The sequence below is a fragment of the Arachis ipaensis genome, chromosome B4 (assembly GCF_059453495.1).
Source record: "Arachis ipaensis isolate K30076 ecotype BB chromosome B4, ASM5945349v1, whole genome shotgun sequence".
Classification (NCBI taxonomy): Eukaryota; Viridiplantae; Streptophyta; class Magnoliopsida; order Fabales; family Fabaceae; genus Arachis; species Arachis ipaensis.
Genome location: NC_142439.1, coordinates 11,921,333 through 11,991,796, shown reverse-complemented (window position 1 = coordinate 11,991,796; position 70,464 = coordinate 11,921,333). Strand labels below are relative to the sequence as shown.

The 70,464-nt window shown below is 35.5% G+C and overlaps 10 protein-coding genes across 11 annotated transcripts in view; 8 read left to right on the top strand and 2 right to left on the bottom strand.

Moving 5' to 3' along the window:
* Positions 1–3,154, top strand: part of LOC107636090 (cytomatrix protein-like protein) — a 3,158-nt gene extending 4 nt beyond the window's left edge. The window contains exons 1-6 of one of the 2 annotated variants that reach the window (XM_088485139.1): positions 1–444; positions 547–658; positions 1,418–1,491; positions 1,580–2,158; positions 2,291–2,371; positions 2,851–3,154. In XM_088485139.1, coding sequence (XP_088341265.1) covers positions 196–444; positions 547–658; positions 1,418–1,491; positions 1,580–2,158; positions 2,291–2,371; positions 2,851–2,859 — 1,104 coding nt within the window. In that variant the 5' untranslated portion in view covers positions 1–195 and the 3' untranslated portion in view covers positions 2,860–3,154. Of the gene's footprint in view, positions 445–546; positions 659–1,417; positions 1,492–1,579; positions 2,159–2,290; positions 2,678–2,850 lie in introns of those variants that run through there. The other variant, XM_088485138.1, reaches the window with a different exon arrangement.
* Positions 3,155–3,887: 733 nt separating this feature from the next.
* Positions 3,888–6,109, top strand: LOC107638949 (Sec14p-like phosphatidylinositol transfer family protein). The gene is made up of 5 exons (XM_088483113.1): positions 3,888–4,141; positions 4,228–5,187; positions 5,273–5,397; positions 5,482–5,626; positions 5,720–6,109. Exons 2-5 carry the CDS (start codon positions 4,237–4,239, stop codon positions 5,972–5,974), a joined length of 1,476 nt encoding a protein of 491 aa, XP_088339239.1. The 5' UTR covers positions 3,888–4,141; positions 4,228–4,236; the 3' UTR covers positions 5,975–6,109.
* Positions 6,110–22,638: 16,529 nt separating this feature from the next.
* Positions 22,639–25,638, top strand: LOC107638950 (FAD-binding Berberine family protein). The gene is made up of 2 exons (XM_016342350.3): positions 22,639–23,488; positions 24,503–25,638. Exons 1-2 carry the CDS (start codon positions 22,831–22,833, stop codon positions 25,465–25,467), a joined length of 1,623 nt encoding a protein of 540 aa, XP_016197836.1. The 5' UTR covers positions 22,639–22,830; the 3' UTR covers positions 25,468–25,638.
* A 5,326-nt stretch (positions 25,639–30,964) lies between these two features.
* Positions 30,965–33,306, bottom strand: LOC107638951 (transcription initiation factor TFIID subunit 8-like). The gene is made up of 2 exons (XM_016342351.3): positions 32,815–33,306; positions 30,965–32,298 (listed from the first exon to the last, which is right to left on the bottom strand). The coding sequence occupies exons 1-2, from the start codon at positions 32,836–32,838 to the stop codon at positions 31,135–31,137; spliced, it is 1,188 nt and encodes a 395-aa protein (XP_016197837.1). The 5' UTR covers positions 32,839–33,306; the 3' UTR covers positions 30,965–31,134.
* A 258-nt stretch (positions 33,307–33,564) lies between these two features.
* LOC107638953 (metal tolerance protein 11-like) lies at positions 33,565–37,388 on the top strand. The gene is made up of 6 exons (XM_016342352.3): positions 33,565–33,739; positions 34,899–35,008; positions 35,180–35,425; positions 35,703–35,807; positions 35,878–36,111; positions 36,685–37,388. Exons 1-6 carry the CDS (start codon positions 33,565–33,567, stop codon positions 37,027–37,029), a joined length of 1,215 nt encoding a protein of 404 aa, XP_016197838.1. The 3' UTR covers positions 37,030–37,388.
* Positions 37,389–38,267: 879 nt separating this feature from the next.
* LOC110270906 (uncharacterized) lies at positions 38,268–39,741 on the top strand. Its single transcript, XM_088484372.1, has 6 exons — positions 38,268–38,353; positions 38,426–38,556; positions 38,779–38,928; positions 39,097–39,288; positions 39,372–39,452; positions 39,674–39,741. The coding sequence occupies exons 2-6, from the start codon at positions 38,427–38,429 to the stop codon at positions 39,739–39,741; spliced, it is 621 nt and encodes a 206-aa protein (XP_088340498.1). The 5' UTR covers positions 38,268–38,353; position 38,426.
* Positions 39,742–43,828: 4,087 nt separating this feature from the next.
* Positions 43,829–48,042, top strand: LOC107636092 (uncharacterized). Its single transcript, XM_021122339.1, has 7 exons — positions 43,829–44,010; positions 44,131–44,297; positions 44,364–44,545; positions 44,695–44,851; positions 45,120–46,397; positions 46,854–47,010; positions 47,490–48,042. The coding sequence occupies exons 1-7, from the start codon at positions 43,829–43,831 to the stop codon at positions 48,040–48,042; spliced, it is 2,676 nt and encodes an 891-aa protein (XP_020977998.1).
* Positions 48,043–48,125: 83 nt separating this feature from the next.
* Positions 48,126–49,007, top strand: LOC110262374 (uncharacterized). Its single transcript, XM_021122337.1, has one exon. The coding sequence runs from the start codon at positions 48,126–48,128 to the stop codon at positions 49,005–49,007; it is 882 nt and encodes a 293-aa protein (XP_020977996.1).
* A 2,086-nt stretch (positions 49,008–51,093) lies between these two features.
* On the bottom strand, positions 51,094–52,738 carry LOC107637601 (outer envelope protein 64, mitochondrial-like). The gene is made up of 3 exons (XM_021120739.2): positions 52,670–52,738; positions 51,383–51,583; positions 51,094–51,288 (listed from the first exon to the last, which is right to left on the bottom strand). Exons 1-3 carry the CDS (start codon positions 52,736–52,738, stop codon positions 51,094–51,096), a joined length of 465 nt encoding a protein of 154 aa, XP_020976398.1.
* A 16,004-nt stretch (positions 52,739–68,742) lies between these two features.
* On the top strand, positions 68,743–69,534 carry LOC148566677 (uncharacterized). The gene has a single exon (XM_088484371.1). It carries the CDS (start codon positions 68,743–68,745, stop codon positions 69,532–69,534), a length of 792 nt encoding a protein of 263 aa, XP_088340497.1.
* Positions 69,535–70,464: the final 930 nt, after the last annotated feature.

Below are 70,464 nucleotides of genomic sequence, written 5' to 3'. Positions count from 1 at the left end.
ATTTCCGTCCGTTGTAGAATCGACATGACACGCATTTTGCTTTTAAAGTTTGAACTTTGAAGTTAGGGTTCCCTCTTACACACACACTCTTTCACTAACAAAAAAAATATTCGACCGTTGCAAATCCCGTTTTCAAATTCGCTGCCGCAAACCTCCTCTTCCTCCTTCTTCTTCTTCAACTTCAATTTGTATGCCATGCCCGAGACAAGGTCAAAGAAGAAATCTTCAAAGGCCGCTACACCACTTCCTCTTCCTCCTCCTCCTTCTGCATCGGAGCGGCGAAACTGGGGCAACGTCTTCAACTTGATGGTTAAGATGGTGCGCAACCAGCAGAATCAGCTTCAGTCGATCTCAACGCAGAACAAGTTCCTCCAAGACCGTTGGCGAATCCAGAACGAAGCCTGGCAATCCGACAACCGCATTCACAGCGATCACATCTCGCAGGTATTCTTAACCAAAAGTTTCACCTTTTGGGTTTCCGACTCTTAAAGCAATTGCAAAATTTCTTTTTTATTTCTCCATACTAAAAGATCAATTTTTGGGTAGATGAAGGGAGTTTTGAAATTTGAGGAGAAGAAACGGTTATTGGAGGCGGCCCGAGAGGATTTGATGCTGGGTTACAAGAATAGGGAGGCTTCTGTTTACAAATGGATTTTGGGTACGTTCCTCTTTCCCTCTTTTGTGATTTGGTTGATTAAATTCTTATGATAACTTTTCCCTTTCTATTTGTGGGAAATTAGAAGAAAGTTGCGTTTTTCTTTTCTTTGAACGATAAAGGTTCTTCTTTTTTCCCTATTCCTGTTCTTGGTCTCAGATCCTGAATTTGATTTTTTTTTCCCCTTCAATTTTGAGCTCAAGCAACTTAAAAAATTGGGTTCTTATTGTTTTTAATTCTTTAAGTTGATTGTAGAACTTGCTACATTGAGTTGTTTGGGGGGCGGAAAAAGAGGCCCGGGGGGGGGGGGGACACTGCAGATTAGTTTTGACTTTTGACCATGCCATTGAACCCAGTTGGGATTATTTGCTATTTTTGTGTACGGAAGCATAGTTAAAGTGTTAAACTTATAATAATTATCTAATGTAATTTTGTGATCCATTGACATTTAGGCGATAGATTTCCAATGCTTCCTGGGGAGGGGTCCTGGAATTTAATTGTGTTGCACCGAATTTACATCATGAATGTGAAGGTTGTTTTAGATTAGATGGTGAAATATTTGATTGCCCATTGCTTTCTACAGAGTGAGGTTTTCTGTTAAGCTGCTTTTAGTTTTCAAATAGTCTTGTCTGTTTTTGTTTTTTTCGTTGTTTTTTGACACCCATTTTTTTTTATTGGTTTTTGTAATACAGGGTTTTGTACTAATTGTCAATTTGAAATCACTGTAACCACATTTGTTGACTTGGCATTGTTTAACTGCAGAGCATATGGAGGATGATTTGGCCGATTTTAAAGCTTTGTTTGAAAACCATTCTTGCAAATCCGCTAAAGGAGAAGTATGTTCACTGTCAGCATTGCATACGTTTTTGAGTTTTCCAATATTTTTAGGCATTTCATTATGCTGAATAGTTTCTATTATAACAGGATCAAGGAACAGTATTGAAGGATGCTGACAAGAGGAAGAAAAGAAACACTGATAGTGAGAAAGAGAACAAGTCACCTGGGACGAATTCCGTAGAAGAGATGAGTTCTTTGAAAATCAAAGATGAATTGAGAATATTAAAAGAAGAACGTGAGAAGCTTGTTTCAGAAAAGAAATTTGTGTGGAATCAATACAATATCATGGAAAAAGAATATTGCAATAAATTAAGTGCTAAACAAGCTGAAGTAGAGAAAGCAAATGAGAAGGTAAGAGCACTTGTGGAACAACTGGAGTCAGAAAATAACAAAAAGGATAGTACTATTTCACAGTTAGTTAGTAAAGTGGCTAGTATGGAGGCTGAGACAGAAAGATTAAACCAAGAAATATCACGATTGTCTTCGGAGATGGAATCTGTTAGAAAGTCCAGGAAAGACCAAGTTACACCTGTTTTAAACCGATGCACGGAAGGGACTAAAACTTGTAACTCAGGAACCAGCAAGAGTGGCAGGCACAGAAATGTCTCTGTGAAAAAAGAAGTATCTACTCCTGATGCCCCTCCTCCTTCAAAATTATCTGGAAAGGTATAGCCTGTTCTAATGTTTCACTAATTTTGGTCTGCTCATATCTAATTTCATTTTTAATAACTAGTAATGATTGTGCTGCTTATTGTTATTCTCATTGTTTTCCCTCTCCTTGAATTTTTTATGTTCCAGGGAAATACTAGCCTGAAGAGGAAAGAAAGTCCAGTTATTCTCACCTCTGTGACTCCGAAACTGTTCTCTTCCAGCTTCAAGGTACCAAAATTGAAGTCCTCTGCAAAAGTATGACAGATGAGATATTTTAATTAAATTATTACCCCATTAGGAACAGTAGACTATGTAGCAACTTTTATGTAAATGTATGTGTAAGCTGTTAGTTCATAGTGCTTCTAATGAACATATTTGGAGTTAGTTTGTGTAATGTAAAGGTTCAACATCATGTATCATCTGCTTGGTTTGTAATCTAAGGGGTTCCACTTTTTGGGTTAATCTTGTATTCACTTAGCTTGTGATGTGAGGAATTCATTATTTACATAATTCATGTATCTCTTTAGTTTGACAGAAGTTCTTCTGGTGAAATGTTAGATTTGTTAATCTTAAAATCATCTGTTTACTGTTTTGCATTTGGTTTGCTTACTTGCACCTTACATAAGGTCTTTGGATGAGAAAATAAAGTTTGAACTCTAATTTGAATCCTAAGATTTGTTTTTCTTTTTTTTTTCAAATGTTTGTAGAAAATGTAAGCAAAAAAGTAACCAGAAGAAATAATATATTAGTGGCTCAAGGAGTATGGACTTGTTCATGTGGATCAAGGAAGATTTGGTGGCTTCTTTAGTTGATGGAGGTGTTCTGGTTATTGACATCAAGAAAGAAAGGAACAATTACACATTTTCAGAAGCATGATGAGAGCCATTAAATGAGGATCATTCATTATATGAATGTCCCTTAACTGACTTCAAAAACATTTGTTTAGATATGCTTGTCAGATGTCAATATTTATGCTCATTGAAAAATAAAGGAAAGGACAAATCTTATTGGTACATGACTTCCAGTTGTTTAATTTGTGCACAAATTGCGGAGATAATTATAATCATACACACATATATCAGTGCTAAACAACAAATTGTTGAGAAGATCTGCAAATATATAAAGTTTAACTCAGTGTAGATATAATAGAAATATTCATATACTGTTTTGCTAAGATCTATATTATTAAATTATTGTACTGCATAATGCACTAATTTTTTCACGGGCTATAGCATGGTCCTAAAGACTTCTTGCAAAGTTAGTCTTCAGCATAGTCACATATAATTTGATATATAAATCACTACAGATATGCCATACTGGATTTTTATTTTATTTTTTTATGCGAGATATCACAATGGAATTTGATTAATGGTGTGCTGTTATAACTAAGAGAAACATTACTAAGTGCAATCATTCTCTGCAAGAAATCAATTCCAAAAATGCAACGTTACTCTTTAGAGATGCTTTAGACCAACATGTAATTTGTCCCTACTCTCCAGCCAACTAAGCAAAGCAAGGTGCTTGGAAGACCAAGTCAAACAAAGAAGCAATCTTTTTTAACAAATGAAGGCCTGCCATGTCACAAGATAATAGTGTAGTGCTTTCCAAAATTTTTTATTAGAAAATTAAAATGCTTACTATTTTCACTGATCTAACATCGATTAACAGAGAGATAGGTGTATATGAAGTTGAAGGTGACAAAAGAGTGAGTACTAATAATAACAGATTTGAGGAAAATAAGGTTGTGATGTTGTTCCAAGGAAGAAGCATGTCTTAGTGGAGAGTGGGGCCACAATCCACATTGATGCTTTTTCACGCCAAGCAAAACTCTCGGGAACAAGAATCCTCCAACGGCTCTTCTCTCTGTCATGGATCCAATTATGTGACCGTTGCTGCCCCTAACAACCCTTCTTTACTTCCAATATTTATATATATAACTCTCACACTTCACCATAACACAACTCAACACAACACTTCTACTCTCTGCTTATCACTTAGGTTTGTTATCTTTCCTTGGTTTTTTACATCTTTTATCACTTCTAGAATCTTGGGTTTGTCTCAAGTTTTTCTCTTTTGTTTTTCAGTGTGTAGCCATGACTGCTGAGGTTACTGCTCAAGAAGAGACCCAACAAAGAGCTTCTGAGGTTCCTGCTGAAGAGCCACAGAAGAATGTTGCTGCTGCAAAAGAAGAAGAAGAAGAGAAGGTTCTTGAAGTGGAAGAATCCAAGGCAGAAACAATGGGGAAGAGCTCATCCTACAGGGAAGAGAGCAACTTCCTCTCTGATCTCAAAGAGTTTGAGAGAAAAGCCTTGAATGAGCTCAAGGCTAAGCTTGAGGAAGCTATCTTGGGACACAACCTCTTTGATGAAAAGACAGAAGAGTCAAAGAAGATGAATGAAGCTACTGAAGAGGATAATAAGAAGGAAGAAGAAGTTAAAAAGCAAGGTGCTGATGAGGAAGGTGAGGAACCATTGAAGGAACAAGAGGAGAAGAAAAGTGAAGAAGAGGAGAAAAGTGTTGAAGTGGAGAAGGATGTGTCTCTTTGGGGGGTACCCGTTTTGCCAAGCAAAGGAGAGGAAGGGACTGATGTAGTTCTTCTCAAGTTCCTGAGGGCTAGGGAGTTCAAGGTCAGTGATGCATTTGAGATGCTGAAGAAGACCCTGAAATGGAGGAAAGAATCCAGCATTGATTCTGTTGTGGATGAGGATTTTGGACCTGGGTTGGGTTCTGCAGCATGCATGAGTGGTGTTGATCGTGAAGGGCACCCAGTGTGCTACAACATCTATGGTGTGTTTGATAATGAGGAGCTTTACCAGAAGAGCTTTGGATCGGAGGAGAAGCGCATCGAGTTCTTGAGGTGGAGGTGCCAGATGATGGAGAAGGGTATTCAGAAGCTCAATTTCAAGCCAGGTGGTGTCACTTCCTTGCTTCAAGTCAATGACCTTAAGAACTCCCCTGGACCCTCCAAGAAAGAGCTCAGAATTGCAGTAAAGCAAGTTGTTTCACTTTTGCAGGATAATTACCCTGAATTGGTGGCCAAACATGTAAGTTTCTTACATCAATATTCAGTTACATGGACACATTGTTGTGTTAGGTAATTGATTAATGTGCAATTATGTTGAATTGCAGATTTTCATCAATGTTCCTTTTTGGTACTATGCTGTAAGTGCACTTTTATCTCCTTTCTTGACCCAAAGAACAAAGAGAAAATTTGTGGTTGCTCGCCCTGCTAAGGTCACTGAAACACTTATCAAGTATGTTACTTCATCCATTGACACCTTTTTATATTGTTAATTTTGAATAATCTTAATTCATTACTTACTTTTTATGTCAAATAGATACATTCCAATTGAGGAGATCCCAGTTCAATATGGTGGTTTCAAGAGGGAAGATGACACAGAGTTCTGTTCAGAAGATGGTGCTGTTTCAGAACTCACTCTCAAGGCTGCATCAACTGCAACTATTGAGATTCCTACATTGGAGGTACCTATTGCATGCAATTGTATCTAAATACAATGATTTTTCAATGTACTAATTTGACTGAATTGATATATAATGTGTTTTGTGAATGAACAGGTTGGGAACACATTGTGTTGGGATGTGACAGTGCTGGGTTGGGAAGTGAGTTACAAGGAAGAATTTGTTCCTTCAGATGAGGGTTCATACACAATCATTGTTCAGAAAGGGAAGAAAATGGGTTCACAAGAAGGGCCTGTTAGGAACACTTTTAGGAACAATGAAGCAGGGAAAGTTGTGCTCACCATAGACAACACATCAAACAAGAAGAAGAGGGTTTGGTACCGATACAAGACTATCAACAACACTTTTTGAGGATTCATACATTCACTTCAGATGTTCCTAAGTTCCTTTTTTATGTGTGTGTGTGGACAGAAACAACAGGGCTTTATTCTTTTATCATTATTCATTAGTGTTGGCTAATAAGAGAATCAGAATCATTATTCATTCTTTTTTAGAGTCAAATTTTACAGTGTAAATTAATTTTTTGCTAACTAGAATAGATTGAGGAAGACTCCACCTAACACTTGTTTTCTTTTTTATCTAAAGAAAAAATAAGTCAACATACATAAATAAACTAAAAAAAAAAAAAACAGCCAATACCACTAAATAAAGCTGTAAACTCCGTTGTTATCTCCCACATTATGATCAACAACCAATAGAGTGAATTGTTACACCACTCTTCACCTGAAAAGAAATCAATTAACCACTTGTTATGGAGTTTCTTGACTCAACCAACAACACCAAACACTTAGACATAGTTTCTTGACTGAAATAGTCAAATGGTCTCAAGAATAGTAATTGTCCGAAAATCATGCTTCAATCATTCCTTCCATTCCAAGTTGCTGCTGAGTGCTGATCTTTGGAGATGTTGTCATAATAATAATGCAAAGAGGACTTTTCGCTACATTTATAATTAAGCTAGGTTCATATGACTTTTACATTCAAGAACAAATAAGTTTTTGACTATTTTTCGTAAAATAGTCAAATACCTATAAATATTTGATTCTATGAAAAAGATGATAAAGGATCTTATAAATTTTTAGAGAGTAAAATGTTTCCAAAAAAAAAAAGGCTCTTTCAAAATTTAAAAGTTTTTACTCAGTTCATCCAAGAAATTAAGAAAAGGTACTACTTATTTATAGGTGTCAAACAAATAAAAAAGAAATCACGAATATAACTATCTAATTTATATTCAAATATAAGTTTTAATCTAACTAATACTTAAATATTATTCCAATATCTTCCTTTAAACTTAAATCAGAACTAATGAAACTATCTTAAGTTTAGACTTTAAAGTGTGAATATTCAAGAGTCAAGACGTTTGTAAAATTGCAAAAACTTGACGAGCAAACAAAACTCAGAATTTGTAGGTGCGAAAAAACTCTGGAGCAGGCGAAACTGTTGAAAACTTGAAATGCATGAATGACCATAACTCAAAGTGCAGACAAAGCAGCGGGATCTCGAGGTGATTATTGAAGTGGGATCTCGGGGTAGAGACGGAACTAGTGGAACTCGGATTGCAGATAGAACTCGCAATATATTTGTCAAAACTCGTGTGCAAATAAAACATAACTGTTGGGTTTTTTCTCTCCTTTGTGAGGTCCAACCCAATATTTTGAGGATGTTTTTTTGTACTTATTGTGCTACAATTCTAATCAGATTTTTGGGGTTAATTTGAGAGAAAGAGAGTAATCACCAGATCGGCTTGAAATTTAAACTGTGTGTTTCTCTCATCTTGTTCTTCATTCTAGATGGTGGAGATGTTGATTGGAAGTCTGCAGTGAGAGAAATTAGGTTTCCCGTTTTTACACAAAGCAGCAATCTTTGAACGGCAGTTTCTCATTTTTTCACCGTTGGATCAACGTGAAATTTGGACTGTAGATTCTTAACATCTTGTTCTTCATTTTTAACGGTAAAGATTTTAATTAGAAGTCTGTAGAGGAAAAAAATTAGCTTCGACAGCTGCTCTATTTTTTGGGTATATTTCATCTTCTTGCTTCTCATTTGTAAGCTTTGGTGATTTGATGTTTTGCCTGATTATATGCACGTTTTTGTGCTTTTGTACCTCATTTGATTATAGGGGAGCTATTTCATTGGTCTGGACGACCCGTGATTTTTACCTCTCACATTGATGGGGTTTTCACGTTAAAATCTCGGTGTGTTCTTGTTATTGCTTTACTTGCTATATTTGCTTGTTATAGTTGCTGCCATATTGTGTTGTGAGTACTTCCATATTATTATTATATTGGATATTTGTGTTGTTTCCACTGCTAGGCTCTTTTATACGGGCATCAGAACTTGTTGGTATTTTTTTGGGCTTATGATCCTGTGAACAATGAAAGCTAATACTAATACTAGTAGGATAATCACACTTAATGGTCCTAATTATGATTTGTGGAAGTCAAAGATAGAAGATTTGCTTTATGTCAAAAATTTTCATCAACTAGTTTTTGGTACAGAGAAGCGTAATGATAAATCTGATGATGATTGGACTTTGTTGCATAGATAAGTCTGTGGATATATTAGGCAGTGGGTTGACGATAATGTGTTGAACCATATTATTGGAGAGACACATGCTCGGACCCTTTGGATTAAGCTTGAACAGTTGTATGCTCGGAAAACTGGGAATAACAAGATGTTTTTGATCAAGCAGTTGTTGGCTTTGAAATATACAAATGGGACATCAATGACAGATCACTTGAATAACTTCCAAGAAATTATGAATCAGTTATCTTCCATGGGTATCAAGTTTGATGAAGAGGTTCAAGGATTGTTACTTATTGGCTCCTTACCAGACTCGTGGAAAATTCTCAGAATGTCATTGTCCAATTCTGCTCCTGATGGTGTAATCTCTATGGATCTTGCCAAGAGCAGTGTTTTGAATGAAGAGATGAGAAGAAAGTCACAAGGTACATCGGCTACACATTCAGATGTTCTTGTTTCTGAGTCTAGGGGGAGAAACAAAAGTCGAGGTCCTAAAAGTAGAGATCAAAGCAGAAGCAAGTCTTGAGAAAAATATAAAAATATTGAGTGTCATCATTGTGGTCAAAAGGGACATGTGAAGAAATTTTGTTGGCAGCTAAAGAAGGAGAAAGCCAAGGCAAGTAAAGACAAGAGCACAAATAAAGATGATGGTAGCAAGGAAGACAAGGTTAATATAACTCATGATGATTTTCTTGTTGTTGAGGAATTTGAATCTGTTAATCTTGTTGATAATAACACTAGTTGGGTGATTGATAGTGGTGCTTCTATCTATGTTACATCTAGGAGAGATTTGTTTACATCTTATACTCCTGGTGATTTTGGTAATGTGAAAATGGCTCATCAAGGTGTTGCAAAATGTGCCAGTGTTGGACAAGTTTGCTTAGAAATCTCTAACGGTACCAAGTTGACTTTGAAGCGTGTGAAGCATGTTCCAGATATTCGGTTGAATTTACTTTCTGTTGGTAAGTTGTGTGATGAAGATTTGGATAGCTCATTTTTTTGTGATAGTTGGAAGCTCACCAAGGGTTCCATGGTAGTTGCTAGAGGTACTCGACACTCTACTCTTTATTTAACTCAAGTAAAGATTGTGAAAGATGTTGTTAATGCTGCTGAGTTTGTTGATGAAACTGATTTATGGCATAAGAGATTATGTCATATGAGTGAGAAGGGCATGAATATGTTATCCAAGAGGAATCTTTTATCTGGTTGTAAGGTTGCTTTACAAAAGTGCAACCATTGCTTTGCTGGAAAACAAAACATGGTTTCTTTTAAGAGTCATCCACCTTCAAGAAAGCCGGAGATACTTGACTTGATGCATTCTGATGTATGTGGGTCGATGAAGACAAGAACACTTGAAGGGTCTATCTATTTTGTAACCTTTATTGATGGCCATTCTAGGAAATTATGGGTTTACACTTTGAAGACCAAAGATCAAATTTTGAATGTATTCAAACAATTTCAAGCTTCTGTTGAAAGAGAAACTGGAAAGAAGTTGAAATGCATTCGTACTGACAATGGTGGTGAGTACTCAGGTCCATTTGATGCTTATTGTAAAAAGCATGATATAAGACATCAGAAGACTCCTCCGAAAACTCCTCAGTTGAATGGCTTGGCTGAAAGGATGAATAGAACATTGGTTGAAAGAATTAGGTGGTTATTGTCACAATCTAGATTGGCAAAATCCTTTTGGGGTGAAGCTTTGATCACTGTTGTTCATGTCTTGAATCGGACACCATGTGTTCCCTTGCAATTTAAAGTTCCAAAGAAGGTATGGTCAGTTAAAGATGTTTCTTATGATCATTTAAGAGTCTTTGGATGTAAAGCTTTTGTTCATATTCCCAAAGATGAGAGATCTAAGCTGTGTAAAGACTAGACAGTGTATTTTTATTGGCTATGGCATAGATGAGTTTGGTTACAGATTTTATGACCCAGTTAGCAAGAAGGTGATTCGGAGTAGAGATGTTATTTTTATTGAAGACCAAACATTGAAGGATGTTGATAATGCAGAGAAACCAATGGTTCAGCCTAGTGATGATTTTTCTGACTTGGATATTACTCCCTCTATACCTATGGTAGAAGATGGTAGAGTTGAAGCTCAAAATAATGAGCATGATACAAGTGCAGATGAAGATGGAACAATTGATTTGATACTTGATGAAGTTGGTGATGATGATCAAGATGAAGAACCAGCTTTGGAAATTCCTGCAAATACACTCAGAAGGTCTACAAGAGAGAGGAAGCCTTCGTCAAAGTATTCTCCACATGAGTTTATTTTGTTGACTGATGAGGGAGAACCTGAATGCTTTGGAGAGGCTGTTGAAGATGAAAGCAAAGCTTAATGGCTTGAAGCTATGCAAGAAGAAATGAAGTCCTTGTTTGAGAATGATACCTATGAGTTGGTGATGCTACCGAAGGGTATGCGAGTTTTGAAGAACAAATGAGTATTCAGAATCAAGAATGAAGAACACAATTCTAAGCCTCGGTATAAGGCTAGATTGGTTGTTAGAGGTTTTAGCCAGAGAAAAGGTGTTGATTATGAGGAGATATTTTCTCCTGTTGTGAGGATGTCATCTATTCGTGCTGTGCTTGGATTAGCAGCGTCTCTTGATTTGGAGATTGAGCAAATGGATGTGAAGACAGCTTTTCTTCATGGTGATTTAGATAAGGAGATCTACATAGAGCAACCAGAGGGCTTTGTTGTTAAAGGAAAGGAAGATTTTGTGTGCAAGCTTAAGAAGAATCTTTATGGGTTAAAGCAAGCTCCAAGACAGTGGTACAAGAAGTTTGAATCTGTTATGGGGAAGCATGGTTACGTAAGACAACTTTAGATCATTGTGTATTTGTGCAAAAATTTTCTGATGGTGATTTTATCATTCTTTTACTTTATGTGGATGATATTTTGATTGTGGCAAGAATGCTTTGAGGATTAATGAGTTGAAAAAAATAGTTGAGCAAGTTCTTTGCTATAAAGGACTTGGGTCCTGCCAAACAGATTTTGGGCATGACTATTACTCATTATAGAGATTCCAAGAAGCTTTATTTGTCACAGGAGAAGTACATAAAGAAGATGCTTCAAAAGTTTGGCATGAATGATGCCAAATGTGCTGCTAGTTCTTTTGCTCCTCATTTTAAGTTGAGCACCAAGCAGTGTCCAACCACTGATGAGGAGAAACAATCAATGGATGAAATTCCTTATGCCTCAGCTGTTGGAAGCTTGATGTATGCTATGGTGTGTACTAGACCAGACATTGCTCATGCGGTTGGTACTGAGTCGTTTTCTCTCTAATCCAGGGAAAGAACATTGGAATGCTGTTAAATGGATTATGAGATATCTCAAAGGTACAACTAACTTGAGTTTGAGTTTTGGTGGTGAGAAACCTTTGCTAGTTGGCTTTACTGATGCAGACATGGCAGGAGATATTGATTCTCGAAAGTCTACTTCAGGTTATTTGGTCAAGTTTGCAAGGGGAGCTATTTCATGGCAGTCAAGGTTAGAGAAGTGTGTTGCACTTTCTACCACAGAGGCAGAGTTTATTGCAGCAACTGAAGTATGTAAACTGTTGTTGTGGATGAAAAAGTTTCTTGTAGCACTTGGTTTTAAGCAAGACCGTTATGTGTTGTTGTGTGATAGTCAAAGTGCTATTCATCTTGCAAAGAATTCTACTTTTCATGCAAGATCTAAACATATTAATGTTAGGTATCACTTGATACGGGATGTGTTAGATTCCAAGTTGTTGGAACTTGAGAAAATTCACACTGATGACAATGGGGCTGATATGATGACAAAAGCATTGTCAAGAGATAAGCTTGAAACATGTTGTTTGATCGCCAGAATGGCGAGGGCCTCCACCTAGTCGAGAAGAGGGAGATTTGTTGGGTTTTTTCTCTCCTTTGTGAGGTACAAGCCCAATATTTTGAGGGTGTTTCTTTGCACCCATTGTGCCACAACCATAATCAGATTTTTGGGGTCAATTTGAGAGAAAGAGAGTAGCCACCAAAGAGAGAAAGAAGAGGGAAAACAGAATTTTCGTTTTTATCCAAAGCAGTAAACTTCAAATGGCAGTTTCTCATTAGTTCACTATTGGATCGGATTAAAATTTAAACTGCATATTTCTCTTATCTTGTTCTTCATTCTGGATGGTGGAGATGTTGATTGAAAGTCTGCAGTGAGAGAAATTGGCTTCGCAAGAGAGAAATTAGGTTTCCCATTTTTACACAGAGTAACAATCTTTGAACGAAAGTTTCTAATTTTTTCACCGTTGGATTGATGTGAAATTTAAACTGTAGATTCTTAACATCTTTTTCTTCATTCTGAATGGTGAAGATTTTAATTAAAGATCTGCAGAGAAAGAAATTGGCTTCGATAGCTGCTCTATTTTTTGGGTATATTTCATCTTCTTACTTCTCATTTGTAAGTTTTGGTGATTTGATGTTTTGGCTGGTTATATGCACATTTTTATGCTTTGTTTGAGACTCTCTTGTACCTCATTTGATTATAGGGGAGCTATTTCATTGGTCTGGACGACCCGTGGTTTTTACCTCTCACATTGAGGGGGTTTTCTACGTTAAAATCTCGGTGTGTTCTTATTATTGCTTTACTTGCTATATTTGCTTGTTATAGTTGCTGCCATATTGTGTTGTGAGTGCTTCCATATTATTCTTGTATTGGATATTTGTGTTATTTCCACTGCTAGGCTCTTTCAATAACTATGACAACTTTGAAGCAGATGAAACTTCTAAACACAACAACTCTAGAGCAAGTAAAACTCTCTAAACTAGGTTATATACATAAGCTTAGAAATATAAAAAAGTATTCAAAATTATCAAAAAAGTAAAGAATACTTTGATTAAAAAAAGTTTAAAATAGTAAAAAAACTCAGATTAAGAGAAGAGATTTGAAGAAAGTGTCATTGTTTGTTTTGAATATTTACTATCCGTCACATACGATAAAAGTTACTATTTGTTTATAGGTGTCAAATAAATAAAAACATAAATCGCAAATATGACTATCTTATTTAAATTCAAATATAAATTCTACTTTTTGTTTTTGGTCATAATAGAAAATTATAGCATACAGATCTCATAATGTACAAAAATAAAGAGATTTTGTTTTAGCCGTTGGGATTGAGACACGCATGTGAGATGTTGATGGCGCCTTTGTCAGATGCTGAACATTCGTAGACGGCTTGTGTGTTGGAGTAGCGGCTTCGTTTGCTGGGTTAAGAGTTCTCTCCGTAACGTAATGGTAAAAGATAATGGAATTGTCTTAATGGCCAACGAATGGGCTGATAAGTAGGCTCCTCATGCTATGACTAATGAGTGGTCTCTTGTTTGGTTTTGGTAGCAGGAGTTTGTTGACTGCATAGAGGTGTATTTATATGAGTGTTAAATATTAGAAGTGTTAATATTTTGAAGGGAATAGTATATTAAAATAGGGGATCTTGGACCTTTCGCCCCTTTGTATACAAAAAAAAAAAAAAATAGGATATCTAATTTTCTTTCATTATATTTATAGAGTCTTTTTTAGATAGAGTGTCTAAAATGAGAATATGAGATCAATAATTTTATACACATTAAATATATCATTTTTATATATTATTAGATTTTATAAAATAAAAATTAAATAATATTATAAAAAATATTAAAAGACTTTAATTAATATAGAGCATATTACTACACAAATAATAATATTTCTATTTTTAGAATAAATTTAAATAAACAATACAGAACATATCAACATATAAAAAATTATGAATCTTTTTTATTGTTAAATTCAATAAGTATAGAGTAACATTTTTTATGTTAAAAAAAAATTCATATTAAGATTTTTTTTATTTCAATATATAAAATATAAACTAATTAAATTTTATCTATATTACTTGACATATGATAAATTATTTTAGTTTAAAATAAAAAAATATGTTAAATATTTATTTTTTAAAATATTACTACGTAATATAAAATTATATAGATATTATTAAAATACATACTATTCAAAAGATTACATATATATTATTAATTTTGTAAAAAAATAATAATTTATTAATATTTAATTTTTTGATTGTTTTATTTATATTTTTAACAAAATAATAGAAACAGAAAATAAACAATAATATTGTTTTTTTAATATTTTTAAATACAACAACAACAACAACAAAGTATTTTCCCATTAGGTGGAGTTGAGTACATGAATCAAACGACGTCATTAAATTCGATCATGTATCATGTTTACAGAGAGACCATTTATATGTAGATCTCGCTTGACCACCTCATGGATGATCTTCTTAGGTTTTTCTATATCTTTCACCCCTTGTCAGGGTTGGCTATATAACCAACAGATGATATCATCAGCCATAGGACAGACATGCATCATATGCATTTATATGCTTTACTTGAGTTTGAATTTATTTTAGTTTGCCTAATCGTTAAACTGTTATTAACTGCTATCTGAGCTATATGCTATAACTGCTATCTATACCTGTGCTTTCCTTGTCTGTTTTGTCTGTGTTTGTTCTAATGTGATACTTTTGAGATTAATGGTGATGAGATGATGATTGTGTTAATTGATTATGTGAAGGGGTAAAGACTGTGATTGGTTTTTGATTGAGTTGTTAGTAAAGTATAAAAAATCAAGCTGGTTCAGCATAGACTTAATGAACCTATGTTTGGAACAGGTTGGTCATTCATACCGCCGTCTAGGAAACTAATTATAATTTTTCTTACCAGAAAAGAAGGGTTTTAGATTTCTGAAAAATTAAATATTGTTTCTTTGAAAAGGTTTTAGATAATTAACAATTGGTTTTAAAAAAAGATTCATAAGACGAGCGATAATAAGTGCAATCGAAAAACAGTTTTCTTTTAAATATCCTCTTATAACAATTCTTAAACCCTCTACTAAAAATCCTTTTGAGGACGATGTTCTCACTCCCCTACAGAAATTCTTTTCAGTGACAGGTTCAGGAAGCTTTAGCGCGAAGCCACGACCGACTACAGAGCTTTAATATATATGTGTTTTTATTTTCTGTATTTAGTTTAGTCTTAGAATTTAATTTTCTCTTGACATTTATTATTTGGTTATTAGAGGGGTAAAATTTGTGTTTAAAGAATTGTAAATAAGTTTAAGTATTTATTATTATGTGAATATGATATGTGACTATGTGATTTTAAAGTATAGACTTTTTGCGTTAATAATTAAAGACTCGGTTTATATTTACGAAGTAGGCTTGATATTAAATAAATATAGTAACAAATTAAAAGATTAGAGGTAAGTAACACCTGAACTTTTAGTACGATCATGAGGTGTTAAAAGTAAGGGTGCTACAGTATCTAACTTCCTAACCTTTGTACGATCCATTTTGTTTCTTGTAGGCACATAATGTTAATCTTTCTCCTTGTCATGGTATCCACCACCTCCATGAATTTTTTTGTTAGAGTGCCTATCTTCCATGTCCCAAATCTCAACCTTTTGTCGCTTCGACCTATTACTTTTTTCTTTGTGAACTAGTTTACTTACTCTCATCCATTCACGAAAACACGGGAACTCTGACTCATTTAACACTATACCTGGATACGGATGTTGCGGCTCTTACTCATTTGACATTGTATGCAAGCCATACAACGCATTGCTTCTGGACAACGACCTAACTTTAGGCGCAATAAGTAGTATGACATCATTCTAAAAAAAATTTTAGCTATTATAATTATAGATGCCTTTTATGTTAATTATTATTTTTTAACTTTTTAAATATACTATGATCCTATAAATATGAATTTATGATGATTAAAAAATAAAGAAGTTGATACATTTGGTATGAATATAAGTGCTTTTGCTTCATTTACATACTTAATTGTATTGTTCTCTCCCTCTCCCTCCACCTCCAGTTGTCAATTTCTTTTCATCATGTAGGTGCAAAAATTACTTAGTTATGGTTGAGTTTTTTTTTATCACTATCATTTAATGTTCATCAACGTGATTTATGAGAAATACGTTTTTTTCTCAAAAATATTTTTGAATGAAAAAAACTTACATTGCTTGAATAACCTTTATATTATGTTTAAAGATCCAATATTTGAGGCATAAACTGAGGCCCAAAAGTCAGAGCGCCCAAGGGAATTCAATTTCACAAAATCCCATTATGCTATAACGGAAATGAATCTTTTCTATTTTTTTTAATACTCCGAAAGAATAGAGTGTAATTTCTCACTTTTAATTCTATAAGTGAGACCAAAATTAAATAGAAGAGAAAGAACAATAAAAAATAGATCCTACACTAAACACCATCCATTTTTTTTCTCACTGAAAAGAATCCACTCGCATGCCGCAACAACCTCTCAGCTCAGGCTCCCAAAGTCATCGGCAGCTAGTACAAATCTGACACTATACTCCCTTAACCATAGCACGTGTTACCAAAAGATAAAATCTCTTTATATCTTCACATATTCACATCTTTATAGTAGAGCGAACCAAATTCTAATCTAACTCGTAACTAACTATTATTCCAACAAAAATCAAGGATTAACGGGCTCATCATTTGAATCCATTGCTATTTTAATTTTTATTACATATGGCCCAAGAACTAAGTTTGGTGGAATGCTGAATTAGTTGTCCAATTAAGGTATTTTATGTCCTGACAAAAAAAACAAAAAGGTATTTTTATGATGAATGATATATGGCTTGATTAATATAAATAAATTAAATAAGCTCCGGGCTTTCATTAACCTCGTAAGTTATCTTTTATTTGTATTGATTAGTTAAGTTTACTCAATTTGAATACTCCCGCACCTGTACGTTAGCTTTATCATAGTATATAAAAATTCTGCACGATTGGTGTTATTATTAAAAATAAAGATAAAAATTAATAATATCTAAATATATGACAAATATTTTTAAAATATTAAAATATGAAAAGGAAATTATTTTGAAATTAATAGCTAGCAGGGAGAGTATACTATAAATAAACTCTTAGCAATTCCAGCATAGGTCTGCATATTCAAATTCAAGGATTTCAACTTAATTACGTATCTAATCTAAAGATCTATCTAATATCATTCAAACTTATTCATCATCAACGTGAAATAATCAATATTGGATAATGTATAGCTGACACAAATGATAATTGAAACACGAAACGTGGAGTATTTTTTCAGCAATCCCAGCTGGTTTAATTTAAATAAAACACATAAATATTAGTAGCTGCCTTAGATTGCGACTTATACCGGAAAAATGAGAAAAAAAATAAAATTGTTGAGTATAGATAAAACTATTTTCTATTTTAATTTGTTTTATTCCACGTAAATCGGCACATTATACGAAAAAGTAATCTTGATCATGCATGCATGAGTCCCTTTTTCTCCAAATAAAACGTTTTGCCTTTTGTAACCATTTTAGTATAAAAATGAAACTTGTGATTTTCCACTTAGTGTTCAAATTGAAGTAATAATTTTGGCCTAACTGTACTGTCTTGTATTAGCAAGTAACTAATACCCAATGAAGCAATGAAGCATTTCTTTTAAAGGAAAATAGGGGGCAGGGAAGGCGTACCCGCATCCAGATGCATCCATAGTTATTTCTAAATCTTAATATGATTTTTTTTTTTTATATCACAAATCAAACCCAAGATCATTATTGGTAGTTAAAAGAATGGTGGTAATGATAAACATATAATAACTCAAATTGTTTTATGTAACGTAATATTCATCATTTTATGTATGTAATAATATTTATAATTATACATTTTTTACATCTAATATTATTCTATTATTTCAATGGTAATTAAGAAATATAAAATAGGATAGTCAATAATTAAGAAATATAAAATAAAGTAATTTTAAGTTATTTTAGACTAATTTTTTATTGTCTTTTAAACACTTATAAAAAATTAATGTACTTACTATAATGTCAACTTTTTCATTTCATTTCATTAAAATTACTTACTTTAATTTGCATATATACACACCAAATTTTTTTTTTTTTTTTGAATCAAACTAAACCCTTGATCAAGTCTGAAAAAAACAGTAGCTAGAAAAAATGTAAAAAGAAAAAAGGTTCCTCCCAAAATAAAATAAACCAATCCTTTCACTTAAAAAGCTTCATTGGCTTATATTCGTCAACTATTATTATTATTATTATTAAAAACCATGCATGAAGATAATTAAAACCAAAAAAGGAAACATGAAATTAAAGAAAGAAAGAAAGAACAAAAGAAGTTGAGATGAGAACAACATCGTCAAAGATAGATGTTGCCCCAAATAATTGATGATTTATTCTACATACTCAAGAGGGACTGAGAAAACAACAAGAAGCAAGTATTCACAAATGACAATGGAGCTTTAAAGAATTCATATGGATGCTATATCTATAATCTATCCAAGCATATATATGCAGAATATATATTTCTTACTAGTACTGTATTTCGAAGGGTTTTTTTTTTTAATCATTTTTAGATGAAATGATTTTTTTTTTCTTTAGTATGTAATTGGACATTGACCTTACATAGAATACCTTATCTTAATTCTTGGGGGTTACATCAGGCCTAAAAGGATATAATTTCTTTAATATATGGGTTTTTATCTCAATCATATGAAATAAAGAATAATTATAATTAATATGTTTCTTTTAGGAGTAGTTTTATTTTTATTCTTTTATATTTAATTGTCAACTTCTATTTCTTCTTTTAATATGTTTCTTCTTTTAAGAGAGAAAATATTAGAGTGCATTTGGTTTGTGTTTTTATTTTTAATATTTTCTGTTTTTAGATTTTATAAAAAAAAATAAAAACAATAAAATTCTGTTTTTTATTTTTTATTTTTTTTTTTTTACAAAATTCAAAAAAAAAAAAACTAAAAATATATAAAAATAAAAAATAAAAATACAAACCAAACACATCCTAATTTTTCCACAATTGTTTTTGTCAAATATTAAATTTTTTAAAATAAAAATAATAGTTTTCTATTGACTTATTGTTTTCGTTAATGAATGGTACGAATTTTAATGGAATGAAGGTAAACGGTGGTGATGCAATGATGCCTCTTAATTAGTGTTAATTAAGAATGTGCTCCAGTAGTGTTAAGTTTAGTACTTGAGTTTTATTATAACAACTCCAATGCTACATCTCATTTCAATTTGATTTCTCGGATTTCATAAAATATTATATTAATATTTATAAAATTATATATCATAAATAATAATTTGAGATTAAATATAAAATTAATTACTCTAATATTTAGTCTCAATTAAATTTAAATATTTTCTAATTTTCAATTATTCTATTAAAATAATTATATAAGTGATAAAATAAGATCAATTTCATTTTATTTATTAATTCTAATATAAATTTTAATTTTAAATCAGATAATTTTTTATAAGTATTTAAAAACACTCAATTAGAATTATTCTTAAAAAATAATATTTTTTCAGCTAATATATGAATTAATTTTTATAAATTATTTTTTATTTTAAATTTTAAATTTAAATTCTAAATCATAACTCTAAATTTTAAATTTTGATATCAAGTCTAATTTATCCAAAAATAAATCTATCATTAATGTCACGATACTATTTTTTTTAGTTTAAATTGATAAAAAAGATATATGAATAATATAGTTATATATATATATATATATATATATATATATATATATATATATATATATGCTAATAAGAGGAGACACCGAAGTATATGAATGATTATATAATAATAACTGATTGTGTGAATATTAGACTTGAGTTAAAGGTTCAATTTTTATTCAAACCAGAATATGCTTATTATATGCATGCATGTGTGAGGGTTTAAGTTCTTTAGGCATGCAGTTGAATTAGAATTGAAGTTATTATATGCACTCGTCATATATACCAATTACCATATACGTAATTAAAGGAAAGAATATATGTACTCACGTACCCTTAGACTAAATCAAAATGTTGACTTGCTAAGCCTTCAATTTATAACATTCCATTTGTTCATTGTATCCTAAATCAAATTTTATACTGATTACATATATCCTTCAAGAAATATAGCTGTCTTCAACTTATATTGAAAAATTAAATAAAAAAGAGAGGAAAAAAAAAGTCAATTAAAAAAATCTGGAAACTTCAACGAGCTGAACTCAAATTCTATAACAAACGGATATATGGTAGGGTGAGAGTACGGATTGGTTTGGTTCAGGTTTATGGTAAAATTAGATTCGAACTGATTAAAATATAATTGGTTTGGTTTGGTTCGAATTTATATTTTTGTGTATATATATTCAAACTAAATTAAACCGATTAAAAATGGATTGGTTCGGTTCGGATAATTGGGTAATCGATGACTTTGAAATTCATAAAAAAAATCAAATTTTTATCTTAAAAATTCAACAAGTACAATAAACATGTAACATCAATAGAAATAATCCAAACATGTTAAACACCAAGTACATTAAAAACTAAACTCATTAAAATCCAAACATATTAATAATGAATAATCATTGTCTAATAGAAAAGCCATATATATTTTTTTATTTAATTAATATATGATCGGGTTCGCGGGTTGGTTCGGGTTTTGCACCTCCAAAACCGATATCCGAATCAATCACTAACAAAAGTCATCAGTTTGGTTCGGGTTGGACCCGATTCCCCGTTAATTTTAGAATTAATTTAATTGGTTCAGTTCGGATTTGGACGGATAATCGAGTACCTACTATTCATATTCATCCCTAATATATAATACAAATAAATAAATAAATAAAAGTTAAAAAAAAAAATCTATAAAATATAACCTGTATCCTCCTTGGATTCATCACTAGAAGCCATTGCCATTGGTCGAGAAGGCAACTACTCGAAGAGAAGGCAACTTTAATCATAAATTATAGGCCATTTGTGTTATGTTATATTTTTATGGAATTATACTATATAATTACAGTAATGTTAGGAAGACAAAAAAATTATTCAAAATTTATTTTATTTAATATTAATTAATTATTATAATAATTAATTAATATTAAATAAAATAAATTTTATCTATTTTTTATTAATATTTTTTTGTTATGAAACATTTTCGATGTAAATATAATGAATTATTAACGTGACTATCAGACGTCTGTTTTTTAACTTATGTTATTGTTAATAAATGTATGAAAGAGTTCTCATTAGCGTGAGATGAGTCAATGTGTTAAGTGGTTTAAATTAGTTTTAAAAATAATTGAAAGACAATAAAAATCAATTTAAAGTAGTTAATTTTTTTATTTTGTATTTATTAATTATTATTAAAATAAAATAAATAATTTTAAATGTAATAAACATAGAATGATAAATGTTAGTGTATGTACCATGTGGTGCACAAAAAATATTTATTTAATTTATGTTTTTATTTATATTTTTTATTAATTTATTTAATTTATATAAAAATCATTAAGAGTTTTAACTCATCTTTTTAACTATTCTTCTAATTTTTAAATAAAGACAATTTTGTATTTTTTTTAATATATATATATATATATATTTTTTTTTTTTACTCATTTAAATATATTAAGAAGATAAATTAGATCTCTTAATCACTACTTATTTTATTATTCTAAAATTATATTTTTGTATAAATATCTTTCAATAATTACTAAAGATATATAAATTTATAGTACATATTACTTTAGCTAGCCCTATCAACGATGAAAATCAACATAATCATGATTCATATATTTGACGTACTTATTATTAGTTGTAGTTTTTATTCTTTATTTGAATATTTGACTAATTAATTCAGAGATATATATATATATATATTTTATTTGTAAATCATATTAATTAAGGTTGATATATAATAAAAGAAAGATATAAATTAAATTTATTAGAATAATTAAAAATTAGTAGAATTTTAGTCATCGAATATTAATTTTTGTATAATTTAAAAGAATATACTTTTGTAAAATATTTTGATAAGAGAGAACAGAGAAATATGCATACTCGCACAAAAACACACCACGTCAATTTTTTTGGCGTCAAAATACTATCTATTGTAAGATAATACAATAATAATTATAGATGTTAAGTTAAATAATAAGCCAATTTTATGTTATATATTTTATTTTTCTAATATTATTATAATCATTGATGATGAGTTTATATTCAAAAATCTAAATTAAAATAAAATAATAATCTCCCTTTCCCCCTTTATTAAGCGAAAGACCAAAATATGAGTGAGATAGAGATTAAAATTATTGTCACGGGGAAATAAAAAAGAAATTGTACATCCAAAATCTAAAAATTACTACGCATTTAAAATTAATTTTAATGATTAGTTCTTGAGTCTTTTTAATTATTATCTCATCTTGTAAGCAACAGTTCACTATGTTAGAAATAACAATATTGACTTTCACCAAAAAAAAAAAAAAAGAAATAACAATATTGACAAACGTAACGTAATATAAATCAATATATATATGGGTTGTGAGGTCAAAGGATAATTGAGTTACGTTATGGATTTGTTCTTCTTAAAAATTCATGGGTCAAATTGGGAGGTAACCCAAGCCGGCTTGCATGTTCTCATTATTTCATTCTGTAATATTTGTTTTTTTGCATGTTCAAGGGCGCCTTATAAATTCCAACACAAACCATGCCAAAAAATATAGACTCATCATAAAAAAATACTCTTATCTTTGTTAAAAATTAATATACCAAAAACATTATTAAGCTAAGATAAAGAGGGGAAAAAATGGTAGTTCGTTCTAATAATATTAGAGCATTACCATCATTATTATTAGTTCCCATTATTGTTGTGTTATTAGTTTCCTTAGCACCATGTTCAACTTCAGCTTCAAATTCAAAGACATTCATTCATTGCCTTGTAAACCATTCAGATTCTTCTCACCCAATAAGTTCAGCAATTTTCACACCAAGAAATGCCTCATTCACTTCGGTGCTGGATTCCTACGTTAGAAACCTTCGTTTCAACACGTCGACAACAAGAAAACCATACCTCATAATCACTGCTTTGCATGTATCTCACGTGCAAGCAGCCGTTGTTTGTGGTCAAAAGCACAACCTGCAAATGAAAATTCGAAGCGGCGGGCATGACTACGAAGGAGTGTCATATGTGGCTGAAGTGCCGTTCTTCATCCTAGACATGTTCAACCTGAGATCCATAGAGGTTGACATAGAAAGTGAAACAGCTTGGGTACAGGCTGGTGCACAGTTAGGTGAGGTGTACTATAATATTGCTAAGAAGAGTAAAGGTCATGGATTCCCAGCAGGGGTTTGTCCCACAGTTGGTGTTGGAGGGCACATAAGTGGTGGTGGCTATGGCAATATGATGAGAAAATATGGTCTTTCAGTGGACAACGTTCTTGATGCACAAATAGTTGATGTTCAAGGTATACTATATTAAGTATTAACTATTGGGGAAGCTCAAGTGGAGTGGATTTTACGTGAAGTTGATAGTCGAGAGTCGTTAGATGAAAATTTAGTCAAATCAGTTAAATTATCTAACGACTCTCAATTATCAACTTTACGTAAAGTCGACTGCACCTGAGTTTTTAGCATTAACTATATTATTTAAGAGTTTAAAAGAGACTTTTTTTTTTTTGTTAATATCCATTAATTTTCTATGATTATTTTTTTTTGTTATAAATTTTAAGTCTTAAATTTTAAATTATAGTCTTCATTTTAAGGTAGGAATTTATGTATAGCTGCCTTCGTATAAAATTGATATAATTAAAAATTATTAGATGATAATTTAGTCAAATATGTCAGATTATTTAATAATTTTTTTATCTAATTTTATATTCTAACTCTAAGTTTTCAAAAAAAAAATTTATAATAAAAAATTAGCTAATATTATTCTTGATGCACAAATAGCTGATGTTGAAGGTATATTATATTATTTAATTAAGAATTAAATTAGAAAGTCAAGATTTTTTGTTCAATATTAACTAATTTTTTAATTTTAAATTTTAAATCCTGTATTCAAAATTTTATAAAAAAATCAGTTTAAAATATATAATTTTATAATAAAGAAATTGACTAATAATGTTAGCTAATTAAAAGATGATTTTTTATATTTATTTATTATTATTTAAATCTGAAGCGTTAATTATTTAGTTTAATTTAAAACCAAGTGAACTAAAAACATGCATTATTTTGCTAATTTTTTTTACTCTATATGTGTATCAAAAAAATTTACCTAATTAAATTAATCGATTTTTCTAGAAAAACTTTTTTAAATCAAGAATCAATCAACAAAATAGTAAATAAACAAAGGTTAAAAATTTGAGCTATTATTATAGAAAAAATATATTAAATAATTGAAAAATGGTTCAAATCTTTTTTTTTTTTCAAGATCTAAATGTCTTAAATTTATAGTAACAGTGATTGAACTTAATTAACAGGTAGACTACTTGATAGAGAATCAATGGGCGAAGATCTGTTTTGGGCCATTAGAGGTGGCGGTGGTGGTAGCTTTGGTGTTGTGATTGCCTACAAAATCAAGCTTGTTAAAGTCCCAGAGAAAGTAACTGTGTTCAGTGTTTATAGAACCTTAGAAGAAAATGCCACAGACATAGTTTATAATTGGCAACATGTTGCACCTACCATTGACAATGACCTCTTCATTAGGCTTATCATGGATGTGGTGAATGCAACACAAAATGGAACTAAGACTCTTAGGGCTAACTTCATAGCCTTGTACCTTGGTGACTCCAAAACCCTAATTTCTCTCTTGCATGACAAGTTTCCTCAATTGGGTTTGAAGCAACAAGATTGCATTGAAACAACTTGGCTTCAATCGGTGCTCTTTTGGACTAACATCAACATTTCAACTCCTCTTGAGGTCTTGCTTGATAGACAACCACAATCACCAGTCAACTTCTTGAAAAGGAAATCTGATTATGTGAAGAAACCAATTTCAAAAGAGGGTTTGGAAGGAATTTTCAACAAGATGATTGAGTTGGTAGATACTATACTGTATTTCAATCCTTATGGTGGAAGAATGGCTGAGATTCCATCAACAGAAACTCCTTTTCCTCATAGGGCTGGCAGATTATGGAAGGTTCAGTACCAAGCAAATTGGAAAACTCCAGGGAAAGATGTTGCTGATTACTACATTGACTTGACTAGGAAACTTCATAAGTACATGACTCCTTTTGTGTCCAACAACCCTAGAGAGGCTTTCTTCAATTACAAGGATCTTGATTTGGGAATTAACCATAATGGTAAGAACAGCTATGTGCAAGGTAGGGTTTATGGGGTTGACTATTTCAATCAAAACTTCAATAGGTTGGTTCAAATTAAGACCAAGGTTGATCCTTCCAACTTCTTTAGGAATGAACAAAGCATCCCTACCCTGCCACATTAGGGTAATCATCATTCAAAATTATATTATTATTGGGAATAAAACTGGCTATTTCATGCTAGCTAGATATTATGTTTAGATTTGAAAATTAAAGTCCATGGGAAGTTATACACAAGTTAAATAATACTGTAAAGAATTTATATCAATAAAATATAAACTATGGGTGTTATATAGGTTTTTTTTTTTCAATAGTTCCATATATCAAAGCCGCTAACTATATTCATCAAAACTGAAAACCACCAAAAATTGAAATAACTTGAAAGAGGTTATTGGATCTCATTTCTAAACCTAACCAATTCAATCGTCAAAACCTTATATGCATAATAATAACATGTTTAGTTTCATTACATATATAACGTGTTTTATCAATATAAGTTACTCTTTTTATTAAAAAAAATTAAAATCTATTTGAATACTCAAATTGATCAAATCCCAAACCACATCAGCAACAAATTATATATATGTTTTAATTCTGTGGTTTTCATTGGAATGATTGACATCAACAATTATTACAACTTACAAGAGTGATCAAGTGATGACGAGAAACATATTAAAATCAGTCATTAAAATTAGATATTAGTATAAAATACATATTAAAAATAAGTTAAATTATATATATAATTTGTATATAAATATATATAATTTAACTTATTTTTAATGTTTATTTTATATTAATGTCTGATTTTAATGACTGATTTTAATGTATATCTATTATAGTTATTTAGATTATATATATAGTAATAGTAAGTTTAAATTTAGCTGCCAATGAATAATAGTTCAAATGGCATAATCTTTCCATACTTATCTAAGAGGTTGCGAGTTCGAGTCTTCATATCTTTGGTAAAAAAAAAAAAAGTTTAAATTTAGCTCGTTGATGCAAACTTAAAGGTGTAACCTAGTTATTATTAACTACTATATTATATCTCTTAATTAAGTGGCGAGGTTTTCATGTCTTTACTCTTGTGAATAAAGAATATTTCGTGATATCATGCATGTATTTCCTTGAAAAAAAAAAAAAGTTCTTTGATGCAATTTGTAAACAAAAAGAACGGGTCAATTCCACGGACACCTGCTAATGGCGGCTGATTCCCACTTTAAATGATACTGTATATTTAGCACTGTTGGCCATTACCGTGGCAATAAACTTTGCTATTAGCAACACATTAGATTTAATAATAATTAAAATTAAAATATAATGTCAATTTTAATTTTTAAGAGATTAATTATTATTAATTGTCAAATAATTATCCTACCTTTTTCTAATTCCCTTGCAATCAGATTCTAAAATCGCCACAACAAAAAATTATTTTTATTGACAAATTTTTAATAATAATAAAATAATAGTCACTATATATATATTTTATAATAATTATATATTTGTCATTATTACTGTATATTATAATAGTAATTATATATTTTTTGTAATAATTAAAAAAAATTATCGGTCATTATATAATTATTGCTAAACTTTTTTAGTAATAAAATAGGGGACCACTTTAATAAAGATAATAAAAATGTCTTTTTTTTAAAGATATTTACATGTATTATGTTATTATTGGACATTTTTATTAAACTGATTAATAATTTATTTTTTAATAAACCAGAACAAAATCGGTTTATTATAGCAATAATAATAAACCTAATTGTTTGCATTATAATTATTAGACTCGATTTGATCCGATCAAATTATACGATCTAAACCGAATATCTTTAAATTTTTTTATAAAAAGACAAATATATTCCTGATTTTTTGTTTTGTGGATATTTAAATTTCTAAAAATTTAAAAATACACTTAAATCTCTAAAAAATGGGTTTATTGTTATTATTATAAAAAAAATCGGTTTTATTCTAATTTATTAAGAAATTTAAAATAACTGATTCATTAATACGTCCAATAATAATGCAAAATGTAAACGTGTTTACAAAAAGACGTTTTAAGCGTCTTTATGGAAACATCCCTCTAATATAAGATGACTAATATCCAATTTCTAATAAATATATTAGCAATTATTTTTATTGTTGTTAAAAATAAAATAAATAAATGCTAAAATAATTTTTTTTAGTAGTGAATAATTAAATAGCTATTCCAATATTCAACCTACCACAAATTAAATGTTTTTTTTCCAGATAAAATATTGTTGGCCCAAAATTTCAGAAAGAAATTATCCCACGAATCTCACGTTATCTACCATTCTTATTAAAATTGATAGGGTCATCCGAATCACCCCTCCAATTATACACCAAACCTTTCGGCTGAATTATATTCGCACGAGTATCAAATAAATGGGCAATATCCATAAAACGATACATGTCGATGATCAGAAGAAACATCTAATAAAAGAAGCTACTTATACGTAGCCTTAAAGTATAAATACCTAAATTTTAAATAAAAAATTAAATTTTTATGTTTTAATATTTTCAAAAATAATGTATATTTTAAAATTTTACTCATTTAAATATTAAAAATAATTTAAAATAAATTAAGATTTTTATTATTATATGAACACATCAATATGACATCAAGTAAGGATTTCAACTGCTTTATTTCATTTTTCAACTTTTATAGTTAAATTTCTCGAGTCCAATTTCATAGCTTAGTTCCTTTTGCTTTGGCCCCTTTCTTATATAAGCAATCAGCATGAGTCTTCTGTTATGAGTGTGTGATGTTCAAGAATTACCCTTCAATTGGCACTAAAATCTTTTTGAATTACTTTATTTTACTCTTATGGCAATCCCTTGGATATAGTTTGCACTACTTGATGATAATTCCTGCACAAAAGTGTCAAAGTTTATAACCACATAGACTTTCCCACAGCAATGCCTTAAGCTTGTGATATATCTAATTCTGTCAGAAACTAAACATTTGGTTCTTTTCATTAATGAGATTCATTTATTTATTTCTTTTAAAGTATTCAAATTCAAGAGAGCCTCAGCCCACTCAATAACCTCCCTACACAATATAGCAAGTGAAAAGCATAACTTATATGATTTTCACTAAAAATCAAACTTATGAAAGATGAGCAAATGACCCATATGATAAATATTGGAAAAACACAAATAGTTCAACAAACGACCCTATTTAATGTCATAGATGGTTCAGTCTTAAGAAGAAAGTGACAACTTAAACCTGGTTTCACTTCAATCTTAAAAATGAGGACCAAAGGATTAAGTAGAAACTCCTTACACTCAGAAGGGCATACTAATAAAAATAATAGTGGCTAATGCAAAGGTAATAGTTACAACACACACATCAATTTTAACTGTTAAATAGTAAGTTCTTATTGCGAATATAAGAAACACTTAATATAAGATCAATTAATTTGTACTGTCCAATACAGTAGCAAATCTAACACTTTCGGTTCAGGATGGGGAGGAATTTTCCATTTTTACCCTAGATAAGCACACACTTAGCAGTAAAAACTAAATAGAATAAACAATGTATCCAGAATAAAATGAAAAAAGATACTTCAACTGCTAATAACTTGAAACTAAAAAATATAATGATATAATCTAAACACCTAGCAGTAAATATAATAACAACACAATCAAAAGGGAACTCAGCTGAGACAACAATATACAGAATTATCTCAAATATCAAATGCAGGGGGAAATGCTCTAAATGTTAACTGTGTAGTATTTCATTTATCAAAACCCATCTTATAATAAAAGGGATTGGCAAGCGTTCTTAATAGCTAAGTCTTATATGATATATTTCATACCAATACTTTTTGTATATAAGCAAGGAATGGATGGCTTACCTCTTTTCTAATCTAATAAAATTTCGTTTTTTATGAATAAATAAATTAACTTGTCCTATAAAGACAAAAATCTCTTATTAAAAGGCAGCAGTTTTGAACCATTCACTCATTTATTCATAATTAGAAATCAGTCTCACAAGAAGGATTAAAAATGTGACCTTTCTCCATACAATGGTGCAACATCGCCGATAAAACGGCCATGTATCAACAGAATATCAGAGTCCCGCAAAATTACAGCTGTTGGTTTTTTCGTGGCATTCCCACCCTCTTCTTTCCCTTATCTCTGTCCAGTTCCTTCCACACTTTGCCAAAAATTCATTCAATAGTCCCCTTGTCGACTTTCTGTACAACAATCGTCAAACACACATGCGGCATACATGGTGGACCAAAAGGAAACAAATTATGACCAAAAACATCGTTAAATAGTACAAGCACAACAAGGGTCAGCGTAAACAACCATTTAATTTAGAAGCAGCAGCTCATAGAAACACCAAACACGGGATGAAATCTATAAAAGAAAACAGAGACAACATTCATTATTAGTAGAAAACAGGAGAACACTTTTTAACAAAAATTTACGATAAATAAATCATTTAAAGCATTGAGAGATTTAGAAAACAACAAGTGAATTCAATCAATTCAAAGCTACAAACTATGTTAAATGCAATAAAGTAGAAGGCACATTACCCCAAATATTCTCTTCAAACTCATCTGACAACCATTTTGCAAGAGTTAGCACAGGACACTCACTTTCAGATTGGGAACACTAGAAACCATCACCATAATGAATTCAGCTATCAACTTATATAAACATTTGGAAAAAGAATGAAGATTTTCCCAATGCGTGCCCAAAGGACAATCATTAAGGTTTTAAAGTTATCAATGTATTGAGTTTCAAAGGATTCCACTAACAAAGATCTTAATGGGTTCCCTTAGGACACACAATAGCAAAACCTTAAAAAATTGTGATTATAATATGTTAAACCAATATAACAGTCAGAACATTAAAGCATATATATGCATAAACTGAAATAATTGATGCCAAAGAAATCAACGAATGAATATCATGGAATTCCATACTTATAGGATGAGCTCAGGCTTGGATGCTGAACAAATTAACAGAACAAAGCTAAGCAGATAATAAAGGAGGATTGCTGTTCTGAAACTTCAGCAAAACAGTACAATCAAAACAGATGATGATAACATTAAAAGAAGGTTCAAGTTGAATTCTCAGTAAATCAAACTACAATCTCAACGAAAAAAGATTTTTCAATGACAAATTATTGGTATTCAGGCAGCAGACTGTGAGACCACTTAACTGTTGAACATCAGTATTCAGATATACAATAATAAGGATATCAACCAGTATTATGAAAATCAGGAAAATTGATACTCCAACCATTCCAAAATATCTAATACTTTGGAATTTTTGGTACATTTAATATTTAATGTATTGGATACAATTCATGTCTAAATGCATTGAGTAATCAATGAACCAAAATTCCAAAGTGATAGATATTTTGGAGCGGAGGGAATATGTGAATACAGAAAACCTAAATTTACAGGAATAATCTATCACACCAGTTCAATACCCTAAATCTTAGATAAAACAGAGTAATGTAGTCTTACCTTTTCGATGAAATGCAGAGACTTCCGAAACCATTCCCTCAAAATGAGGGAAGCCATGCAATCCCATTACATTGATATTTTTTATAAAAGATGAAATAATATTAATAAAAGATAGATAAAAAAATCAATAAAGATAAAAGAATAAAAATAAAAATTCGAACACAAGTCACAGCTACAGAAAAAAAGGTTTTAATTAAGACAAAAAAGGGTTAACCCTTGAAGGTCTTCATTTTTACAAACTCAATTCCTACAACATCCAACAAATCCAGTCAATAAACTAATCTACAACAGAGTGAGTTCTTGTGGGTTTTCCATAGATTGTTTGAGAATAAGCTCAACTCTCCTCTTCTTATCATCCCTCTCGTCTTCTCTACCAGCCAAGGCCGCTGTTCGTGAAGCATCCTTCTTCTGATTCCTCATATCCAAGGACTCGTGGATAAGCTTTTTTCCAGCCCTGAACTTGAAATAAACAGTAGGTCTCACAGCTGGAAGAACTGTTCTCCCTTGCATCCCATCATCTTCGCACAAAACACCACTACTCCTCATCATCTCAATTGCAGGAGCAAATGCCTCCAACACAGAAACATGATTTGCAATCATATCAACATCATCAGAAAGCTTCCCCGGCAAGGGAACTGGAGAAACATCTTTGTTATCCACAGGAGCCTTAAGGTAAGGGTTCTTATCACCCCCTTCACCTTCTCCTTGTCTAAGTGAAGCACCACCACCACTCGGCACAACCACATTCGAAGTCGTATTGCGTGTTTCTACTGAACCACTACACAACAACAACCTCTTCTGCAAGCTCAACAACGACCTCTCAGCCTTTCTACGTTGCCTGGCCTGTTCAACCTTGTCTTCCCGGGGATCACAAGTCCTCTCATCCCACATAGGCGTGTGAATATAAGTGTGAGGGTCCGGCAATGCCGGCAACCAAGGCGGTATATGCTTAGAAGGTGGTGCCTCCCCCATTTGCAAGAAACTAGGGATAACTTTCCGCTGCCGAATCACTGGAAAATTCGGTATTGGCTGAGCAAAAGGAACCTCATCACCGCAATTCACAAACCTCATAAGATCCCTAACAGTTCCTGAACCTAAAAGGCATTGACTTTGACCAGAACCTATGAAACCCTTGACCTGTTCTAAATCCTCTAACCCTAGAATCAAATCAAAGACACTACATTGCGATCTACCAGCAAGGTTAGCATAAAATTCAGCAATTTTCCCCAAGTCAATAAGGTACCTAATTGTGACATCGGAAAGTGCTTCGATGGCGGAATTCTTGACGCCATTAAACCCTGCAGATTCGCAAATCTGTGCCACGGCTATTTGAGAAACCGCACGCCCAAACTCGTCAGATGAAGCTCTTCCTCCAACTCCTCCATGGTCGATGGTCCGTCGATTAGGGTTTCCTAATTTTACACTTTCTAATGTAGGATTGCAACACTGAAGAGAATAAAACATTGTTTGGTGTGAAGATTGATGAAGTTATGGGGTGAGAAAGGTCAGAACAATTAATCAATAACCAAGTTATCAACATTCAACAATTAATCAATAACCAGCATCCAGCAATAAACTGAACAATAAAATGAACCATTAAACAGCAACCAGCAACAGCAAGGCAGCAAGCAGGACATTTCCAATATAATGAACCATTAAACAACAATAAAATGAACCATTAAACAGCAACCAGCAACAGCAAGGCAGCAAGCAGGACATTTCCAATATAATGAACCATTAAACAACAATAAAATGAACCATTAAACAGCAAGCCACTGAGCCAGCAACAGCAAGTAGCAACAAATCAACAATGCATTTGTCTGTAAGTATTAACGTGGAAAAAAAAGGCTATAAATCAACAAAACTTAGCAACAAATCAACAAATCAACAGCAAGTAGCAACAAATCAACACTAATGAACAGAATTACCAGTAAACACTAAACAGCAAATAGTCAACATTACCTGAATCGGTGGCTCGGGCTCCATATTGACTTGGGAGGAAGGCTGAGTGGGAGACTGGGAGCTGCCGTGCTGGGTTGAACTGATGGGTTAGGGTGGTGGCGTCTCAACGGCGGCGGCGTGGTGCTGTGCTGCCGTGTCGAGTCGGTCGGTGGTGGCTTCGTGTTGGCCTGATGTGCGACGGGCCGAAGGCTTCGCGGTGGTGGGTGGCTGGGTGCGCAGGTCGGCAGGTCGGCAGGTGTGGCTGGGTGCGCAGGTCGGCAGGTGTGGAGATTTGGAGAAGAGGGAGCGATGAGTACTGACAAGGTTAGGGATTGGGGATTTGGGGGTTAGGGTAGACGCTCACACTCGCGCAGTTTCGTTTGGGAGGTGGGGGTCTGGGTCGCGCAGTTTCGTTTGGAGGGTGGGGGTCTTGGGGGGTGGGGTCGCGCGTGTTTCTTACTCTCTTAGTTTCAGCTACTACTCACTCCTTCAGCTCATTTCTTTTTCATGCATTTCAATTCCCCGTCTCACGTTTCGAATGAAACTATTTCAATTGTGTCTGCATCTTTATTACTAGCAAAGAAGAAAGAAGAAAGTATATCATAGCATCAACACCAACCACAACCACAACGTTCTCTAAAATGCATCAATGCAATCACAACCGTTGATTCTTCTTCTTTCAAAATCTTGATCTACTTTTTCAGTCAACAACGACGACGGCGAGAACGTTATAAACGACGACGTTTTAGGGGTTTGTGGTGAACGGAGACAATGGTGGAGACGTTGGAGGTGCAAAGCGACGAGCAGAGGTCGCTGCTGTCGCCGGATTCGAACAATGGCGACCGTTCATGGCGGTTGAACTTCGAAGGGTTTCAGATGTCGTCGCCGCACGCCGACAAGCAAGTGAAACCCTCACGTGGAATCCATGACTGCTACGGTGTTCTAGGTACAACACAAATTATAAAATCGAAATGGAAAAAAAAAAAAAAGAGAAGGAACAAATGAAGAAATAAGATGAAGATAAATTGAGTAATGATTCTAATTAGTACCTTAATTTGTAAGTGATTCAAATTAGTACCTCACATCGCTACTTGTCAGATCCTAATTTGATCGGAACTTTACTAGTTTGAGGGCGAATTTGAGGATTTACTGACAAATATAAAAATTTTGTTATAACCTTTTTGGATTTTCTTTCGGTATTGGTTTTGTAGTATATTTTTTTGGAATCTGCTTTTTGTTATGATATGGTGTGGTTAATTTATTTATTGTGAGTGGGAATCTGGAATTTGCTTTCTACGAATGGTTGTAGTCAATTGCGAGCTTGTGCTTCTAGAGTTTTTGCTGTTTCTGTGTGTACGAGAAGGATTTAAGCTCCCTGTTTTATATTCTTTTGTATTCTCTTTTGCTATAAGAGTATACTGATACTATTTAGGGTTAGTTTTTCTCTTTCCGATGGTGGATTTCGTTCAAGGTGAAATTTCAGAGTTTGTCGTAGCATTTATGTTTGTTTGGCCTGGTTTGATAGTATTTATTGGAATTTTGTGTTTTGGCTTAAGGGTCTGGGACTCTGGGTATAAAGTGAAGGTCCTTGTGGAGATTTGGGTGTTTTGGGGTTCTTTCCGTTTGCACAATATGTTAGTAGCTTTCGGTGATTGGATTGTACACTTTCATGCTCCATGTTTTTAACTTGAAGAAGTTGCATGAAATGAAACTGGTGTATTAGGTTTTGATTTGGATTTTGGATCTTTGCCTTGTGTCTTTAAATGGAGTTTTGTTGCTTCTGTGATTCCTGCAGATTTATGGAAGGCTTTGCTTTTCAAGTTTACAATCTGTCTGCTTGTTTTCATATGACTTGCTTACTGTGTTGTCTGGTTTATGGAGACTTTTTTCTTATTATTTTTGTGGTCCTTTAAATCAAGTTTATTTGTACTTGAGCTTTGAGTGTGCTACTGAATTTTCTTCATCCATGAATTCTTATGTGAGGATTTCTTTCTGAGAGGAGGTTAATTATATTTCTAACAAGTTTATTTTGAATGATGGTATCTGTATCGAACTCTTACCTACTGAAATTTGAAATGATATTTCTAAAAGTATTCATTCCTCAGGGCAAGAAGATGACATTGCTGAGTACTATCAGCAACAGGTTGAAGTGCTAGAGGGCTTTAATGAAATGGATGCCTTGGCAGAACGTGGTTTTATTCCTGGGATGTCAAAGGTCTATATTTCATTCTGCTTTCTATGTTTCCAGCTGAGTTTTCCAAACAAATTGATGTCCATATAATTGACTAGAGTAAAAAGTGGTTATATAAATAAGCCACTATTGAAATATATTTTAACGTTCCAAATACATCAGTGCCTTTGGCTGAATATCCAATTTTGTGTACAGGAGGAGCAGGAAAAGCTAGCAAGAAGCGAGACGTTTGCCATCAGACTATCAAATGTAGCAAACATGGTTCTCTTTATTGCTAAAGTCTATGCATCAATCAGAAGTGGTTCCTTGGCCATCATTGCATCCACTTTGGACTCGCTTCTTGATCTCCTGTCTGGATTCATACTCTGGTTTACTGCATTTTCCATGCAAACACCGAACCCATATCAGTACCCTATAGGAAAAAAGAGAATGCAACCTTTGGTTAGTTCTCCTAATTTATATTCTTTTTGAGAATGTCTGAATATCAACTTATGTTCTTGCCTGTCATACAAAGAGTTGGTATTTTTCTGTTTCCCTATCTTCTTGGCTCTTGGGATTTATTTTATAATTACAATATAGTTTGGTTCTGTTGTGTAATTGTGTAATGCGTACATATGTTCCATGGATAAAGCATAAAAGAAAATTTCATCGATAATTCTCTAACGGATAATCATGTTTTCATCTTGCCACTAAATATTGAATTGAAAACTGGTTGCAGGGGATTCTTGTTTTTGCCTCTGTTATGGCAACACTAGGATTGCAAATTATTTTGGAGTCAATGCGGACACTAATTATCAGATGTAAGTTGATTATTGGTTATGAAGTTGACATGCAAACGGATAACAATATATCGTGTTTCTCTAATCTAATCCATTGCATAATAACAACTCCAGGAAAATGCATTCAGCTTGACCAGAGAACAAGAGCAGTGGATTGTTGGTATTATGCTTTCAGTGACGTTGGTCAAATTCCTCCTAATGATCTATTGCCGCTCCTTTACTAATGAGATTGTCAAAACCTATGCCCAAGATCACTTTTTTGATGTGATCACAAATGTCATTGGTCTCATTGCTGCACTTTTGGCAAATTATGTCGATGATTGGATGGATCCTGTTGGTGCTATCATTGTAAGTGAATATTCCGCCTTTGTTTATTTTATTGGTTTGAACTGTTATTTTGTTAGCCATAGAAAAGGACACACAAGTCTTCTGCCAAACTCTCCATGAATTTATGTTAAGTTCTGATTCATACCTAGGAGTAAAAGCTAATGAACCAAAAATATACAAAAATGATATTTTTATTCCTCACATTCATTGACAACAGTGACCATCTCTGCATTAGCTTCTGCTGTCCTCCTGTATTTTTGCAATTTATTCCTTTTTACGGAAATCAATATCCTGTGCAAAAGGGACCTGGTTAGACGACTGCAACTGTCAAATTAGCCTCGTAATTTCTGTAGTCTCTCTTCCATGAATTATTGCATGTTATGATGGTTTGATGCATAAAGCATACCTTTTATATCATACTCTGACTTCTAAGATTTAAAGAACAATCATTAGTCCTTTTGAGCAGTACCATATTGTGATGGAAGCGATGTCATATTATCACTATTTATGTTTACTTGCCAGCCTATATAATAGCTTGTAACATATAACTTTCAATTGCCTTACTTATGGTTATGGCTGACTCTTCTACTACAGCTGGCTTTGTACACTATCCGCACATGGTCATTGACAGTGCTGGAAAACGTGAATTCCCTGGTTGGAAGATCAGCTGCTCCAGAGTATCTTCAGAAACTAACATACCTCTGCTGGAACCACCACAAGGCCGTGCGGCACATTGACACTGTGCGTGCTTACACTTTTGGGTCTCACTACTTTGTTGAGGTTGATATTGTCCTGCCTTCTGATATGCCCTTGCAAGAGGCTCATGACATTGGGGAATCGCTGCAAGAAAAGCTTGAGTTTTTGCCTGAGATTGAACGCGCCTTTGTTCATCTTGATTATGAGTACAGTCACAAACCTGAGCATGCCCAATCCCATTGATAGCAGCAATTAGGAAATGCAATGCCTTGCCATCAATTGTAAATGTGAACCATTTCACTTGGATTCAACTCTAAAGTTGCTAATCTTTCCACATAACCCTGTCATGCACATAAGTTCTTAAATCTCAACTTGGTAATAATATGCCCCAAGTGTATGTCATGATAGGAAAATCATGCAGAGATCCTTGAACATCCCAGAGTACTATAGTAGCTGAAATAGAATCCTTGCTTCTACCTCTATTCAGGTACAGTATCACCTTTGTTTTGTATCTCAATATAGGGTGCTGGTTAAAATGTGCAAATATAATGTTTTCCTTGGACCAGTTTCATGATTTAACTATAGGATGTGCTATTTTCCAATTGTCACAAATCGTTTACCAAAAAATATAATAATCAACTTCAAACGTGAATTAGAATTACTGTTTACTAATTCATACCAGGCTCCATATCTATTTCACAGCTAGGACAGGTAACTAAAACATTAATAAATCCATAGTTCAGATTCCTGGAAAATAATTGAGACTAACTAAAATACACACAACCGTTGAATTGTTCTACCCAAGACTCTAATTGCTAAATTTAAAGGGATTGGTACAAAAATTAAGCAAGAAATAGTTACATCTTCAACTAAACACCATTTGAAAATAGATGAAATTGGATAAAAGAAGGAACCGTTACTTACCTACCAACGATCTAATCCAATTGGACCATTCGTTTGCACTGAATTCAAAAATAAAGAGTTGAAATTTGAACCAAAAATCAACCATAGAAATTAGGAAATTCCTATTCATATGAGAATAAAAAACACTTGGCAACTACGAAAGTTTAAATATTCCAGCCTATCTATGTAAGCAACCAACGGAATTTTATGTAAAACCCCGTAATATATGAATAGATAAACCTCCCAAAAAAAAACTAAATAAAAATTAAAAAACAAGAATTCAGGTATTCCGGGATTGATGAAGCGTTTTGCACATTACGCTGAAATGTTAATTTAACCAAAAGACTTTGGAATTTTCAGCTGAATGCAAAAGTTGAATACGCTAATTAAACCCAAAAATACTGGCATAACATAAGATATAAAATCAGCATATTCTAAATTGAAATAGTCTCTTTTCTTCCAAAAAATTCAAAAAGTTGAAATCGAAAAGAAGAAAGACAAAGAGGAACCTGCAACAAAAATTGGAGCTTGGCTACAAGACATAAGTAAATTCATAAGCAAGGGGATCTCATGATAATTTCAGCCAAATCTCCTCTGTTCTCGCTTGCATTGCTCACCACACGAGAATTGTGAGCCATAGAAAGCTCTATTCAGGCATCGAAAGGTAACTTCATAGTCTGGAGAAACTTAAAATACAGTAGAAGAAATTTTAATTATCACTTTTCAATGTTGATAGGATGGACGGTGCAACGAAGCTGGACAAGAAAGAGAACCATGTCATGTCCTCAAAAGAAAAGGGTCCAGTTACGAGCTCACTAAGGACCCCACTTTCAGATGTCCAGTCCAATACAAGAAGTAATATTCCAGGTAAATTTACAAACAACTTATTGAAACCAGATAGCTTGCTATTCAGTTTCCACACTCATTTTGTATCTTTCTTAAATGAGTCGTCTATAGATGTATGGTTAAATTACAATAAAAGGATAAGGATTTTATGGCTTTGGTTTATAATTGGAGTGAAAAGGGATCTTCACATTGTCAAAACGGTTTATACTATCTACTCTTAACTTCCACTTATTAATTACGCAGGTGACGAAAGGTGTTGTAGTTTCAAGAATAAGAGGAAGGTGAATGAACTATGTAGCAACGAATGGTTAAGCTTCACAAACAGAAAATGTTTCGATTCTTTAGCTAATGAAATAACTCAACAGAAAGAAACAAGTGACATTCCACGCTTAGGTAAGAACCATATAAATTCATATAAGTGTAGAAATACTTTTTATCAACCAAATAAATCTTTCCATCATAGAAGGTTTCAAGAACATTTTGCATATTAGCAAGTTGTTGGGGTCAATAGTTTTTGGCTAATATAAGTCTAATTATAGCTACCTAATACAAAAAATACAGGATTGGTACCACCTATTCAAAGAATTGCTGAAGAGCAACCACGCAGATTTTTGGATAACAGCTTTACCAGTGGTTTTAGAACAACTAATGTTGCAAAAACTATAGACATAAATGGAAAACCCAGCATTCAGACAACAGAGGACACGCTGTTCTTGGGGTCTAATGTGTTGTCACAGGTGACTTTATCAAGAGGTAATTATCATAAACAAAAAATTCGAACCAGAAGAGTTTTGTGATTATGTATATTAGACTGTGAAGTGTTATTTTGATATTAGATGACTCAAAGCATGCTAGGATGAAAAGAGCAGCCAAGATAGCTAAGAAAAGGAAGTGTGTGGGTGTTGCTTCCCAACAAGGTAAACATACCATACTCTGTAGTAGAGTATTCAAAGAAATTTCCTTCTTTCCAAGCAAGAGCATCAAAATATGTTGCATCGACTGATAGCCATGATTATAGTTAGTTAATGAACAAAAAAATTATTGATATCATAGGTTATCCATGTGACTCATAAAAAATTTTTCGTACAGAAGTTACTATTTCATTAATTGACATCCTAATTCATAACTAATTTTTCAGCTTGTAGTAGAGATAATACAATTTATGATAACAATGAATTGGGACTACAAAGGCATCCAGCCTATTAGGTTAAAGGATCTTTATATATATAAGCAACTATTGGTTGCTGATACATCTATTACTCATTGGAAACCATTAGGTGTTTTGGTTTTGTAATGGCCATAGAAAAATTATGCAATGTGTTAAAAAGAAAACATATTCTTGGATTCTGAATAACAATATAAATAGTGACCTTCTTAGTATATGTAAGAATAGTAAGATAGCTTCGATTATAGGAGAAGTTAGTTAGCACATAGAAAAATTAGTGGAGAATACGAGTGATTATATCACATGGTGAAATTTTAAAAGATATACAGAAATAGGTATATAATAAGGTGAGTTGTTATGCTATTTAGAAAAACACAAATATAAAGTAAATACTTATACACAGGTAACCAATTGGTTTAAGGAATTGAAACTTCTTATCATTAAATATAATGGTATTTTATTTAATCTTGGCTTGGAGCAATATTGTAATGTAAAAAAATAATGAGATCAATTTAATTAGAACAAAGGTTTAAAAGAACAAAGATAAAATGATGTGATAGATTGGATGCTGAATGATTATTAATGCTATAAAAAATTAGTAAAATTGTGTAGCCAATGCATGGTGAAATTTTATATGTATAAAAAATAAAGTATAAAATTTCAAAAACCAATTATTAGAAACTAAGAATTATTAGATTTACAAAGTCATTAGTATCTTATGATTATATGAGTAATTAAATAAGGTGTTATCATGTGATCTAATTAATAATGACTCAGCTTATTCTTATAGTTGTGGACATGGATCATCATGTTTAATACCAAAATTAAACATGAATTGATACACTCGAATTTATGTGGGTCCACACAATATGATAAAAATATCAGCAAAAGAACTTAGGCATACATAAACCCAAGAGGTAGTTTTTTTTTCTTTTAAAAGTGCACATGTTTGATTGTTGAAGGTATGGTAAACAATTTAGGAGTTATACAAATCACTTTCAATGTAGAGGACAAGGAAAATCTAATGGAGTATGCAGTTGATGGATGTATTATAGATCAAGGTCAATGTGATGGAAGAAGTGAAAATCAGATTAAGAGAAATGTTTCTATACCGATTTCATCAGTCAGCCAATGGCCACTAAGTCCACCATTAAAAGGTAAACGAGTAATAACAAAACTAATGTAGATTGAAGTAAATAGCTAGACGTATCTTTTGATATTAAACACAAAATGAACTCTACAGGGGCAGCACGAAACGCGAGAATTGAGAGAGCATTCATATTAGCTAAAAAAAAGCAAACCATAGTCTCACGCACCCAAGAAGGTAACAATCACGAATAATAAATACAACTACCAACTCAGCCATGTTCTTACACAACTTTAGATCATACTGTCTACTATACGGGTGAAGTGAAAGTGTCTAAATTTTTACATAACTCTAATTTTTTGCTCGCAGGAACTATGCCTGCAAGCAAGGGCGGTGCTAGGCACAAGGAAAGGGGGGCAATGGCCCCCCTAATTTTAATTTTTTACATGTAAATTATATGTAAATTTTAGTTTAGCCCCCCTTAAAATTTTATTTTAGTCTTATTTTATTGTATAAATATTTTTTGCCCCCCTCTAATATTTCTTCTAGCTCCGCCCCTGCCTGCAAGCACATTCACCACACAAACCATAGAAGTGAGTTCGATGGAAGGTATCACAATCTTTTTGAATTATTATATAATAAATTGAAAGGCAATTGTTATATGTTATATGCACAGTGATTGAAAAAATGTTGCATCATGATCCCTCCACTTAGGATTCATAATGAGACATATCCATATCACTAATTTATTCATAGTTGAAGTGATTAATGGAGTTGCTAATACTCTAAAATATTTAACTTTTTATTAAAAAATTATTTGATAGAAAATATATAATTAGTTTGCAGTAGTTTAAACTTATTTTAGTTTTTATTAAAATTGTGTATTTTAACTTTCAAAATTACTGCTTCACTAATTAGATAATTTTAGCTATAACAAATACTTAATTTTCTATGTTATACATAATACACATATAAATATTAAAGCAGAATAAAATAATGTTATTTTCTTGCTTTCTTAGCATTACATTAAGAAAATGTCAAATTGTAATAGAGAAGTAATATGTGTATAGCCGTATAGGATTAGTGAGTAGCTATTTATCAAAAAGTTACAAATGCATCAACCCACCAATTATTATAACCCCAAAAGAAAAGAAAAATTGTCAATTATATCTAACGTGCTTCATAATTGGAAAAAAAAGTGTATACATAGTTACCTACTTTAATTTCTTTGTGTATAAACTATTAAAATATATGAATAAAGAGTAAAAATAAATCCTATGGAACTAATTTAAACTATTCATAGAAAGTATAAAGAAATAAGTGTTGTTTAGTAGGATATAGTAGTTAGTGATTTTGTGCTAAAATATAAACCCTTTTTCTCCTTCCCTCTCAATAATTTAACTATAAAATCACCCCATTAATTTTAATAGATAAAACTCAGTCAACGTAATTAGATCATCAAAAAATGAAATATGTCATATTTAAATATTTTTTTCTAAATAAGTAATAATATATATTTTCTTAATAAAAAAATAAAGAAATCTTTTTTATTTTATATCAATAATTAAAATTAAAAAGATATATATTTTTTTCGGAGTCATAATTTGAGAATTATAGAAATTTATAACTTACTTATTTTTGGCTTTTTAAGTACGTTATTTATTTATTCTGTATTTCTTAATTATTGGTGAAATAAATTTACAATTTTGATCTATTCTAAGCGATTAATGTAGTTGCTAATACTCTAGACAACAACCATATTCAACTTGATAAGTGTATTATATTACACTTGATGATTCTTCCTAAAATCAAATGTAAAGATGTTTTTTTTTTTTAAATTTAAGTATGGTGTATGTATATTTATCAATCACCCTTAGAATAGGTCAACCAACATATACTAGAAGGTATAGAAGGCAACTAATGGACACAAAAAAGAGTCTTGATATCTCCAAACGCATGCAAGATGTGTTGAGCTCTTTGTATGTAGTGTAGTATTTTTAGTTTAGGGCATTATTAAGAATTTATATTCACCCTCACATCCATTAATTAATAATTTAAGATTATTCAGCTAAGATATCTGGCAACTGTGTTAGGAAGTGACAAAATTCTTTAATAAAAGTTTGGCCTACTTTATTGTTTACCACTAATTACAAAAATGGTTGGAAAAAAAATAAAGTGGTTGCCAAAGGTGGAGTAACATGGGTTACAAAAGAAAATTATAAGATAGAGTTTAAATAATTTTTATTCTTAGGGATTACTATTTAAAGCGGGCTCTTATTTACAGAATCAAATCAAAATATATGAATTTATTAAAAATCACGTTTGGTACTTTGTATGTTAGGCTCGGTAAGGACTCCAAGACAAAGACCTATGGAAGCTGATAAAGACTATTGCAAGCAAAATTGTGGTATGTTATGATTTGGTGGAAGGGAGCATTATTGGGAGTTACGGGTTTATAACTCTAACAAATCTGCTAAACAAACTGCATAATTTTTTATTTCCACTATTGGAACCTTAGGTTCTTACCATTCAGTTTCTTAGTTGTTAAGTCAATCAATTTACGACTAATTAGGTTACTTTTTGCACCGTTAATTATCAAGAGTTAACTTCACAATGCAGGCAATAAGGCATCACACAGATCTAACACACATTAAGTCTACTGAACGGTCAAATAAGGGTATGAGCTTACTTAATTGAATTCAACATAGAGTCTTATTTAATGAAAGTTTTAGGCAGAAAAAAATATCTCAATCCTATTTTTATATTTTGTTGGTCAATATGCAGAGTATGTGAACATCGGATATGCAATATATGAATGTGAACATTACAATGCTCTATATTAGTATGCTGAAAGGTTAAACAAAAGTTACAACACAACAGAACCGAAATTCACATTATGTTGTAAAGGAGGAAATGTTCAACTTCCACAATTACAAGAGGCCCCGAGAGTGTTGTATGATTTGTTGTAGAATAATACCCCTAAGAGCAAGCATTTTCGGGATAACATCAGAGCTTACAATAGCATGTTTCAGTTCACATCAATGGGTGCAAAGATAGATTGTGGCAGAAGTCAAGCAAGAGGGCTACCAACATTTATTCTTTGGGGAGAGAATTATCATCTAATAGGTAGTCTGATTCCTCCAGAGGGAAACATTGCAAAATTTTTCCAACTGTATGTATTTGATACTCATAATGAGATTGAAAATCGCATGGCAGCTATTCGGTAAGTTTTAGGGTTATTTCTTTATAGAATAGGTTTAGGATTTGAAGTTACTGTTGGGAGTTTTTGAATAACAATGATCCTATTAAAATCTGGTTGTACAAATTCTGTTGTCGTAAATAGGGGTGAACATCACAAAGAGATACATGAAGATATTGTTAGAGAATTGAAACAGATGCTTGATGATAACAATGTACTGGTGAAGGCATTTCACATGGTTAGAGACTCACTTGCACGAGAGTCTAATAATACAATAAAGCTCAGGCTTTTGGGTAAAAGGGGGAAGGATGGTAGGTGATACAACCTGCCCAACACGGATAAGGTAGCTGCATTGATTGTGGGTGACTTTGACATAGATAAAACTGATAGGGACATTGTGGTAGAGACACAAAGTGGAAGGTTACAAAGGATTAATCAACTCAATCCTACTTATTTGGGATTACAATACCCATTGTTATTTCTATTTGGAGAGGATAGTTACAAGGAAGACATACCTTTCAACAAGGGTAATCAAAGTGGTAGCAAAGGGCGACAAGAGGTTTCATTAAGAGAATTCTTTGCATTCAGGATACAAGAAAGGTTAGCTGATGGATCTTCTTTGTTATATTCTAGATGACTATTCCAGCAATTCTTGGTTGATGGGTTCTCCATCAATCATCTCGCTTAAATTATATACTACTTGATCAGGAGAAACTCAGATGTGAGATGTACAAGGGTATAAAGGAAGCAGTTTTGTCCGGGAAAACAACACCTTCATTGCGTGGCAAACGTATTATATTACCATCGTCATTCACAGGTGGCCCAAGATATATGATTCAGAATTATCAGGATGCAATGGCAATATGTAAGGCTGTCGGTTATCCAGACCTATTCATTACATTCACATGCAATCCTAAGTAGCCCGAGGTAGAAGACTTTCTTAAGAACAGAGAATTAAATGCAGAAGATAGACCTGACATAATATGCATGACATTCAAGGCAAAGCTGGATTTGATGATTAAAGATATTAGAGCAAACAAAATTTTTGGCAGAGTTTGCGCAGGTATGTCTAGAGACGAAATTAAATTACATTCGATTAATTGTTATTATAAATATTGTGTCTAAAATTTCAGTGTCCATGCATTTAAATATTGTATTGGATTTAGCTTATCTATGTCCTTTTGTTGACACAGTTGTATACATAATCGAATTTCAAAAATGGGGACTACCACACGCACATATACTATTGTTCTTACATAAGGATGACAAGTTTTCGACAGCTGAAGACATTGACAAGATCATATCTGCTGAGATTCCAGATAAGGAACTAGACCCTGAATACTTTGAAGCAGTGGAAAAGCACATGATGCATGGTCCATGTGGTTTAGCGAGAAAAGATTCACCGTGTATGGAGAATGGAAAATGTGTACGTCATTTCCCTAAGCGTTTTGTCGATTGTACAACTATTGATGATGATGGGTATCCAGTATATAGGCGTAAAGAAGATGGAAGAAATATCAACAAGTATGGGGTTGACCTTGATAGCCATTATGTGGTTCCACACAACAGACTACTACTTATGAGATATGGCGCACATATAAATGTGGAGTGGTGCAATCAATCAAGATCAATAAAGTATTTGTTCAAATACGTGAACAAAGGTCATGATCGCGTAACTGCTTCCTTCTATAGAAGTGTCACAGCGTATGCTGAGTTAGATGAATATGATGAGGTGAGTATGTATTACGATTGTAGATACATATCACCATGTGAAGCGGCATGGAGGATTTTTGGTTTTAACATCCATTACAGAGATCCATCTGTTGTGAGATTGGGTTTTCACTTACCCAATGAACAGAATGTGATATTCAAAGACCACGAAAATCTGGAGGATGTTGTTAGAAAAGCATCAGTGAAGGAATCTATGTTTTTAGGATGGTTTCAAGCAAACAAGGATTATGCAGAAGCAAGGGCACTGACCTATGCTGAACTACCAACTAAATTCGTATGGAAGCCAGATGAGAGGGTTTGGTTGCCTAGAAAATCACACTTTGTTATCGGAAGGATTTTCTATGTACCTCCAGGATCCGGTGAAAGTTATTATATGCGGCTATTGCTCAATTTCGTAAGAGGGCCAACTTCTTATGAGGACATTTGTACTATAGATGGTGTTTTATATTCTACTTTCAAAGATGCATGTTACGCACGTGGCCTCTTAGATGATGACAAAGAATATATTGATGCAATAGTGGAAGCAAGCCACTGGGGATCGGGTACATACTTGAGGAAGCTGTTTGCAATGCTGTTGTTTTCAAATTCAATGGATACACCAGAACACGTATGGCAGAAGACATGGTATCTGTTATCCAATGATATACTTCATAGGCAGAAGAGGCTGCTTGACAATCCAGGTAATTCATTGTCGCAATCTAAGGTTTTGTATTTTTAAACTGAATGGAATGTCAATATCAGTAACATATTGATATTTATGTTAAATGAAAATTCATTGTTAACAGTGCCATATGTGTTTGTAGGATTTTTCGAGAAATTTTGTTAGTCTATGTAAGTATATTGTGTATAATAAAAAATTTAAGAAATGAGAAGTTTTTAGTAGCCATGCTAATCATAATTGGACTTAGGTGTATTATAGGATATAATTAGCAATTCAATGAATAGAACCAAGATTCCATAATGGACATGCAATCTTATCTTATAAGAGAGATAGTTATAGTGTATTCAATAAGTTGTCTTTATCTAAGCAAATAGGATAAAATTTAATATTATTTGGTTTTATTTTTTTTTCTGGTTACGTAACTGAAGTTATTCTTCAAGATTCATTCATACAAATTTGGTCTTTCTATTGACAGATTTATTCCTTTCCGATGATGAACTGAAGGAGTTAACGTTGATAGAAATTGAGAGAACACTTAACTCATACAATAAAAGTCTGCAAGATTTCTCTCCGATGCCAGTCCTAGATATAAGCCAACTGAATAGTCAATTATATGCTGATGGAATGAACATGTTAAAATACATGACCAAAAAAATTTATTTAAATAATATTTAATTAATTTTATTTTTTTTGAAAATAGCATTCTACATATGAAGATACAAAAGTAGTTACTTATTTGGATTATATAATAAATATAAATTGCAAATCTCTGATATTATTTTTTTCTAATGAAGAACTTATTATCATGGTTTTCAAAACTAATTATATAAAATACATAATTATCTTCATAAGTAAATTTGTCAATCTAACTTCTATTATAACGAATTTGAAATTTTCAATGAATTTTTACACGGCCATCTCATAATTTAATAACAATCCATTAAATATTAGAATATTAGCTTTCAAATAGTTAATTTAGTCTATTTATTTTTTCCTCTTCATTTGCAGTAGTTAGAAAATAGAGTATAATTTCTAATAGCCTTTTTTTGCAAAACACATATTCGAAATGAAATGTTTTATATAGTCAATTACATGCTGATGGAATGCACAGGTTAATTTCTGATGAGCTCCGCTATGATAAAAGACAGCTAGCTCTAGACCATGCCACCTATTTGCAACAACTAACCGACGAGCAATATTTTGTTTATAAGATAGTCATGGATGCTGCCGAAAATGGGAAGGGTGGAGTATTCTTTTTGTATGGGTATGGTGGAACTAGCAAAACATTTGTTTGGAAGACTTTAGCAGCTGTATTGAGATCTAAATCACAGGTTGTACTTACTGTTGCATCGAGTGGTATTGCATCTCTTTTATTACCTGGGGGTAGGACAGCACATTCACGTTTTTCAATCCCACTCAATCTAGATGAATTCTCAACATGCAATATAAGACAAGGAAGTGCATTGGCCGAACTGTTGATAAAGACAAAGCTTATCATTTGGGATGAGGCTCCTATGGTAAATAGATTCTGTATTAAAGCTCTTGATAGGACAATGCGTGACATCTTAAGATTCAAGAATCCAAACAGTCTTCACCAGCCATTCAGTGGGAAGATAGTTGTTTTTGGGGGGGAGACTTTCGACAGATATTGCGGTGATCCCTAAAGGGACTCGGCAAGAGATTGTTAACGCCACTATAAACTCATCTTACATCTAGAATGATTGCAAGCTCTTGACATTGGCAAAAAATGAGATTGAGATCAGGTGATTCCAACACAAGGTCGTATGAGTTAAAAGAGTTTGCTGATTGGATACTTGGTATTGGTGATGGTAGTCATGGAACTCCAACGGAACAATGTCAGAAGATTCTAATCCCAGATGACATACTGGTTAAAGACTGGGATGATCCCATTGAGGCAATTTGCAAGGTTACTTATACAAAACTTTTTGATGGCACCAATGCTGATGAAAACATTGAAGACCGAGCAATATTTGCACCAACATTGCAAATAGTTGATGAGATAAACCAATTCATGATGAGCTTAAACCCTACTGAAGCTCATACATACTATAGCTCAGACAAGGCATGCCCAACTGAGTCTAACAACGACTTATTGGCGTCCATTCACACACCTGAATTCCTGAATACAATTCGATGCTCAGGAGTACCCAATCATGAGCTGACATTAAAGGTCGGAACTCCTATCATGCTTTTAAGAAACATTGACCACTCGGTAGGATTGTGTAATGGAACACGTTTGGTTGTCACTAAGCTTGGAAAACATATAATAGAAGCACGTGGTAGTGCCGGAAAGAACAAAGCTCAGAAAGTCTTTATTCCTAGGATGACTCTAAGTCTTTCCGATCATCGAATACCATTTAAGTTCCAACAAAGACAGTTTCCTATAATGGTATCATACGCGATGACTATAAACAAGAGCCAAGGGCAATCATTAGCGAATGTTGGATTACTTCTCAAAAAATCTGTTTTCACCCACGGTCAGCTTTATGTTGCAGCATCTAGGGTGACACACAGGGGAGGTCTTAAGATACTTTTATGTCATGATGAGGATAACTGTACCGAAATGGATAATGTTGTTTTTAAAGAAGTTTTTAGAAATGTGGCTTAAATAGGTCTACTTAAGCCTAATAGAAGTCTAACATGCAGCATATATAGGAGACCTTGGATGCAAAAGGATTAGCTTCATTCAGGTACGGCTATTGGCATAAATTTGACAATTTCATTATATAGTCCTTTTTGCATATTTAAAAATTTGAAAATACACAATCTAATGCAACAAGAATTGGTCATTAAAGCACCTTTAGTTAAGGAAATCATTGTTATTCAATTAATTAGCATAAATTAATTTAAAAATTCTTACCAATGCACCCACTAGCAACATAATCTGGAACCCATAAATCTACTGCCATAACCATATTGCATAAGCTATGACGGTCACAAAACTTGCAGTGCGTGATGGAACAAAGAAATTATAAGGTGAGAAGCACATACACATTATCTTATCAAGCATCACAAACATGTTCGTATAATATTTTGAGTTGTTAGTGTATGCCAGAAAATATATTTTTGTGATTAGAAGACTGTCCTGTTTGACAAAAGTGTAGAGAGAGTTGTAGCGTAGATTTTTTTAAAACATTTGTACTTAACAGGTTGCATACATGTATAAATTTATTCAGTGATATCATTAATACTATATTTACTTATTTTATGCATAATGAAGTGATACAAAATTTTTGATATATAGTGGATCAGAATCCATGAGCATGAACCCGATACCCCTTTACCAGAGTAATATAATTAAAAATTAGGATAGATAACCAAGTAGGTGATACACAAATAGGATATGTGCACATGAATTATTCTAACAATACCAGCCAAGTCTAGGTTTATAAAAGTCTTTAAAAACAAAAAAGGTAAGCATGAATAAACAACGGACAAACCCTTATTCATTGTTTGTTGTACTACAATTGTCACAAATCGATTACCAAAAAAACTGAATTAGAATTACTATTTACTAATTCATACTAGGCTCCATATATATTTCACAAAAGAAATGGTTAACTAAACCTAAAATAAATCACAGCACTGTTGAATCAATCAAAATACTCATATTTTTAGTCCTTTTAAGATTTGTTTATCTGGTTCTTTAGCAATAAAGTGTACAAGAGAAATTTGGAAAATTCGTTAGAGTTGGCTCTTATAGGTAGTACACATAGTTGATACCTAGATCATCAGTTACCACAACGAAAACATCAATAAATCCATGATTGAGATGCCTGGCAAATAAGCGAGGCTTACTAAAATACACACAAGCTTTGAACTGTTCCACCTAAGACTCTAAATGCTAAATTCAAAGGGAATGGTACAAAAATTAAGTTAAAAATAGTTACATCTTCAACTAAACACCACTTGAAAATAGAGGAACTTGGATAAAAGAAGAAAACCCATTACTTACCTACCAACGACCTAATCTAATTGGACCATTCATTTGCACCGACTAAAAAATAAAAAAAGTTGGAAATTGAACCAAAAATTACACATAGAAATTAGAAAATTCCTATTCATATGAGAATAAAAAACAATTGGCAGTTACCAAAGTTTAAATATTTCAGCCTGTCTATGTAAGAAACCAGGGGATTTTACAGGAAACTCGGTTACATATGAATAGATTAAGCTCCCAAAAAGAATTAAAAAAATTATAATTCAGGTTTTGCGAGATTGATGAAGTGTTTTGCACATTAAGATGAAATTCATCTACACCAAAAGACTTCTGAATTCTCTGCTAAATTCAAAAAGAGAATACGCTAATTAAACCCAAAAATACTGGCATAACATGAGATATAAAATGCTCACCTTCTAAATTCAAACAGTCTCTTTTCTTTTAGAAAATTCCACCAAGTTGAACTTGAAACTAAGAAAGCCAAAGAGGAACCATATGGTCATTTAAAAATATGGTTTTTGCAATGTGCCAAGAATATAATTTTTTCTTGGTTTTATTATTTTATTTTTTTTTGCACTCTATTTTTTCTAATCTAATTTTTTGCTTTGTATTATATTTCTTTACTTATGTTTTGGGGTGATCACTTAAAATAAGTGTTGTAAAAAATGCTACTATAACATGCTTATCTTCTCACAGTCTTATCAATCAAAATTGCATTATTGCAGTCTTCTTATGCGCTGAAAACTGCATAATTTCATGTGAAACCGTTTAAATAAAGAAATGGATAACATACCAATTGGCAAATAGGAGAAACCTCATACCAGGCTAACTTTAAGTAAGCAGCCGCTCGGCTACAGTAGTAAGTCGCATTCATGCCATTCAGTTTGATAGCCTCAGTGTAGTAAGATAGTGCCTTATTCCTCTGGCTTCCTTTAAAGGCTGCATTTCCCTGAAGAATACGCCTTTTATCAGCTTATATCATATTATCCACATTGCACATATAATGTAAGCTGCTGCTCTTAAAGTAGCAAGATAGAACAAACCTTCTCCTCTAGAAGCTCATAAGTTTCAATGTTGCCATTGGTATCTGGTAATGGCAAAGAATAGGAGGCAACACTAACTTGCTCTTGAAGAGTGCAATACATATCCAACACCGTATCAAGCAGAAATTTATCAGCCCCATGGAATGAGATGAATGAAATAGAAACACAGCCACCATTATGAGAACCTAATGGAACTGTAACCTGCAACAAACAATATAAAAGTAAGCAAGCAGCTCAAGCAACATTTCAGAACAAATGAAACTGAGAAAAGGAACAAGATCACCTCTAGCACCTAAAGATAGTAAATTACTTGACAACATCCAGACACGCTAGCAATGCTCGACAATGCAGAAGTTCTAACATGAAACTCAGAAGACAACCCTTACTTTGTATTAAGCTTTAATGGACCATTAGCTACAGAAGGAATAACGAGTATTCCATCATCCTGAGGGACAACTAACCAAAATCAGGATGTGTTTAATTGGATGGGATGGAAAGTAGACTTGCCAAAATTTTTTGGTCATTTCGTTGTAAAAATCAGAGATCTAAGTAATTTTGGCATAAATAATGAAATTCCATGACAAGGAATGCCACTTATTCAAAAAATTAAATAACAAGAACAGCTTACTACATTATTTTATTTTCTGTCTCCTATGATAGAATCAACATTAACATCACTAAAACCTTCAATATTGATAACACTAAATACAGAGCACAATGGATATAAATAAAGAATAAATACACATTTTATAGTACCTTTAGTAGACTTTGAAATGCAGCTCGCATCTCAGTCCGGACTTTATACAAGGTTTTTATATTATCATGAGTAGCATTAATATTAATAGCAACAATAACACCAATAACACCAATAACACGCTCAAAAACATCATGGCCTAATTTGAATTTGATGGATTTGACCCAATCCTCATGATTGGTTTTAAATTTATATATGAAATCAGATGAAGAAACACATTTCTAGAATAAATACATGCCATAATATTCTTTGTTTCTTATAGACAGAATATAAAACAACATAAGCATATAAATATATCACACATCATTTACACACCACAAAGCATTCTGCAGTTACGAAAGAAGTAACCATTCATTGCAAAGTATGGTTCTTTTGAAACTAAAGTTCGAAATTGTTTGAGAGAAATATCTCAGGAAAAGGCATCAATTAACAAACAAAAAAATTTTTCTAATATCAAAATGAAGAATAGATAACCATATGGTACAACATTATCTACTACAATAAACTAAATCACAAAGCATATAATAAAATACCCGTGGGTTGAAAGCATAACTGCAGAAAGAGCTTTCAATATAGATGCTCCATTTTCTTGGTCTGTTCATGCTGGATGAAGCTTTAGGCTGGGCACTTTAAAAGTAATATCCAAAGGATGAAAAATTTTCAGCGCCAACAAGGTTTTAATCAGCACTTTAATACTCACCTTATCATACAACAAATACATTGTCATTTAAACAAGCATTGGTTAACAGAATAAGGAGAGCACATTGCAACTTGCAATTAAACTTAGCCAAGGTCTGAGATTTTTGATATGTGAAATACTTACTATGATACTTGATTAATACTTTAACCCCCTCTTTTCATTGTTGAACTGGATACCAAACAATAGCTGCAGCATTAGCTTATTTTGGGGCAAAAATGGTTGTTGGCGCTGAGAATTTGAATTACTCATACTCTTTTTTGGAAAAGAAACATACTATTTTTTAATTACACCTAAATGCCTTCTAATTGGTTGGTAGGCTTTAAATGACTCTTTCTCTCTCATTGGTTGGTGCACCTCAAAAAGTCTTTCTCTTAAATTTAATGTTAATTACTAATGGAGAGGATATTAGTTTTATTAATTTAATTTGGTCTCCAATTATATAATTTGTTATATTGTAATGTTTTAGTATATTTTTTTGTGCTTACGTAATCCAATCAATTTTAATTTGTAAGATTTAAAAACAAATAATAAAATAAAATATTAAATTCTTCCATGTTAATTAATTAATTGTTAAATATCACGTAACAACCATATGATTTTTTGTTAACAAAACAATCAATTTGTGCATTTTCTTGATTTAAAATAAAAAACACAAAATTTAAATAAAACAAATCTTAGAATTTAATTTATTGACTTCAATTAGTTTAAATTAAAGTAGGGAGGACCTTCATTAGTTTTAAAACAAAATAAGGAGCAGCATTCTATAAGCATGAATGGGATGGACGAAAGAAAATGGAAAGAAGTCGACAAATAGAATTTTGTGGGAAAAAAATAAAATATAAAACATAAAACAGAAGTCCTCGCTGCTGGTCCTACTTCTAACTCCACTATAATAGTTAGTATTACATATATGTATGTCATGCTGTATATCATATATGTTCTTATTGTTTTCTGCTACGGATCCAATCCACGGATCCCACAATCCGGGACGACCCCCGAACCCGGTTACCCGGGTCCGACCCATCAAAACCCTCTAGAAGGCCAAAAACCGGCGCAATAGAGCTCCCAACCAACTTTCAAATTCAAACGTCTCCCTTATCTTAGCCAAATAAGATAAGATAAGATATTCACCATCACCTATAAATAGAGGACCCAGGTCCCTCCAGATATTCATTCATTCCACACACCTTATACCTCTCAGATCCATTCTGACTTGAGCATCGGAGTGTCTTTGCAGGTACCTCCCCCCATTGCTCCAGTCAAGAGATCCGGCACCTGCCTCAACCCGCAAGTTCTCGATCCACCTCTCAACCCGTACCAGAGACATCTCGTACATTGGTGCCGTCTGTGGGGACTTGCGCCGATTAAGCCAGAATGGGGGACGTACTTGAAGAAACCTCCTTAAGCCAAGATAACTCCCGAACGAGGAAACCGACCCCCGAACAGCAGGAGGTCACGAACCGTGGAAGGATAGCAAGCACCATCCACCACGCCACCCCAGCACAGAATAAGGAAAACGAACGCGTCGTCGCAGAGCCACGGCACCCCAAAAACACAGGGGACAAAGCGGCACAAATAATCCAAGATCTCTGCCTTCGAGTCCAAGAACTCGAAGGCAGAGTGGCCACCAAGGAAAGGCACAACGCCGAAAATGGAAGCCACGTAACCTCTATATCAAAATCTCGCCGAGGTAGATTGCCAACCCGACAACACGATGGGAATCACAGCACCTCGCACGACCCCAGACGTGAAAAGTCACCAGAACGGTGACACAGTAAAAGGTGCAACCGCAGCGCTTCCCGGGATCTAAGTCATTAACACGACTCGGACAAAGACCGACGACACCGAGAAACCAAACGCACGAGAAACGACCACACAATAATGGGAGCCACTCCTTTCACGGAGAGGATCTTAAAAGCAAAACTTCCCAAAGGTTTTGATAAACCCACATACATGAAGTATGACGGAACCAAGGATCTCCAGGAACACCTAATGGCCTTCGAAACCAGGATGAACCTAGAAGGCGCAGCCGACGCAGTCCGATGCAGAGCTTTTCTGGTAACCCTAGCCGGGCCGGCAATCAAATAGTTTAACGGCCTCCCTAACGGATCCATAACCGGTTTCCACGACATTTCACGAAAATTCATGGCCCAATTTACAACTAGAATCACTAAAGCTAGACACCCCATCAGCCTGCTAGGGGTCACACAAAAACAGGATGAGTCTACACGAAAATACCTCGACCGCTTCAACGATGAATGCCTAACGGTCGACGGGCTCACAGATTCCGTTGCAAGCCTCTGTTTAACCAACGGGCTCATGAACGAAGATTTCCGCAAGCACCTTACCACCAAACCAGTGTGGACCATGCACGAGATCCAGAACATCGCCAGAGATTACATAAATGACGAGGAGGTCAGCCAGGTCGTCGCTACCAACAAACAGCAACACCCAACACGGCAACTTGACGTCCCGACCTAACCCACCATCCAGAGAAAATCAGAGGGACCATCCCAAACAAACAAACACAAACCGACCACCCAAAATCGGTAAATTCTCTAATTACACACCCCTGACAACCCCAATTACTGAGATATACCACCAAATAGCAGATCGATGTATTATCCTGAAAGCCCGACAACTCAAAGAAAGAACAGACGGCAACAAGACCCTTTATTGTGACTACCACCGAGGTTACGGGCACAGGACACAAGACTGTTTCGACCTTAAAGACGCTCTCGAACAAGCCATAAGAGATGGCAAGCTCCCATAGTTCGCCAAAATCATCAGAGAACCAAAACGCGCGGAAAGAGACAGGTCACCAGAAAGAGAAGGACGCAACCCGAGAACACAAAAATAACCCCCTAGGGAAAGCCCAGAAGACGAACCAACCATAATAGTAAACGTTATCACGGGCAAATATGTATCAGGCAAGTCAAAATCAACACTAAAAAAGGACCTCAAAGTCCTGGCCGTCAGAGACCAAACCCCAACTACCACCGCCGACAACACGGTAACCTTCCTACCCGAGGACTGCCAACACGGCACCTCGGCCGAAGACGCACCTTTCGTCATCTCAGCAAGAATCGGAACAGAAGTAGTACGAAGAATACTGGTGGACACCGGCGCAGACTCTAACATCCTCTTCCGAGGAGCCTTCAACAAGCTCGGGCTCCACAACGATAATCTCCAAACGCACCGCAACGACGTCACGGGACTTGGAGACAACTTCCTCAAACCAGACGGTTCCATCACCCTCCCCCTCACCATAGGAACGGGTAACCAAAGGAAAACAATTCTATCCGAATTTGTAGTCCTAAAAGACTCCACTGCTTACAACGTCATCCTTGGAAGAAAAACAATCAACGACTTCTCTGCCGTCATCTTTACCAAATACCTCCTTATGAAGTTCACAACGGAAGACGGCTCCATCGACACCATCCACGGAGACCAGGAAGTCGCAGTAGAATGTGACAACACCAGCCTAGCTTTACGGAAGAAGTCTCGCGACGCGGCTGGAATATTCCTAGCCGACCAGGACGCTCGACAAGATGGCCAACCCATGCCAGAACCAGAAGGCGATATGGAGAAACTACAAGTAGGGCAAACCAAAGACGAATACACTTTCATCAACAGAAACCTCCCGTATGACCTTAAAGAGGACCTTTCTCAATTCCTGAAACAAAACAGAGACTTGTTCGCATTCACACCAGCCGACATGCCTGAAATAGACCCCGATCTAATGTCCCACCGGCTAGCCGTAGACCCCAAAGCCAAACCCGTGGCACAAAGGAGACGAAAAATGTCCCCAGACCGAGCGGCCGAGGACAAAAGGCAAGTAAACGCCCTACTCAAAGCAAACTTCATCAGAGAACTACCCTACATGACGTGGTTGGAAAATGTCGTTCTAGTAAAGAAATCCAACGGGAAATGGCGAATGTGCGTCGACTACACGAACCTCAACAAAGCCTGTCCAAAAAACGCCTTTCTCCTACCAAACATCGACGGATTGGTAGACGCCGCATCCGGCCATCGATACCTCAGCTTCATGGACGCATACTCCGGCTACAACCAAATACCTATGCACCAACACGATGAGGAAAAAATGGCATTCATCACCCTTGACGGGACGTACTGCTACACGGTCATGCCCTTTGTCCTGAAGAACGCCGGAGCCACCTACCAAAGGCTCGTCAACAAGATATTCCAGAACCTGTCCGGGACCAAATTAGAAGTTTACATATACGACATGCTCGCCAAGACTAAATTCGGCGAGCAACTCATCAACGACCTCAAGCTCGTAATGAACACCCTACGAAAGCACCAAATGCGACTCAACCCGACAAAATGCGCCTTCAGAATGGAGGCAGGAAAGTTCCTCGACTTTATGATCACACAACACGGAGTTGAAGCTAACCCAGAGAAATGTCGTGTCGTTCTCGAGATGACAAGCCCAAAAAACCTTAACGATATCCAAAAGCTCACCGGCCGGCTCACTGCGCTATCCCGCTTCCTCGGAGCATCGGCACTAAAAGCAATCCTCTTCTTCAAACTGATGAAGAAAGGAACCCCCTTCAAATGGGAAGCAAAATGCGAAGAAGCATTCCAATATTTCAAGAAAGTCCTAGCAGAACCACCAGTCCTCGCCAAACCCCAAACAGGGGAGACCTTCTACCTATACCTCTCCATAACAGAAGAAGCACTCACAGCGGCACTCATCCGCGAAAATGAGAAAAAGAAAAAAAAACCCATATACTTCATAAGCAAAGTCCTACAAGACACGGAAACTCGCTACTCGCGCCTGGAAAAGCTATCTTTCGCACTCCTCACGGCCTCCCGGCGCTTACGACAATATTTTCAGGCCCATCCCATGACAGTTCAAACCGACCAAGCGGTCAAACAGATACTGCAAAAACCCGACCTAGCAGGAAGAATGCTAGCATGGTCCATCGAGCTTTCCCAATTCCAGATCAAGTTCGAACCCTGAAACGCAATCAAAGCACAGGCAATGGCCGACTTCATCGCCGAGATGACACCAGGAAACTCCGCCCCCGAGTCATGGAAACTACACATCGATGGCTCGTCGAACGTCACCTCCGGAGGTGCCAGAGTCATACTCGAAAGTCAAAATGAGGTCGTAATTGAACAGTCAATATGATACGAGTTTTCAGTTTCAAATAATCAAGCAGAATATAAGGCCCTCATAGCAGGCCTAGCTCTAGCCAAGGAAGTCGGAGCAAAGGACCTGGAAGTAAACACCGATTCACAGGTAGTCAGCTCCAAAATTAACGGAGACTACCAAACGCGAGATCCCCAACTCCAACAATACCTTGCCAAGGTGAATGAACTAAAGGAAGGATTCAATCGCGTAACCATACAGCACGTTCCTAGGGAACGAAACGCCAGGGCAGATCTCCTCTCTAAACTAGCCAACACTAAGCCAGGACACGGCAACAAGTCGCTAATTCAGGAAGTCGTCAGATCACCATCTATATCAACCACGACCGACACCTACCTAACACTCTCTAGACAGGGATCATGGACCTACCCTATCATACAATACCTCTTCAACGGAACACTGCCAGAAGACCCCAAGGAGGAAAAATGGACAAAAAGGGAAGCCGCCAATTATACGGTCATCGCAGGACAACTATACAAACGCGGATTCTCGCAACCCCTTCTCAAATGCGTCGAACTCGAAGACACGGAGTACATACTCCGCGAAGTCCATGAAGGCTGTTGCGGCCACCACATCGGGGGCAAAACCTTGGCCCAGAAAGTCATCAGGGCCGGATACTTCTGGCCTACGATTATCCGGGACTCCATGCAGCTGGTAAAAAACCGCGACAAATGCCAAAGGCACGCCAATATTCACCAAGCCGCCCCGCACCAGCTCAGCATCATATCGGTAGAACGGCCATTCGGTACCTGGGGATCGACCTCGTCGGGCCCTTTCCTACGGCACCCGGCCAACTCCGGTACCTCATCGTCGCCATAGATTATTACACCAAATGGATCGAGGCCGAACCCCTGGCCTCCATCACGGCAACCTAATGCCGAAAATTCCTTTGGCGACAGATCATAACCCGCTTCGGGATCTCCGAGATCATCATCTCGGACAACGGAACCCAATTCGCCGATAGGAAATTCAGAGAATTCCTAGAAGGGCTACATGTATCCCACTGATTCAGCTCGGTAGAGCACCCCCAAACAAACGGGCAGGTGGAATCCCCAAACAAAATAATCGTCAAAGGACTGAAGAAATGGCTCGACGAAGCCAAAGGGCTATGAGGCGACGAACTCGGATCAGTCTTATGGTCGTATCGAACAACCCCCCAAACGACCACCGGAGAAACCCCCTTCCGATTAACATACGGCGTGGAGGCTGTTATCCCAGTGGAAATAGGAGACCCAAGCCCAAGGAGGACGATCGGGGGTAACGACGAGGAAGCAGAACGAGACCTCACCAACGAAGTAAGAAGCATAGCCCACATCAGAGAGCTAGCTCTAAAACAAATAATCAGCCTAAGATACAACCACGGCGTCATCTGACGAGAATTCGTACCCGACGACCTCATCCTACGACGAAATGACATTGGAACCCCAACCCCAGGGAAAGGAAAACTCACCCCCAATTGGGAAGGACCATACAGAATCAAGGCTGCCCTCGAAAAATGAGCATACAAGCTCGAACGACTTAACGGCGACGAAATCCCGAGGACATGGAACGCCGCCAACTTACGATGATACTACACTTAGACTGACCTCCCTAGGTCTTCCCTTGTTTTATCTGCTTAGTTGTTTCTTTTCTTTACTACATTTGTTTTCCCTCTTTACAACAATTAAAGTATCAATCTCGGGTACTCTTTTCCGCCATAAACGGAGGGTTTTAACGAGGCCCGAACATTAATAAAATTCCATCAAAAGCCATTTTTCATACCTCTCCCCTTTTTTTCCCAAACACGGAATAAAAACAAGGCCACAACACCGAGAACTGATCACCCTCGAGGCCTAACAAACGGATATCCTCTAACACTACCGAACGGCCTACCAAAGGTCCTAAGTCACGACGGCTTAATCATATAAAGCGGAAGAGCCCGAACGGCCACGCGAGCCATCAAAGAAAAACAAAGCTATAAACGGCCACAATGGCAGCAAACTATAAACGGCCACAACGGCATAAAGAGTTCAAAACATACCAAATACACGGCCTCAGGGCCAACCAAAATATCCAAAATAAAACTAACAAAGTCCAAAAAAAAACTAACATAACAAAATATCATAAAAAACTACTCAAGGTCAACGATCTGGCCATCACGGATGGTCTTGAAAGCCCCATCACAGACACATCCACACTCGGAGCTAGCACCAAATCCTGGGCCCTCATTGTCTCCTCGGTAGGCACGATCGCACCCTTTGCATCAGCTAACAACTCCACCTTCTCCTTCTTCAGAGCGGCCACTTCAGCCTTTAAAGCCTCCACCCATAGTTGTAAAAACCGAACCGGACCGGCCGGTTCGACCAAAAAATTGGTGAATCGGTGGTCCAGCCGGTTCAGTTTTAGTTTGGACCGAAGAAGGAAGCAAACAGCTTAAACCCGGGTGGTTCATCACAAACCGGACGAAACCGGCCAAAATCAGCCGGTTTGATGCAATCCGTAAACCGGCCGGTCCTATGGTGCTCCCAACAAATGCAAGTCTTGGGTGTTCCAGCAGCATTTGAATATTGGATCCAATATTCAAAAATGCATGCAATGGGTTTCGAACCCATGTCTCCTTGCCTAACAAGGATAAAGCATGCAATGTGCTAGTTATTCTATATATTATATACATACACAACTAAATTATTTTATATTTATTTAATTTAATTTTAGTTTTATACTCAATTTTTTTAATTCTTTAAAATTTATAAAATTATTAAAATAAGTATCAAATATTTTAATATTTACATTTACATATTAAAATGTTAATAAAGATATTTATTTTAAATTTTTTAGAGTATTGAGTTAGTAGGTCTTCGAAGATTTTGACTTAAGACTAATTAGTAGGGACATCTAAGCATCACCACTAAATTTCACATGAAAAATTTTAATAGAAGGACGTAATGTGTTCATCGTTTACTATCTTGAAGGACCAAATTGATATTTTTTTTTCAAGGGCTAATTAATTTGAAGTAAAAAATTTTAAGGATGGACCTAATTGTCACTTTATTCAATTTTTTACTATTTTATATTTTTTATTTACGTACGACCGGTTCTATCGATTCAACCAATGATCCACCGGTTGAACCAGTGACCCAGTGACCCAGTAACCTGACCGGTTCGATCACCGGTTCGGTTCTGACAACTATGCCTCCACCTCCCCAAGAAGCACGGAAGCCTGAGAACCCGCATCGGAAGCTCGCCTTCGCTCCACACCCAGCTGAGATAGGAGTGAAGTCTCAACCTCAAAAAGTCAGAGGATCTCAGCCCCGGCTTCCTCGGAAGACTTCGCCGCCTTCTCTCTCGCTACCTCGGCGGCCTCAAGCTGTTCTTTCAACTTGGCCACATCAGCTTGGGAATGACGAAGCTTCTTATCCAGCAAACCGACCTGAGCCATCACGGGCTCAGCCTTCCGAACAATAACAGCAGATCGGAGGAGGGCATGATATACCGACTTGGCTTGAAAGGAGACATCACAGTCATCAAAAAATGGTTTGGTACCTGGCATCAAGTACTGATCTATAAACCCCGAAGCATTGAAACGCCGATCCATCACGGTAGGAACAGCACCCTCCTCCTCAAAATTCTCACTACTGGGCTCCTCGGGCCTCTTCCTCTTCCGAGAAGCCTTGGCGGCCGTGACCACAACGACTTCCTCTTCAGGCGAGTTCACGGGACCAGGAGAAACCTGAGCACCAGCCCTAACCCCAGACGAAATCACCTCCTGGGAAACAGCTCGAGAATCCGCAGCAGAATTAGAGGCAGGGGTAGCAGGAGACGCCGACGACCCCTCCTCCCGATCCATTGCTGCTTTCAGCCTCACCAGAGAAGTCAAACCACCAGCCATCTCAACTGAAAAAATCCAAAGAAAAACAAAGTTACAAAATCGGGAAACAAACATAACTACAAAGAAAAAGATAGCCACACACCAATATACGACCGGCAGGACACAGGATCCCCCATGACGTCCCGAGGATTCAATAGACGCTCCCCAAACAAATGCCAAAGGACACTAGCATTGTCCTTATCCTCTAGAGACAAACCATCATATGTGACCTTGGTCAAAACCGACGGCCCTGCACCGAAATTCTAATAAGTCAGAAACCGACGCTCGCCCTCTAACGTCAACCAAAAAGGACGATGTCCCTGAACAGGGCGTACTTTAAAGTATTCTATTTTAAAATCGTGGAAAGAATCTTCAAACAAACCAAATATACGACGATGAGGCTGAGCCCGGAACGACATATATCCTTTCTTATGTTTCCCCTCCTTAGTCGGAAGAGTACATAAGAAAAGAAAAAGGAAAACAGGAACAGAAACCGGAAGATCGATGTACTGACACACAAGCTCAAAAGACCTGATGGCCGCCCAACTATTCGGGTGAAGCTGAGACGGTGCCACGGAACACCGACTCAGCAGCTCCTGAACAAACGGCGAAAAGGGAAACCGCACGCCGAGCCAAGTAAACATCGACTCATAAACCCACATCCAGTCCGGCACAGTGGGCGAATTGAGTTTCAGATAACAAACATGCTCATCGGCATCCGGGAGGGCAAGCTCATATTGCCGCTCCATATCGCCGCCACCACAAATCGCCCCCTGATCGCGGAGCCTTTGGAGATCGGCCTCCGTCATCCGCGACGGAACACCCCACATATCGCTAGTCACCCAGATATAGCGAGCGGGGACGCCCCTGGAAGGGGCTATTGAAGTACCCACTCCCTCACTCCTCCGCCGATGCATACCTAAAACAGGGAGGAGCACCACCATCAGCCTACTAACCCTACGCAGAAGCAAGGAAGACAACCAAAAACTTACTACCCACTACCAATCCAATACGGCGGTGCTCATCCCCTTCAAAACACAAATACTACCACCACCCAAAACGCAAAATGCAGCACAAGAAAGCAGATGGCAAAACAATGCATGGCAATTACAGAACAACAAAATACCACCAAATAATGAAAGCAAGAAAGAAACAAAGGGATACCAACCTGATAATGCAAAGAACGAGCCCGAAAATGCTGAAGCAAGGAAAGCAGAAAACTCAACCTCGAAGAAACGCCAGAGCACACCAGAGAGAAGGAGATTTTTCAGAAAAGAGAGTAAAAGAGAAATGAAACAAACGAGGGAAGTAAGAAGGAAAGCCAAAACGGTTTCAAAAAGAACAGAAAGATGTAAATAACCCTGGAAAGTAAAAAAGGGCATGGGGGAAATAAGGGAAAGCTACCTAAAAACGTCCCCTCACAATAAATGCCCCCTTGGAAAAAGAAACCAATAAAGTACACGTCGAAAAATGCAACAGGCGCTGGGACACAGAAGAGACGCGTCAGACCAAAACGGCCAGGCGAAACCTCGGCATGGCCATAAAAACCAGAGCCGGTGCACCGACCTCTCCTCAAAAGAATCAAGCGACCACCCAAGGAGAGCATAAGAAGGCCACAAACGGTTAAGACTACACCTCCCAGCGACAGACCGACCTCGCTCGCTCTCCCGCTGCGGGGGCAACTGTTACGGATCCAACCCACGGATCCCACAATCCGGGACGACCCCCGAACCCGGGTCCGACCCATCGAAACCCTCTAGAAGGCCAAAAACCGGCCTAATAGAGCTCCCAACCAACTTTTGAATTCAAACGTCTCCCTTATCTTAGCCAAATAAGATAAGATAAGATATTCATCATCACTTATAAATAGAGGACCCAGGTCCCTCCAGGTATTCATTCATTCCACACACCTTATACCTCTCAGATCCATTCTGACTTGAGCGTCGGAGTGTCTTTGCAGGTACCTCCCCCCATTGCTCCAGTCAAGAGATCCGGCACCTGTCTCAACCCGCAAGTTCTCGATCCACCTCTCAACCCGTACCAGAGACATCTCGTACATTTTCCTTTAAGTTACACTTAGTAAGGATGAAAGTAAGAAATTTGTAAACCAAAATTGAAACTTAATATGAATAAAGAGATTAATGCTTATTGAAATTAATTAGAAAAAAAATGTGACACCCAATTTACTATTTTTTCTCAATTAATTTTTTTCTGAGATATTTGTAAAAGCTACTTGGATTCCGTCTTTTTTTTTTCATTTCTTAAATATCTTGGTGAATAATTGCATTATTTTGCAGTTGCTTTTTTTTTAATTTGCCAACTGAAATATATAACCACTCGCTAGAGGAGGGGTTGAGGGTGTTCATGTGGTACTGTTGCTTTGTTATTATTTTGTTTATTCATGTCCATCTATATCTTAGGGATAATCATCTTCTCCTTTCTCTTCTATAGCCTTTTTGTAGCAGGTGATAAGATTTACTATGCTTCAACTTCTGAAAGATTAGAGATCTCTTCTCATGTTAAAGATATTATTGATGTTGATATTTTGAGCTGGGCAATTATTAAAGTGAAAAAAGCAAAAGGAACTTCACAAGAGGTGTTTCAAAGTAATCAACCAAAAATTTATCAGTTATAAGTTATCAATCTTTTATAATGAGTACATTGTAAGCTGACTTTCAAATCTTTTTTAATTAAAGATTAGTGTTTAAGAATTGTGTGTGTCAAGAGGAGAAAGTCAAAATTTATTCAGGATCAAATTAGTTTTGATAATTATGTAGTATAGTATTAAAGTAAACTTCAGGCCTAATTAAGTTAGATCAAATTTGTTTATTAAGGGTCAAATTAAGTTAGATCATAATCCACTCTCGCTTTTATTTTTCACATATTTTTGTTGAACCTACTGGGTACAGTTTATCATATTTTACAAGTATGATATCTATCGATCTATGTAACAGTGAGTTTTGGCTTTGATTTTACTTTGTTTATATACTTTCTTTTAATGGGTATCCAGGCTTTAAATATGATGTTATTCTTCTTTGGGAGCAAAATCATAATTCTGTTTAAAAAAAAACAATAGTTATTACTTTATATTGATCGCAAAGATAATTGACCAATAGTTGGTTTAGAAAATTTTACTATACCATTTATTCAAGCATGTAATTCTATGAATTTAGGAAGAATTTAGGAAGAAGTCAAAGGCTCAAAGCTCAACATAAAAGACCTTTGATCTTTTGGTATATGCATATGAAAAAAAAAAGAAGAAAAATAAAAAATATTGAAATATCAAATAGAGAAAAAAATAAAAGAGAAAAGAAAAATAAAGAAACCAACAAGGAATAAAAAAAGTGAAAAATTTGAATAAAGGATATCTTTTTTTTTTTAGGTTCACTTCTATATCATTGTAAATAAAAAATTACCACTTAGTTATGTTAAAAATACTCATTAATAACAACTCCAATACAATTTAAATTCTATAAGATAGTTGGCTCATAAAAATTATATATTTTAAAAATATACAAATTGATTGAGGCTTGAGAGTGGTATCATGCATGATTATATTTGTGAAACATCATGTATAAGTTGTTGAAAATTTTTTCATGAATATTTATTTTTCTTTTATTGGATAAAAGTTATAAATAAGAGTAATAAAGATATAAACACAAATTTAAAATAGTTTATATGAACTTCTTCAATATTGATAAATTTATAATCTATTTTCTTTAGAATTTAATTTTGATGCATTATTAATGAAAAATTATTTTACACGTGTATCTAATATATTAGTAAAAATAACTACTATTTATATTGATCGCTTTTCTTTATTTAAACATTAATAATATGTTCTTTATTTAAAATAGTTATAAAAACTCCTTCAATAGTACAAGTTATAAAAAAAATAGTTCTATAATAGCAATCTTATTTTTGAAAGTGAGATTATTTATTTCAAGTTTTAAGCACAAATCAAGTTGGAATTGATTTTTTTTATTTTTAATTTCTATTTCACCTTCTTAGAAAAAAACCAGGAAAATAAAAATTAATTAAGAACATTAGTAACACATTTAATTAAAATAAAAACGATTCAAATTAAAAATTACACAGAATTATATTTTGTATTTTGCAGCTATTTACCAAAGACAAAATAGTAATTAAACTATGCCATATTAAAGGGAAAGTTAGTGAAAAAAAATTGTAAAAATACAAATATAAATGTCAAACAACGACAATATTTGTTTGTATATAATGAAAATAGTGTATGAAATAATAGAATAAATTCAAAGTATCAAATAGCCTGTGTAAAAAGAGGAAGTATATTGTAAATTTTAGGAACATTGAGAATTTTGTAATCAAAGTACAATCAACGGTAATAAATAAATTTATGTATAATGACAATTTTGCATGCAACACTCAATGTTTGAAATTAGTGAATAAAGAATTAAAAAGCGTACTCTATTTCAACTAATTAAGTTGTCCGTACAAATTAAAAAGATAACAAATCACCATTTAAACATATTACAGAATCAACATGACACATTCGAAGCGTGGGCCAATAGGGTGTAATAACTAACTTAAAAATTAATATAATAAAAGAGATTAATTACATAATCTTTTTGTATATTAAACAAATTAAGTCTTTTAATATATATTAATGTTTTTGTTAAGAAACTATACATAAATACAATAAAATAGATTAAATACAAAATTTGTATACAATGCAGACCATATACTAGAGATTTAATAATATAATTAAATATTCTTTGGTAAATGTTCTTTATATGATTATAATATAAATTATTTTTATTTAGTCTTTAGAAAATGTTACGGCCTGGCCCAAACCCTTCACGGGTTGGCCCGACCCGAGCGCCACCCGACTCGAACGGTCAAGGGTGAGGCGCCCCGCAACTGACCCGGACACGTGTCCCAGACAGCTCACTTACAGCTGTGGGAGAACGTCTCGGAGGAAGTGGACCTGTCCTTGTAGGGCCCACTCCTGACACAGTATATAAGGAGAAGGTTTTACCCTTCCCCAAAGGGTATGTCACACATCATATTACCCCTTTTTTCGCCTGCACGTTACTGACTAGAGCGTCGGAGTGTCTTTGCAGGTGACACCCCCCCTCTCCACAAGAAGTGCTCGGGACCCCACCAACACCAGACCGGCAGTTCACGGCGAGACGAGACCCCCCATCTCCAACTAGGATACCAACCCGATCCGTCCGGTACCCGACCCACCGAACATTGGCGCCGTCTGTGGGAACTCGTCCATGGACTTCGTACTGGTCCCAGGTGAGACAGCTCGCGAGGCCGAGCCCGTAGGGGACCCCGCCGCGACTGCTCCTTGGCAGCGCACAGGATCCCCCCTGAGACACACGACACAACCTCACGAGAGACGCCCCTTCGGGGGAACTGGCGACAACCACGCCAGAATAATGCAAGAGCTACGCCACAGAATGCAAGACTTGGAACGTCGGCTGGCGGAAAGAGAACACGATCAGCACACCCCAGAACAAAGCCACTCTCGCTCCCGCTCAAGGAGCCACTCCAGACGCACGCCCAGCCCCCAAACTAAGTCCGAGAGCGCTGGGAAAAGGGGACGCACGAGAAGACGCCACGACCCCGTCATTTATGCCAGGCATGAGAGGCGGCGCACTACAGATCGCGGAACCGAAGACGCCCGTGGGGAGAACGACGAAGGGAGAACGGCGAGAACACGAGGACCCGTGATAATGGGGGCGACCCCATTTCACCGTTCTATACTCGAGGTCCGGCTGCCAAAACATTTTGACAAGCCCACAGACATGAGATACGACGGAACGCAGGACCCTCTGGAGCACCTCACGGCCTTCAAGGCCAGGATAAACCTGGAGAGAGTGGGGGACGAGGTAAGATGCCGCGCTTTCCCGGTCACCCTTGCAGGACCTGCAATACGGTGGTTCAATAACCTCCCGCAAGGCTCAGTGACCGGCTTCGCAGACATCAGCCATGCCTTCTTAGCCCAATTCACGACCAGAATTGCAAAGGCGAAGCACCCAATCAACCTGCTTGGGGTGACCCAACGACCCGACGAGTCGACCAGGAAATACCTAGACAGATTCAACGACGAGTGCCTGGAAATCGACGGGCTGACAGACTCAGTGGCAAGCCTGTGTTTGACGAACGGACTCCTGAACGAGGACTTCAGAAAGCACCTCACTACGAAGCCAGTATGGACAATGCAGGAGAAAGGCGAAAAGGAACATGCCAGGGACGGCGGTCCCAGCAAAACACCAAGGCCGTTTCCCCGAGTCTAGAAGTTCACCAACTATACCCCCCTAGCGGCATCAATCGTGGAAGTTTACCAACAGATAGCCGAGAAAGGAATACTGTCAAAACCCCGACCTCTGAAGGACCGAACAGGAGAAAACAAGAGCCTTTATTACGAATATCACAAGGGGTATGGACACAAGACCTAAGACTGCTTCGACCTGAAGGATGCGCTAGAGCAAGCAATCAGGGATGGGAAGCTCGCCGAATTCTCCCACCTCATTAGAGAGCCAAGGAGACGGAATCGCGACCACGAAGGCGAAGACAGGCCCCGGGCGACAAGGCGACCCCAAGAACCGGAGGGTGACGACTAGTCGACCACGGCCTCACGGTGGTGAATGTAGTAACTGCCAGGAATTTGGCCCCGAGGTCAAAAACGGCACAGAAGAAAGACGCCAAGGTCCTGGCCGTCTCCTCCTCATCTGCGAGAAATTCCCGGAGACTCTCATCCATCTCCTTTGGCCCCGAAGACCAGTGGTTTGACGAGATACTGGAAAGTCCCCCTATGGTCATTACGGCCAGAGTCGGAACCGGCCTCGTCAAGCGGATCCTCGTGGATACGGGGGCAGACTCGAACATCATGTTCCGCAACGTATTTGACGCCCTGGGGCTGCGTGACACCGACTTAGCGACTCACCAGCACGGTGTGGTAGGACTAGGCGACCACTTCATCAAGCCGGACGGGATCATCTCCCTCCCGACCTCAATAGGACAAGGACAAGGGCGGAGGACAGTAACGGCAGAATTTGTGGTCTTGCGAGATTCCACAGCCTATAACATCATTTTGGGGAGAAAAACCATCAACGACCTTGGCGCGGCGATCAGCACGAAACTGCTTGTAATGAAGTTTGTTACTGATGACGGATCTATAGGATCCATCAAAGGAGACCTGGAAACGGCAGTCGCCTGCGACCACGCTAGCCTCTCCTTGAGGAAAAAGTCTAAAGAAGCATCAGGGGTTTTTCTAGCCGACCTAGACGCCAGAATATATGACAAACCCAGACCTGAGCCAGAAGGGGACCTGGAAAAATTTAAGGTTGAGAACACGGAGGAGAAGTTCACGTTCATAAACAGAAATCTCCCCCATGGATTGAAGGGACTTTTGATGGAGATGATCAGAGCCAATGCCGACCTGTTCGCTTGGACACCGGCCGACATGCCAGGGATAGATCCCCAACTCATGTCACACTGTCTGGCCGTCAAGCTGGAAGCCCGACCAGTGGCCCAAAGGAGGAGGAAGATGTCGCAGGAAAGGCCAGAGGAGGTGGCCAGGCAGACAGCCAGCCTCCTCGAAGCGGGGTTCATCCGAGAGCTGGACTACTCGACTTGGCTATCGAACGTGGTCTTGGTGAAAAAGCACAATGGGAGGTAGAGAATGTGTGTGGACTACTCCGACCTCAACAAGGCATGCCCCAAGGACTGCTATCCCCTTCCCAACATCGACGCACTCGTCGACGCAGCAGCGGGGTACCGGTATCTGAGCTTCATGGACGCTTACTTTGGGTACAATCAGATACCGATGCACCAGCCCGACGAAGACAAAACGGCGTTCATAACGCCTGGAGGGATCTATTGCTACAAGGTGATGCCGTTTGGCTTGAAAAACGCTGGCGCCACGTACCAGAGGCTGATGAATAAAATATTCAGCGAGCTCATAGGCAAGATAGTAGAAGTCTACGTGGATGACATCCTTGCGAAAACCACACGACCCGACGATCTCCTAAGTGATCTGGGGGGCGTGTTCGCGTCCCTCCGACAAAACGGCATGAGGCTCAACTCGCTCAAATGCGCCTTTGCCATGGAAGCCGGGAAGTTCCTAGGGTTCATGATAATCCAAAGAGGGGTAGAAGCCAACCCTGAGAAATGCCAAGCGATTCTCCAGATGAAGAGCCCGGGTTGTATCAAAGACGTACAGCGATTGGCAGGAAGGCTGACGGCGTTATCCTATTTTCTCAGCGCATCGGCAGCAAAAGCCCTGCCCTTTTTCAATCTGATGAAAAAGGGGATAGCGTTTGAATGGACTCCTGCGTGTGAGAAAGCGTTCAACCACTTCAAAGAGATCCTAGCATCACCTCCGGTGCTCGGGAAGCCAATGGCCGGAGAACCACTCTACCTCTACCTGGCCGTAACGGAGGAAGCGCTTGCAGCAGTGCTGGTACGAGAGAAAGGGAAGGCTCAACAACCAATCTACTTTGTAAGTAGGGCGTTACAAGGAGCAGAGCTGAGGTATAGCAAATTGGAGAAACTGGCGCTGGCACTCCTAACCTCCTCCCGAAGGCTGAGGCAATACTTCCAGAGCCAC

Bases quoted from the DNA above. Each gene is read 5' to 3' on its own strand.
- LOC110262374 (XM_021122337.1), top strand. From the start codon at position 48,126: ATGAGATTGAGATCAGGTGATTCCAACACAAGGTCGTATGAGTTAAAA.
- LOC107638950 (XM_016342350.3), top strand. From the start codon at position 22,831: ATGGTAGTTCGTTCTAATAATATTAGAGCATTACCATCATTATTATTA. The intron at 23,489-24,502 runs GTATACTATATT...CTTAATTAACAG, and splicing joins ACAAATAGTTGATGTTCAAG to GTAGACTACTTGATAGAGAA.
- LOC107638953 (XM_016342352.3), top strand. From the start codon at position 33,565: ATGGTGGAGACGTTGGAGGTGCAAAGCGACGAGCAGAGGTCGCTGCTG. The intron at 35,009-35,179 runs GTCTATATTTCA...TTTTGTGTACAG, and splicing joins TTATTCCTGGGATGTCAAAG to GAGGAGCAGGAAAAGCTAGC. The intron at 36,112-36,684 runs GTAAGTGAATAT...CTTCTACTACAG, and splicing joins ATCCTGTTGGTGCTATCATT to CTGGCTTTGTACACTATCCG.
- LOC107638951 (XM_016342351.3), bottom strand. From the start codon at position 32,838: ATGGAGCCCGAGCCACCGATTCAG. The intron at 32,299-32,814 runs GTAATGTTGACT...TATTCTCTTCAG, and splicing joins AGCCCGAGCCACCGATTCAG to TGTTGCAATCCTACATTAGA.
- LOC107637601 (XM_021120739.2), bottom strand. From the start codon at position 52,738: ATGAACAGACCAAGAAAATGGAGCATCTATATTGAAAGCTCTTTCTGC. The intron at 51,584-52,669 runs GTATTTTATTAT...TGTTTGTTGCAG, and splicing joins GTTATGCTTTCAACCCACGG to GTTACAGTTCCATTAGGTTC. The intron at 51,289-51,382 runs GTTTGTTCTATC...CGTATTCTTCAG, and splicing joins ATGAGCTTCTAGAGGAGAAG to GGAAATGCAGCCTTTAAAGG.
- LOC107636092 (XM_021122339.1), top strand. From the start codon at position 43,829: ATGGGTGCAAAGATAGATTGTGGCAGAAGTCAAGCAAGAGGGCTACCA. The intron at 44,011-44,130 runs GTAAGTTTTAGG...TGTCGTAAATAG, and splicing joins AATCGCATGGCAGCTATTCG to GGGTGAACATCACAAAGAGA. The intron at 44,852-45,119 runs GTAAGGCTGTCG...CTAAAATTTCAG, and splicing joins TCAGGATGCAATGGCAATAT to TGTCCATGCATTTAAATATT.
- LOC148566677 (XM_088484371.1), top strand. From the start codon at position 68,743: ATGTTCCGCAACGTATTTGACGCCCTGGGGCTGCGTGACACCGACTTA.
- LOC107638949 (XM_088483113.1), top strand. From the start codon at position 4,237: ATGACTGCTGAGGTTACTGCTCAAGAAGAGACCCAACAAAGAGCTTCT. The intron at 5,398-5,481 runs GTATGTTACTTC...TATGTCAAATAG, and splicing joins GTCACTGAAACACTTATCAA to ATACATTCCAATTGAGGAGA. The intron at 5,627-5,719 runs GTACCTATTGCA...GTGAATGAACAG, and splicing joins TTGAGATTCCTACATTGGAG to GTTGGGAACACATTGTGTTG.
- LOC110270906 (XM_088484372.1), top strand. From the start codon at position 38,427: ATGGACGGTGCAACGAAGCTGGACAAGAAAGAGAACCATGTCATGTCC. The intron at 38,557-38,778 runs GTAAATTTACAA...TTAATTACGCAG, and splicing joins TACAAGAAGTAATATTCCAG to GTGACGAAAGGTGTTGTAGT. The intron at 38,929-39,096 runs GTAAGAACCATA...CAAAAAATACAG, and splicing joins AAGTGACATTCCACGCTTAG to GATTGGTACCACCTATTCAA.